The 70,660-nt window shown below is 49.5% G+C and overlaps 3 protein-coding genes and 2 long non-coding RNA genes across 5 annotated transcripts; 3 read left to right on the top strand and 2 right to left on the bottom strand.

Annotated features, from left to right (window-relative positions):
* The first annotated feature begins 763 nt into the window (after positions 1-763).
* LOC135575318 (SUN domain-containing protein 3-like) lies at positions 764-5,658 on the top strand. Its single transcript, XM_065028537.1, has 7 exons — positions 764-1,239; positions 2,501-2,559; positions 3,023-3,219; positions 3,783-3,867; positions 4,254-4,369; positions 4,541-4,708; positions 5,221-5,658. Exons 1-7 carry the CDS (start codon positions 1,175-1,177, stop codon positions 5,413-5,415), a joined length of 885 nt encoding a protein of 294 aa, XP_064884609.1. The 5' UTR covers positions 764-1,174; the 3' UTR covers positions 5,416-5,658.
* Positions 5,659-22,184: 16,526 nt separating this feature from the next.
* On the top strand, positions 22,185-23,117 carry LOC135575317 (olfactory receptor 14C36-like). Its single transcript, XM_065028535.1, has one exon. It carries the CDS (start codon positions 22,185-22,187, stop codon positions 23,115-23,117), a length of 933 nt encoding a protein of 310 aa, XP_064884607.1.
* Positions 23,118-35,569: 12,452 nt separating this feature from the next.
* Positions 35,570-36,891, bottom strand: LOC135575316 (olfactory receptor 1G1-like). The gene is made up of 3 exons (XM_065028534.1): positions 36,481-36,891; positions 36,003-36,237; positions 35,570-35,619 (listed from the first exon to the last, which is right to left on the bottom strand). Exons 1-3 carry the CDS (start codon positions 36,889-36,891, stop codon positions 35,570-35,572), a joined length of 696 nt encoding a protein of 231 aa, XP_064884606.1.
* Positions 36,892-49,063: 12,172 nt separating this feature from the next.
* On the top strand, positions 49,064-54,628 carry LOC135575326 (uncharacterized). Its single transcript, XR_010465855.1, has 2 exons — positions 49,064-49,683; positions 53,389-54,628. It is a non-coding gene; the product is annotated as an uncharacterized LOC135575326 (long non-coding RNA).
* Positions 54,629-54,739: 111 nt separating this feature from the next.
* On the bottom strand, positions 54,740-68,176 carry LOC135575325 (uncharacterized). The gene is made up of 3 exons (XR_010465854.1): positions 67,557-68,176; positions 66,597-66,741; positions 54,740-63,653 (listed from the first exon to the last, which is right to left on the bottom strand). It is a non-coding gene; the product is annotated as an uncharacterized LOC135575325 (long non-coding RNA).
* Positions 68,177-70,660: the final 2,484 nt, after the last annotated feature.

The raw sequence follows: 70,660 nt of genomic DNA, 5'->3' as shown, positions 1-70,660 counted from the left end.
CCCTTTCCTCCCCCATGACCCAGAGAGACGTATCAGCTTCTACGTTTACATAACAGACCTCCCTGTCAACACGGCTGTGTCAGGAAATCAAGGATCCACAGCACTCTAAGATCTGCAGCCTTTACCTGTGCGTTTGGGGAACACTGGAAATGGCAGTCATTGCCAGCTTCGCTCATTTTCATAGTGCCAAATGTCAGCAAAAGGCACCAGCACGAAGCAGCTGGTGCCTCCTGCAGCCGGCCAAGCCAACAAAGGCGGTTGCCGGCCAGTATAGAATGTTACATTTCGAAAGCTCCAACTGCTCCTCCAGCTTTAGTCCAGGAAGGTTCGTTCCGACTTCAGCCATGAGGTTGAGAATCTTTTTACTCCATCAGCTTCTGAAACCGTTTCTACCAAAGCAGAAGTCGTTGGCAGCATTGTAACAAAAGCTGATCGTGCACAGCCCGACATCAACGGTCAGCACAAGGTCAGGAAAACCTCCTGGGGCACTGAGGATGAATTTGGTGCCTCTCACCCTCGCCTCCTCCTCTGCTGTGGCCACCACATGGAGAGGTAACACAGCCAGACAGAGTGACAGCACAGGTGGCCAATCAGAGAGAGCGTCACCACAGGGAAGGGCAGGCCCAGGCAGAGTGCCAGCTCAGGCAGCCAATCAGAGGTCACATCTCAGTTGAGGGACAGGCACTGCAGTGCAGCAGCCTGAAGAGCCAGTGACCAATCAGAGCCAGCGCCACCTCAGGGAAAGGGTGGCCCAAACCAGGGAAGAGTGACAGCCCGGGTGACCAATCAGAGAGAGCGTCACTTCAGGTGAACTGCATCTGAGCAGCCTGACCATCTGGGGGCCAATCAGAGGCCACTCTCAGGGAAGGGCAGGCCTCAAACAGGGCAGAGTGACGGCCCAGGGGACCAATGCGAGGCAGCGTCACCTCATGGGGGAGATGTCCCTTGCAGACAGGACTGCAAGACCCGCTCCTGCCAGGTTGGACTTTGCCTCCAAACGTGGCCCAGCCTCTTCCATTGTGACGTCAGCCACTGCCGTTGTGTCACAAAGCAGCATCAGCACTGAGGTTGGCACAGCAGAGTATAAGACCAGGGGTCTCCCTGTGCCTCAGTCACTCTCGATCTTGAGGGAACTGAGATCGCAGAGTTTTTGGCTCACTCCTGAGCAAGGAAGATGTTTGTTACCTGCACCTCAGCAGGTACCCAGAGACACCCAGAGATGGCTGAACGTCTGAACTGGTATGTTGGGAATATTTTCTGCTCCCTTCCCCAGGTGTGTTTTCCACCTCGTCAGCTGGGGTGGGTGGATGGTGGACAGGAGAGGAACACGAGGGCAGCCTGAGAGCTGGGTCTGGAGCTGCTGGAAGGCAGCAGCCGCCTTTCAGTCTCTTCATGAACACAAGGGCTGGGCCCAGAATGCCTTTGATCTCTGCAGAATGAGGGACAGGTCCATTTTGGATGGGACAGAGAGAGTCCCAGGGGTGGCCCAGACACAGCCTGCCGCAGTAATTGTGAGAGCTCAGCTCCGTCCTGTGTTGTGCTCTGCAGGGTGGGTTCTGTCCCTGAGCCTGCTTGGTTTTCCTCTCCACGGGGACCAGAAGGACACCAGCGTGTCCTCTGTTGGCCGTGGGTCTGAATTGTGTTCCTGACAGAGGAGGTTTCCTTGGGAAACCTGGTCAGCTCCTCACCAGGGCTCTGCTTTAGGAAAGGGGCTCGAGATCCTCAGAGGGGTGCAAGGAGTTCTCTAGGAGAACAAAAGGGATTGTTTATTCCTGATGAGTGTCGCTGTGAGCCTGTTGAGAGCCTCCTGGAACAGGCAGGAGGAATTTCCCCCTTGCAGAGCGGTGTGTGCTGTGTCTTGGCAGATCAGGCTCAGGGCAGCAGGGCCCAGACACCGGAGTTTCTTTGGCGCTTCCTTGGTTGCCTGTTGCTTGCCAGCATGCATTGACATTCAGCCCTCCCTCCCTCTTTCCAGTCTGCATTTGTCTGCCGTTCTGCCAAGAGAAGGGCCGGAGATAACCCGGCTGCTAAAGAAACGCTGCGAGAGGGGAGACACACACCCCCCTGGCAGCTGTTGGACTGTAGGGGCACAGGCTGAACCTTCTCTTGAGAGGGTGGAGAACAGGATCAGCACAAGTGCCGATCAGATGCTGGGCAGGAGAAACATGCGTTTGTTGTGTCCCTTCCATTTCCAAAGAATCCCTCTCCAGCCCCACAGACGTGAATTGTGGCCACAGCTCTTGTTGCAACTCCTGTTCTTAGTCCGGAGTCAATCTTGAGCCCTTTGTCCCTAACGAAACAATCGCTGCTGTGACAAATCCCCCACTGGTGCAGCTGGTGACAACTCCAGCAGTGACTGGAGCTGGTGCAGGACCAAGCCAGTGCACACGGCAGGAACGCCAGGCTCAAGGGTTGCAGTCCCTGCTGCTCCTCTCCAGTCTGCTGCTGATCTGCACGGGAACTGCCAGCTTCACCAGCCTTTTCTTTATCTGCTCTGCAGGAAGATGAAGGCACTGAAGGCAACAACCCTGGTGCTGCTCCTTGGTCTGTTGTCTTTCGGTGAGTCTCTGCAGAACTCCGACCTGAGGACGGTGCTTTAGGAGGTACTCGGGGCTCCATCCTGCCCTGTTCTGCTTCCCCTGCTGTGAGCAGAGGAGCTCAGCCAAGAGCAGAAAGTCCCCACAGAGCTGTGCCAGTCCCTACTCCAGAGGGACGGGTGTGGGTGAGGAAGGGCTGAGTTGCCTTCCCCAGGAGGGCTGAGCCAGTTCTCTTCAGCGCAGGGAGAGGCCGTGGCTGAGCTCTCCTGCCCCATGGGCTGAGAATCTTCTGCAGGACAAGGAGCACAGTCCAGGGCAGGGAACGTCCATCTATTGCGGAGCCCATACGCCGTGATGGCCACTGTCAAAGACAACAAGAGGAGAGACAACTATGGCACTTGGGAGAGACATAGAAAGGGGAGTGGGCAGCCCGAGGCATAGCCCAGCCTTAGACCAGGTTCTAAGCTCTGGTGTGTGTCTGACAGGTGTTTACCACGTGGGACGACTTGGTGCCTTAACCCCCTGGAGCACTGCAGACCTGAGCGAAACCCTGCCTCTGCCAGACCAGCTCTGTAAGCTCCAGGAACAGCTTTATCATCTGCGCTGGAGCGCAAAGGATGTGGCTGAGCGGGCTCTGCAGGAAGGACTGAAGCAGGCAAAGCTCCCAGGCGTTACTGGACGGGTAAGGGCACAAGGCAGAATGGGTTTTATCCTCCCTCCGGCACGTATCCTACTCCATTCCCTGTCACAGCCAACAGGCTGGTGCTGCTGGAACAAGTGCTGCCATGGCCACGCTTCCTTTTCCTGTTGCTCCACACTTCCTTATGGGGAAGAGAGAGCGTGACGGGAACGACAGCTGTCTGAGTCGAACCTTCCTCTGTGCCCAGATCTCGGGTCCTGCTCAAGGGAGGACTGGAATTAAAGAATGGTCTCAGCAGTGCAGGGTTAAACCAGGCCTATCTCATGCCCAGAAAGCTTATCTGTCCGTGCTTCCTGGCCTGAGGTCTCTCCACAGGAAAAGCCCCTTCCCGCAGCTCCAGCATTCGGAGCACTGGAGTGAGCAGCCCCCTCTTTCTGATCCCGTCAATCACAGCAGAGCAAACCTGGGAGGCTTCCAGGCAATGTGGGCGTACCTTCCATCTGAGATGGGCCTTGTCCCCGTTCACCTTGGCTGGCCTTGCAGGGGAGCTGCTTGCCCCGGTCCTTCTCCTTCCAACAGGCGCTCTCCTTTGTGTTCCTTCCCAGGCTGTTCAGGAGATCATCAGTCAAGCCCTGGAGAAGCTGGAGGAAATGCAGGTCCCGATGCTGGATTACGCCCTGAAATCAGCAGGTGCCGTGACATTGTACAGACAAACCAATTCCAAACCGCTTCCTGTCCAGATTGACAAGATGGGCATTGGAACGTGCCCAGGGGCAGGAGAGAAGGGGTGAGAAGTCAAGGGTCAATTTGTGCCCTAAAAGTGCCCCCACTGACAGAGCCTGTAACGGGCCAGACCCCATGGGAAGAACAGAAAGGCTGGTTCACAGTCTTGTCTTTTGCCATGGCCAAATACGACAGTTTGACTCCCTGCTGTGTGTTCCAGAGGGGTCGAGCCAGGAAGAATAAGGGGAACCCACTGTAGGACATGGATGACAACTGAGAAGCCTTTTTCAAGTCAAGAGTGTAATATTCCTCCTGACACTGCCTGATGATCATGCTCATCTTTCAATTTCCAGGGGCAGCTGTCATTTATTCCAAGACTTCTCCATCCTTCCGGACTGGCAAAGCAAAATTCTTCTTGTACTCGCTGCCGGTGATGGATTACATGAGGTCCCCTGAGCTTATTCTGGAGGTAGGAGCACCAAGAAGCAGTAAAACAAAGGTTGGGAGAATGAACCACACACGCTGCTCCGAGTGTCCTTCCCCCCTGTCTTTGCTCCTCAAAGCTTCTTTTCCTGCCCCCTTCTCTCATGGACCTGCACTCCTCCTGTGTCTCCCTGCTGAGTATTTCTTGTCTTTTCAGCCAGAAAATCATCCTGGAAACTGCTGGCCCTTCCCAGGAAGTCAGGGACATGTGTTCATCAGGCTGTCCATGCCGGTCATTCCCAGAGCCATCACCATGGACCATGTCTCAGGGACAGCGTTCCATGGAGAAAGTAGCTCCGGAGCTCCAAAGGACTTTGCTGTCTATGTAAGTGATTTCTCTGGAGTTGAGGGCAGGGGGTTGCACAGAATTTCTGAGCAGAGGGTGAAGATGGGTCAAAGAGTCCTGGGGCCTGAAGCTTCCTCCTGGCTCTCAGAACAAACAGGCTGCTTGAGGTCATTTCCTTCCCATTGAATTCCTCTTTTATTCAAGGTACCACTCAAAAAGCAGCTTCTGGGACAAGGTGCTACTCCAGGAGTCACAAGGAAAAGGAGCTGGACATTACATGGTCCTAAACCTTCTTGGTTTCCAATCCCAGTGGCATTTGTGATCCTCAGGTCACCTCCCTCTCACTGGGAGTGTCTGCTCCTTTTCTGACTGCCAGCTTGGACTCGTTGAGTGGGCAAGTGTAACGTGCTGCCCACCTGCAGCTTCTCATCTTGTCCTTGTGCTCATCATTTTTGGACTACGTAGCTGAAATAACCCCGTACTTCACTGGCTGAAGTTCAGTCTTCCATGGTGCACCAGACGCTCTGTTTTCTCCACCCATCTTTCTGTAGGGCTCCAAGGAAGAACACGAGGAGCCGGGAACGTTCCTGGGACAGTTCACTTTCCTGGCAGCACTGAACCCCAGTCAGACCTTTCAGCTGAAGGTATGGGGACACAGCGGGAGAAGAACTGCAGGAGAGGAGGAGAAATGCGGTTCTATGGGCAGAGGCTTCCCTGCCAAAGGGTACAGGCAGCCCTGTCCTTGAGCATGTGCCACGCTGCCTTTCTTCTGCTTCAACTTCCTGGTGGCGGATGCCTGGACTGCCGCTCTTCTTCTCTTTCATTCTGGGTTTAAACTTCAGTGCTTAGAAGCGCCACAGTTGAAGCTGGAATCAGCCTGACTGTCTGGACCCCAAGTGCACACAAGCGGCCACATCCTGTAGGATGCACGACTGCTGGTCTGCCAGTTAAAGACCAGGAATACTGGGCTTCCTGAGGGCTCTGTTGGTGCTGGCAGTGAGTAGTGACAGGGAGGCCATTCTGTTTCCGTGGCTTTCTAGAGAAGGCAATGAGACGTTATACTGACCCCAGCACTGGGTCTTCTGACTGTGGAAGCCTGTGCCCCAAAGCAGGCGAGAGCTTTCCAGTGTATTTGCTGAGGCATCTGGTAGCTGCTTCGTCCTTTGCTGTTCTCATGGCCCAATGGGGTAGAGCAGGATAAGAACATCTGGACCACAACAGGTCAAAAGCCCCCGCAGGGCAGCAGGAAGGAAGCTGTTGATCGAGGCCATTGCTGCGGGACTTCTGTCAGTGCTCACATGCCAGAGAGAAAAAGGTGACTCATTTCTTCTTGTCATTGCAGAACGAGCTCCCTGGGGTCGTGAATTACATCAGGCTGCAAGTGCTGAGCAACTGGGGCCACGCGGACTACACCTGCCTGTATCGGTTCAGGGTGCACGGTGATCCGCCCAAAGACGGGGGAGACACAGCGGTTTCACCTGTCAATAAATTCCTTTGATGTTCACCCAGTCGAGTTCCCGTCTGCTTTGCCTGTGATGCTGCCTGGTCCTCCCTGAGCTCACTGGAGCTCCCTGTCCTTCTCTAAACCCACCAGCTTATGGGAGACTTCAGGAGTCCACAGAAAGATTGTCCTAATTAAAAGAAACAGGAAAACTCAGTCACAAATCTGCAGAAAGCCTGACATCCACACTCTTGCTGTGACACAGGAACATCAGCAAGGCCCTGCCTGGACACCAGAGATTAAATTAATGGACAGGTTTCCTATGCAGGAATCCATAACCACACGAGTCTGTCTTTCTTTTTGACCCGAGCTCCCCAAGCCCCAAGGCAGGAGCAGGCAGGGCAGTCGTGCGCTCGGGTCGCACCAGGGAGGAGAGAGCAGGACCAGCGCTTGGCACCCAGGGTTGGGAACAGCAATTTGTGCTCTGAGCTGGGGCTTAGTCCATGTGCAAGTCCAGCACGGGTCCAGATACCAAACTGAGGGTGTCAGTTCACCCCCGGTGCCACACACACGGCACCTTCTTCGATCGCCTCCTCCGATGAGCTGTTTTGCAGCCCCTTCCAGCTCAGCCCAGCTCAGACACCTGTACTCTGGCTCAGGGCTGCCTGGGGCTGATGACCCTCGGGGCAGCAGCAGGAACCGCTCTGACCCTGGTTGTGGGGCTGTTCCTGAGCTGAGCCTCGGGCCCAGGGCTGCTGAACTGGGCCCTGGTGGGGCCCAGGGCTGGTGGGGTCGACAGGTCCCCCCATCAACTTTCCCATAGAGACCCACAGGGACCATAGAGACCCACAGAGATCCATAGAGACCCATAGAGACCCACAGAGACCATAGGGACCATAGAGACCCATAGAGACCCATAGGGACCCATAGAGGCCATAGGGACCCATAGAGCCCCATAGAGACCCATAGAGACCCATAGAGACCATAGGGACCCATAGAGACCCACTCTGCCAGTGTTTCTGTTCTCCGTGGGGCAGTGTGGTGCTCACCAGGCACAGCCAGAGCTGTTACTGTGCCAGGAGAAGACTTCACACAGAGCCTTGGCTGATGGTGACAGTTCCCACCAGCCGTCCAGCTCTGGAAGGTCCAGGTGCCACAGAGGGGACACTGACTGGTCGTCACTTCTCTTGCAGGAACAGGATTGACCAGCAGGAGGGAGGCAGGACCAGAGGGTCCATGAGGTCAGAAAGCACATCACACAGTTGGTACAGTCATGGTGACAGCAGAGGGAGAACAGAAAGAGATGCAGTGACCTGGCTGGGACAATACTGCTGATGTGACACCTGCCACACAAACACAGACACAGATCCATCACCACATGGTGGAAAAGGCAGACATTAGAACACATGAAGCACCGTGGATTACATGTGGGAAGCACCGTGGATTACATGTGGGAAGGATGTTCTACCTGGTGACAAGAACATCACCTGCCAAAGGATGCAACAGGGGAGCACTGGAAAATGAAAGAATAGTTAATTTGGATTAGCAGCTGACCAAACAATATCAAAACTAAATACAAATTCTGGATGGTTCCCTATCAACAGAACAAGACATGCGTAGGAAGCAACTGAACAGGGAGAATAAATAAATTGGTATAATATATGTGAAATGTCAATGGCACAAAACGCACCCTCCTGGTAGAAACTAAAGCTGCACTATTTTTCTAAAAATGCAGTACATTTATTATAAACATTCAGCCAGGGAAAAGTTAGGGTGACCCTTCTGTGGCAGGATCAAACTCCCCTCTCTCCCCCTCCCTCCTCCCTCATGGAAGGAGTAGGCACATCACCCTCTCTCTGCTACAGCTTCTTTCATTTGGCCCCAGAGCCCCTGGACAGGGCCGTTAGGAGAAGGGAGTGCCGAGGTGCCAGGGAGCCGCTGGGCACCTGCGGCCAGTGTGGGGGACGCTTGGAGGCTTCAGGACAGGGTGGGGGAGCAGAGAAGCTTCTGAAATGCCAACAGTCACAGAATCACAGAATCGCAGAATGTTAGGGATTGTGTCTCAAACACTCGTAATCCAGTCAGAATCATGTGGCTGTGAAGGGGACTGTGGGGTCAGTTCTGTGTCTGGAGGTGACAGCCCAGCAGCAGGGACATGGCTGGGAAAGAACATCTGCCAAAGTGCCCACAGGCCCTACCCAGGAAGAGGCCTTGGAGATGGGTTGTCATGTCCATCCCACCTGAGAACATGACTGGACAGCAGCAGGAACGTGGTCGTGTCTGTCAGAGAAGCTGAAAGGCCAGCAGCACTCATGGGATTTAGGAGATCATGGTGGGGTGACTTCTCTCCAGTCAGGTAAAGGACCACAAGAAGCCTAACGGGTTGGGTTCCCTGCATGAAGGGCAGTTTCTGAGGTGGCTGAGCTTTCCTTGATAGTGGGAAAAAGCAGAAGAGGGAAAAAAATATCCTCACATGGGGAGAAGGAAGGGTAGGTACTGATCTCTTCCCTCTGGTGATCAATGACAGAACCAAAGGGAATGGCAGAAGATGTGCCAGGGGAGGTTTTGGTGGGACATTAATAAAATGCTCTTCACCCAGAGGTGCTGGACACTGAACAGGCTCCTCAGGGAGGTGTCACGGTCCCAAGCATGACAGGGTTCAAGAAGAGACTGGACAACGTCCTCAGACACACGCTGTGACCTGTGGGGTGTCCTGTGCAGGGACAGGAGTTGAACTTCATGACCCTTGTGGGTCCCTCCCAACTTGTGACGTTCTATGATTTTATGATTCTATGAAATATTAGGTCAGAAGTCCATGTTTTCATTGTGCAGATGAGTTGTAAACATACACATCATGTGCCTGTCCATTTTGTGTGTGTGGAGAGATGAACCCAAATGAGCACAAATGCCTTCAGCTATTCCTTGGGCTTCCATAAAGGTCAGTGAGACAGAGATGGTGTTCAGAGGTCTCTTCCAACCTGTGATATTGCAGGATTCCATGAATCTTTTCCTTGGAGAGCTCTTTCATGTCAGAATAGACAGAGGAAGGAGAAAAAATCAGAGGCAGAAGCAGAGATATAAAATGCCCCAGAGTAAATACAGGAGCTCCTCTGAGGAACGTTTCTCCACTCAAACCCTTGATAGGAAATCTATTGCATAAATTTGATGTACCCAGCTTAGTTTGATCTGCTCACACACTGGACCACAAGGAGGGTGATGGTGGGTACGATGTCATGTGGTCACTTGTGTCTCAGGAACTCATAGTCCAGTAGGAAGCCAATGGCTGTGGAGGGCACTGTGAGGTCACTTCTGCCTCTGCAGGGGATTGGCCAACAGCAGGAACATGGCTGGGAAAGGACTTTGAGGTCACACATACGAGACAAGCAATCACACCCAATCAGCATGGCTTTGTGAAAGGCAGGTCCTGCTTGACCAGCCTGATCTCCTTCCATGACAAGGTGACAGGCTGAGCAGATGACGGAAAGTCTGTCCTGGGGAGTGAATCTGCCACACGGGCTGTGGGTGTTGCATTCTTAGACTGCAGTAAAGCCTTTGACACCGTAGCCCACAGCATCTCCTGGAGAATCTGCAGCTCATGGCCTGGGTGGTGTATCTGCGATGGGTAAAGAACTGGCTGGAGGGGAGATCTTTTTGCTCTCTACAGCTGTCTGAAAAGAGGTTGTTGCATGGAGGGTGTTGGTTTTCTCCTGAATAGCAAGTGATAGGATGAGAGGAAATGGCCTCAGCTTCTGCCAGAGAAGGTTCAGAATTGATATTAGGAAACATTTCTTCATGGAACAGGTTGTGTAGCAGCGGAACAGGCTGCCCAGGGACGTGGTTGAGTGGTTTAGACACCTGGAGGTGTCTAAAATATGTATAGATGAGGTTCTTAGGGACATGGTTTAGTGCTAGAGCTATGGTTGGACTCAATTATCTTATTGGTCTCTTGCAACTCAAATGATTCTATGATTCTATGACTCCATGCTTGAAGGGTTATTTCCCGGACTGTGGAGTTTTCATTGGAGGTAGGAATCATAGAATCATAGAGAGTGTTGGAAGGGAGCTTCAAAGGTCATCTAGTCCAACCCCCTGCCATGAGCAGGGACATCAACCAGCTCAGGTTGTTTAGAGTCCCATCCAGCCTGGGCTGGGATGTCTCCAGGGACAGGGCATCCACCATCTTTCTGGGCAACCAGTGGTCATGTTTAATCACCCACATTGTAAAAAATGTCTTCCACATGTCTGGCCTGAACCTCCCCTCTTCTAGTTCAAAACCATCACCCCTTGTCCTGTCACAACAGGCCCTGCTATAAAGTCTGTCCCCATCTTGCTTATCGGTCTCTTTTAAGTACAGAAAGGCTGCAATAAGGTGTCCCTGCAGCCTTCTCTTCTCCAGGCTTAACATCCACAACTCTCCCAGCCTGTCCCCCCAGCAGAGCAGTTCCATCCCTCTGATCATCTTGTGACCCTGCTCTGGACCCTCTCCAACAGGTCCATGTCTTTCCTGAACTGAGGGCTCCAGAGCTGGACGCAGGACTCCAGGTGAGATCTCACCAGAGTGCAGGTGAAGGGCAGAATCAGCTCCCTTGACCTGCTGGTTATGCTCCTTTGGATGCAGCCCAAAATATGTTTGGCCTTCTGGGCTGCAAGCACACATTGCCGGCTCCAGTCCAGTCTACCACTCACCAGTATCCCCAAGTCTTTCTTGTCAGGGCAGCTCTCAATCCCTTCATCCCCCAAGCTGTACTGATACCTGGGGTTGCCCCAACCCAGGTATAGGACCTTGAGTTTGGCCTTGTTGAAACTCAGGAGATTCACATGGGTCCACATCTCGAGCTTATCCAGGTCCCTCTGGATGGCCTTCTGTCCCTCAGGTGTATCAGCAGCACCACTCAGTTTAGTGTCATCCACAAGCTTGCTGAGGGTGCACTTGAACCCACTATGTCACTGAGGAAGATATTAAACAGTACTGATGCCAGTATGCACCCCTGAGGGACACCACTTGTCACCAGTGGCCATCCAGATATGGTGCCATTGAACACCACTCTCTGGCGCCAACCATTGAGACAGTTCCTCACCCACCAAACAGTCCAGCCATCAAATCCATATCTCTCCAATTCAGAGGGAAGGATGTTGTGAGGGATAATGTCAAAGGCTTTACAAAAGTTCAGATAGATGACATCCATAGCCCTTCCTTTGTCCAATGATGTAGTCACTCCATTGTAGAAGGCCACTGGGTTAGTCAGGCAGGCCTTGCCCTTGGTGGAGCCCTGCTGGCTGTCTCAAATCACCTGCCTGTCCTCCTTGTGCCTCAGCACAGCTTCTAGGAGGATGTGTGCCATGATCTTCCAGGCACAGGTAAGAGGCTGACAGGTCAGTAGTTTTCAGGGTCCCCCTCTCTACAGTAGAGAGAAACACTGACACACAGAGCAGCCTGGAACATGGAGACTGGACATGAGGAGGAAGAAATGTCACTAAAAGGGCAGTGCTGTGGTATAAGAAAACATGCAGAAGGAGCATGAGATCAGTCCATATCCTTGTGTTTCAAGGAACAGAGCACGAGAGCGGAGACACATCAGTCAATGTATGGAAATACCAGGGTGAGAGCAAAGGGAGGAAGCGTCTACAGCCTGCAGGGAAACTGAAGCAGCTGTGGGATAGTGTAGGACAACCTGTGGTGGAGATGGCAGAGGGCCCTGGCAAGGCTGGATGTCACCAAGAGAACCCAAGTCTTTGTTCCCTTGGCTATGGCCATCACCTCTGCCACCAAGGCCTATGAGGAGATGTGTTGTCTTCAGGCACTGGGGCACCTCATGGCACCTGCACACCCCCAGTAAGGCTGGGAACTGTCACACCATTGTCCTTCACTCAGCACCACACAGCCCACATCCCCTGACCCAGGAAGAGCCCTGAGCAATGTGTGAGGGACAGGATCTGCCTTCCCAGGGGCTGGGGGTCAGGCCTTGGCCTCTCTGCTTCATCCAACTAAACCAGGGTTTTCTCAGCACCTCAGCTGCCTGCACATTTCCCTTTGTTTATCTGCCATCATGGCCTCCAGTTCTCTGCTCTAACGAGTCCCTGGGGAGGCTCTGCTGGTACTTGCCCTCAGTGGAACTCATTAATACTTCAAGGTACTTAGTATGTTTTTGCTTCTGACTTCGACTTCTGGAAAGGTTTGTGCAGTCTCCTCTCAGCACCTGAGCAATGTTCAAGGACTCAGCACCAAATGCACCGTGGGGCTCATTGCACTGAAGAAAGCTCTAAGAAACCATGTCTCTTCTTGTGATTTCCTTCTAGTCCTGTACTGCCAATTAGAGAAGTGTCCTAGTGTAGTTGTGAAGAAAGATTTCAAAAACCTTCTTATAAAACGCCTTTTTTTGGTTAAAGGCTATAGTTTAGTATTTTTCAGTGTGGAGAAGAGGTGACTGCAGCATTATCTGATGTGGATCCAGGGTCTCTCCTAAGGAGGTCTGGACTGGCTGGAGAAGCTGTCTCTTGAGGTCTCCACCGTGTGGACAACCTTGCTCCTCACCTCCCCAACCCCATCGTTTCTCTCATTGGCCCCCTGGGCCTTGCATCCTGTTTCCTCACACCAGCAGTGGAAGGGGATCAAGTCAGGGGTCACTGGAACTATCACAATCCTCTCCAGTCTATGGGACAGCAGGGGCAGACCCAGGAGCTGAGACAGCAGGACGGTGTCACAGTGAGGCCACTCTCCACCATCTTGGAAAGCCCATGGAGACTGGGGGGACTCCCTGACCACTGGCAGCTCTCACACAGTGTGTGCACTTTTCAAAATGGCCAGTGGGTGAGCAGGGAAACTAAGGGCTGTGCCCCAGAACATGTCCACTGGGACCCCGTTTCTGGGTGTCTGGAAGAGAAGGTGACGGGGTTTACCCAGGGCAGGTTGTGTCTGTCCATCCTCTTTGCTTTCTGTGAGGAAAGGACAGGGTTGTGGACGTGGGGAGAACATTGATGGTCTGTTACCTGAAAGTTATCAAGACATTCAGTGTCACCCTCTAATATTCTTGTGTCCAAGGTGGGATATTATGGTCTGTGTCAGTGTGTAAGAAGATGTGTATAAAGCAATCTGTATGGTTGGGCTTGGAAAGATGCTGTAGAAAGGAGATACTTCCCAGTCAAGAGGACAGTCAAGCGCTGGAAGCTGTTTCCCAGGAGTGCACACCCACGCTGTCCCATAAAGTGACCAAGATGTGTTTGGATAAAGTCCTGAGGTATCTGGTCTGACCCTGCTTTGAGCAGGAGGTTGGTCAAGACACCTCCCGAGGTCCCATCCAGCCTGAATGACGCTGTTTTCATCCTGTCATGTTTTCAATTTAGAGAAATCTCTCAGGTTCTCTCTGAGCACAGGAATAATTAGCATGAGGTGCAGGGCTGCTTTACAAGTACCTCTAAACAGCTATGACAGCAACTTTGGCATCCCTTTTGTTTTGCCCCAACCCAGGGTCTTCTTTTTTGGTATGCTAATACCCTTCCAGAAAGAACTGCTCATCTTGTTAACCCTTTCAGAGCAGGTTGTTCAACAAGTGTGAGTATCCGTGTACAGAGTCTGCACATCAGTCAGGCATCAAAGACACCATTACAGAAATGGAGATGAGGCTCTTGACCAGCTCTTTGAAGCCAGGAATCAGCGTGACATGTCTGCTGAGATGCTATTGAACACCTAAACTTGAAGAGCAGAGCATGTGAGTCCTCATTGGGTATCCTGGCTTGTCTCCTGACCCATGTGGTGCTTCAGGCTGTGAAGAGAATCAAAACCAACCATTTGACTGGGGTAGTTCCATTTTACACGTGTCACACAGGGCAGATGAAGGGAGCTCAGAACTCCAGGCTCTGCTGCACAGTTGGGTCTTCAGACATTGGAAAGGCAGGTGACAGTGAGTGTCAGTGGACACCACATAAAGATTCCGGCTTCCTTTGTGCCTTTGTACTGACCTGCGATCTGTTCCTTGGCCTTCTCTGTCTCAAAAAGAAACTGTTCTCCTGTGCCAACAACACCTCACAACAGGAAAAAATTAAAAAAAAAAAAAAAAAGGAGAAAAGTTCTGAAAGAAGGATGATCTTGGGGTAATTCTGTCCAGTAGGTGTACTCTTGAAATGATTAAAAAAAAAAAAAAAGAAGGGCAAAAAGCATTGTTCTAAGAATTCATTACAGGACACAGGTACTGAGCTGTAGTGGGTGTTTTGAAAAGCAAGAATGACTTTCAGGAATGAAATTAAACAGCTTTAGTGTATCATATCGTCAGTAAGAATAAAGTGTTCCATGTTACTGTTATTAGTGACAGCACCACTGTTCACAAACATCCTTCAGAGCATCTCCATTGTTCCTGGGCTCCAAAGCTCAGCCTGCTCAGATTTTGAAGGGATTGCTTCAAACCCCTGTGACCCAAATCTCTACAACTGTCTCTCCTCAACAGTCTTTTACCCCAGGAAGGGGAAAACTGCCAATGCAGGCACCAAACCAGTGCCCAACCTGCCTGGAGAGCCAGGACAGTTGTGCCACACAACAGCAGCCTCTGAGGAAAGCTCGAGGTGATGGGAACTGAAATGGTTTCCACCCAAATCATAGAATCAGAGAATCATTTAGGCTGGAAAAGACCCTTAAGAACATGGGGTCCAACCGTAAATCAAACACTGCCAAGTCCAACACTAAACCATATCCCAAAGCGCCACAACTCCACATCTTTTAAACACCTCCAGCAATGGAAGCTCCAATCCTGAGCTGGCAGGACACCATTGGCTGCAGTTGGACATAAGATACTGGTCGTGACTGTGAGTTCAGCCCTCCTGGCAGAATGTCTCACACCCTCACTGAGGAGGGCAGGGGGTTGGGAGATGGGAGCACGTTTCAGTTTCCAGATCCCAGGACAGAGCCCAAACCATCCTGCCCTTGAACTCTGGCATCCAGTTCCTTGAGATGCAAAGCTGGTGGCCTTCTGTGGATAATCATTTTAAAAGGCATCAATAATCTTTCAAGTGTTTGTGTAATATGTCTAGGAATGTCATTTTTTTAAAGAAAAAAAAGTTTAACATTTTTATAACTAAATATCTGTAAAATAGCACTCTGCATTCATGAAAGCCCCACTGGCAGGGCCAATCAAATAGGTATTTGCAGTATAAGGCAAGATACCCTGTCCACAAGTAAATATATAAGTGGTTCAGATGAAAGGTGGACTGGCAAAAGTCTCCCTTTGTGTCCCCAGGTGCACGGACACTGCTCATGTGCCTCTGCAGAGAGTGGCAGATGCTGGATCCCCTTCTCAGGACAGACTCCTTCCAGAAGAGACACAGGCACAGGGGTAACTCATCACGTCTTTACGGCATTTCACTTCACATCAGTTTTGACATATTGGGTGCTGTCCTGGGACTACCCTTTCTGCACAGATGATCATACAAAGACAACCATTTAGTAAGACATGGTCATGAAGGGGCTGTTATGGACAAGAAAGCTCACCATGAACTCTGGAGAGAGCGAGGGAGTTTATCATAGTATCACAGTATCACAGTATGTTTGGGATTGGAAGGGACATCAAAAGATCATCTAGTCCAATCCCACTGCTGGAGCAGGAACGCCTAGGTGAGGTCGCACAGGAACATGGCCAGGTGGGTTATGAATGTCGCCAGAGAAGGAGACTAATAATAAGCACCAGGAAGAACCAAGAAGCTCGAGGCCTCTTCTGAAGAGCAGGAGGCCTGAGCAGCCGTGATTTGCCATGTGTAGGTGTGGGAGAGGGTCAGGGCATGTCTGGGAGAAGCAATGAGATGGCTGATGGCTTTAGTGAACCCTTCCAGCCAAGTCTGAGGCCAGAAATGGAAAGCAGTTGATGTCTGCAAGTGGAGGAGGAATAGGAGGAAGGTTTTCCTGGGAGCATGGAAGGAAGAAAGGCCTCTCTTGGGCTAATCATATATGGCAGTGACATTTCCATCTTGTGGGCATGGCTGAGCCTGGGAGATGGGGAATGGCTGCTGCTGGGGTGGCTGTGCTCAGTCATGGCCCATGAGCTGACCCTGCTCTGCTCCTCTCTTACACTGCCCACACTTGGATGGTCATCGGGAATCATCCGTGATCCTGGTGGATGCGTGAACCTCCTGGAGTGATGGGCTATGGATCCAAATAGAGGATTCCAGCAGGTTTGGGACTGGGACATTGAGGCGATTGGTGACCATTGCCAGGTGTATGAAAGAAGCTGGATGAGTTGTGAGGAACTCAGCGGCATTTCCAACTCCACAGAAAACCAGAGTCTTGCAGTTAAAGTAACAGCAGTTGACATAAACACCACCCAAAACACAAAACACACACACTGACCACAAGAAAAGCCTTGAAAAACATTTGAGAAAAATCTACCAGGTCCCAGGGGTCAGGACTCAGTCATTCTGGTGACGAACAAGCATCAAGGGCTCACATGGCATCAGAGCCACCTCCACATGGCCCTCACCACCTGTAACCAGTGTCTCCAAGTCTTTCCTTCACCAGCCTCCAGGGACAGGGACCTGGACTGGTTGTTTCCTGCACAGCTGTGTCAGTGATGGTCCTTCATGGGGTCCCAAACAACCTCAGAAACTTGGGGTTTGTTTCTGCCTTTCACTTCTTCAGAGGTTTGTTCATTGTTCACACTCCTCTGGACCAAGAGGTGGTTGTACCTGGGAATTTCAAGTGCCAGAGTACAGTGATACTTGTGTTCAGGGAGCTGGTCAAATGACCCATCTCCTGTGCTGTAATGATGTCTGAGTTTGCTCAGGTCACCCCTGACTTGAGCCCCATCCACTGCTGGGTGTTCTCCAGACTCCTGCCTTCAGGAACAAAGTCCCAGGAGACCTTGCTGGTGAAGATGGAGGCAAAGAAGTACCATGAAGTACCACTATCCTGTCTGATGCTGCTCTTACGAATATCAGTAGCAGTTCCACATTCACCCTGTCTATTCTTTTACTGTAAGGAAGCTGTGTCAGCTCATCTTGCTGCCCTCAGGCTCCCCTTAAAGTATCAAACCCAAGGCAGCTTTGGCATCATCCCCACATCCATGGACAAGGTTTCTAAATCCCTTCTTTGCAGCTTCCCCTGATTCCACCTCCTGTGTGGTGCCATTGTGCCCTGCAGCTCCGTCAGTTCAGGCAAACACCCTAATGAGATGAATGCTTAATTTCATGGGTTCTCAGAGAGATCATTCTTGTGCTTGGAGCAGGCTGTCCGGTAAGGCCTGTCATATTTCCTGAGCTCCTTCACCCTCCATGCCTACTTCCATGTCACCACCTCACCTGCCGTCCACCAGTATGTGAAAGAGTTCTCCTCTGGAGCCCACCAGCCTGTGCTGTGCTGCTGGCCTTCCTCACTCCCCTCTGGTGCCTGGGACCCCACTGTGTCCTGGTCATAACAGCCAAGGTGGACACTGATGTTCACATCCCTCACCAGCTCTTCCTTGTTTTCCAGTTCCAGATCCAGGTGAGCATCACCCTTGTTGGCCCATCAGGCAGCCGTGTTAAGCAGTTGGCCCAAGATCCTTTGGACTGTTGGCACCTGCAGCTTTGCCTGGCCAGTGAATGTCAGGGCAATTACAGTTCCCCATAGGAACCTGCTTATTGACTGAAGACTTCCTTGAGTTGCCGACAGAAGACCTTTTCCATTTCTTCTCCATGATCGAGTAGATTGTAACACCCAAAACATTATTACCCTCTCGTATGTTTACACGGCAAAGTCTTGGAACTGGTCGTAAGGGTTGGTGTGCTACAGTTGCCACCTCTCTGAGAAGACAACAGGAGTTTGATCGACGTCAGACAGAGCAGATTTCAGCTGCTCCAAGATGGACTCCTTGCCAAATCTGAGCCACTCAGTGATGCTGGCAGCACCTCTGTGATATTGTATTTGAGAAAGGGTAAAAGACACTGCACAACAGCAGGTGGGAGAGAGGAGGGAGGAGATGTGAGAGAAGAGCACTGCAGACACCAAGGTCATACCCCATAGGGCACAAATAGGTCCCTCAGCAGGCCAAAGCTTGCTCTCCTGAAATCCTGCTCTTTGCCTTGTTCTCATCTTCCAGGAGCCTCAGCTCCACTTTCCCATCCCTGACTGTTCCATCCTGACCAACTCTTTCTGGTTTGTAAGTGTGAAGTCCCACAGGGCACCTCAGCCCACTGACTCCTCAGTCACCGATGTCAGGAAGATGTTGTCAATGAGCTCCAAACCCTCCTGGATGGCTGGTACCTTGCAGATATTGGGATATCTTAGGTCTGTCACGAGGACACAGCCTGGAAACATGAGGCTTCTTTCATTTCTCTGAAGGAGGCCTGTGGCAGATTGCAAGCCCCCTCCCTCCTTCAGTATGGCACATCTCCCCCTTTCTCTGCTACTTGAGGCTAACAGCTTCTTTTGTTTGGCCCAGAGCACCCTGGCTCCTGGGACATTAGCAGAAGGGAGTGCCAAGGCACACTGAGCCGCGCCCAGTGTGGGGGATGTTTGAAGGCTTCAGGGGCACCCACACTCAATGTGGGGGGTGCAGAGAAGCTTCTAGAGTGCCTACAGTCAGATCTGATCGGATAAAAACGGGACTCTCGTCGAGACTCTGTCCACTTTGCCGCGGGTCTCTCGGAGCACGAGCCAGATGCTGCCGCCGAGAGCCCCCCTCCCCGGGATGGGGACTCCGCTTGCCTCGCTGCCACGGGTGTAAGTAAAACTTCTCGCAGGATTGCGAGTATATTTATACTTTTCACGCACATTTGCACAAGTAAATTTATTCCTCGCACAATCGCGAGTGGCCGCCGAGAGCCCCTCGCACAATCGCGAGTGTATTTTCTTTCCGTGCACATTAGCACATGTAAAATAACTCTCGCAGGACTGCGAGCGTATTATAAATTTACTCTCGCGGAATCACGAGTGCACATTTTCCGTACTCACTACGAGTACGTGTATCTCTATAAAAATAACCCCACACCGTGTTTAGGCAACTGTGTACTCCTCCGGGACTCAGGGACGGCTCCGGCATTGTTTTGAGTGAAGCCACGTGCATGCACTCTGTGGACCGCCCCTCTCAACAATTTCCTCCACTGATATCCGAACCTGTATTTAAGTCACTTTTGGAGTGCTAAAACCCTGTTCCTCGCCGGTCTAACAAAAGTTGGTTTTGGACCTTGTTGTCCCTTAAATTGACCTGTGGGTTGCCTCCGTGACAAGGCCTCATCTGATTCCTCTTCATGACCAGTGAGACAGTGAGTCAGTGACCAGTTCTGTATCGGGGCAGGAGAACAACCCCATTGATCAGGACAGAGCAGGACCTGACACACCGAGCAGTGACCCTGAGGAGAAGGGCCTGGGCACTACAAGGTCCCCACACCAGCCCGTGGTGCATGCTCACCATGAACAAGGCAGCTGCACACGGGGCTGCATGGGGAGGAGCGTGTGGACCCAGACACCTGCAGTTCTCATCCCATTCAGTTCAGCACTGGTGTGACCCCACACACGCGTGTGTGCCAGCGTGCGGCTTCCCAGTTTGGAGCAGCAGGGAGGAACTGCAGAGTGCAGGGCTGTGCCAAGGCAGGTTCAGCACCTTGTGCACATGGTGTGGGGTGCTGAGGGACCTGGGCTGCTTTGGCCCAGCAGCGCTGGGGAGGCTGCAGCAGAGCAGGAGTAGCCTGAGAGTGCTTGAGGGGTGGTTTCAGAGGTGGTGGAGGTTTTTTCATAGAGGGAAAGAGCATGAGAAAGAAATAATGGCCAAAGTGCAGCTGTGGAGGTCCAGGCTGGACATGAGCAGAAAGGAATGTGAGTGGAAGGGCAGTGCTGTGGGGGAGCAGGTCAGCAGAGGGAGTCTGCATCAGCCCAAGGATTTGTGCTTCAAGGACCAGCTGGGGAGGATGGAGAGATCTCAGCAAAGGAAGGAAGATGCTGAGACAAGAACAAGGTGGGGCATCAGGGGGGATGTCTCCAGCCTGCAGGGAAAGAGGTGCAGGGGATGCCACAGCACAGGACAGGCTGTCGTGGAGATGATGAAGGGATGTAAAGAGGCTGAAAGGCCCACCAGACATGAGCTCCCTCTCCCCTTGGCTATGGCTGTTGTCTGCACCTCTGATGCCTGTGAGGAGACCCCTTGTCCTTCCAGCACAGGGGCCTCATGGCCTCCTTGTCCCCAACCAGGCACCTGGGAGGTGTGGGACCATAGTCATGCCCTTGGGCTTGCACAGCCTCACATCACACTGTCCCAGGAAGAGCCCTGGGCAACGTGGGAGAGACAGGATCTGCCTTCCCAGGGCTGGGGGTCAGGGCTTTGCCCTTTGATTAATGAGACACATTCAGGTTTACTCAGCATCAGAGAGACCTTCACTGTGCTTTTCCTGACCTGTCATCACTGTCTCCAGTTTTCTGCTCTAACTGGCCCTAGGGACAGTTGCTCAGTAGTGTCCTTCAGTGGGACCCATTAACATTACAAGAAAGTTTGGAGTTTGAAGTTTGGAGTTTGGAGTTTGAATCTGACTTTGACTTCTTGGGAGGTTTCATCAAATTCCCCTAAGGGTCTGATGTCCATGGACTCAGCACCAAACCCACCAGAGGGGTCATTAAAGCACCTTGTGCTGCTCCTGTGCTGTTGGGCTGGGCTGGGCTCCTGGGACACAGGGAACAAATGGAAGCGGCAGCGCTGCAGGGAGACAGCTCTGCCCAGGAGCAGCTCCTCTGTAAAGTGCAGCAGGGCTGAGGGCTCTGCCTGGGGATCTCAGGAGACGAGCAAGGCAGAGAGAGATTAAAGGTGGTCAGGACTGGGAGGATGACTGAGAGCTCACTGGAGGAGAAACCTTTGTAGCCCTTGCCATGGTAAGTCTCTGGGTGCAGGGCAATGCAGCTGTAGCTCCTGGAGGCACCTCCTCAAACTGGCACAGGCACAGCTTGTGGGATCTGTAAGGACGGGGCTCTTGTCAGGCCATGTTGAACAGCTTTGAAGCCGGGTGAGCACCCAGGGGTGCCCAGGGCTGTCCTGCAGAGCAGGGTCCCTGCACCCCAGGGCTGTGCCGGGGCAGGGACTCTGCCGCCTGCCAGGGTCAGCGCTCAGCCTGCCCTGGAGATCCCAGCAACAAGGAGGGGAGAAGCTGTGTGGGGAAGGAGTGATCCCAGGCAGGACAGGGTCATTCTGCCTTTGAGAGGGTGCTGTGTGGATCAGAGTTGCTGACAACTCACCCCCAGGGACATTCCAAGAGGGACAACAAGGCAGGGATTATCTGACAGGGAAGCAATTATTGCCTTTTGTCCTCTACTCTTGGCTGGCTGGCTAGGAAAGGTAAGATGGAAATATGTCTTGCAGTTACGGAGGAAGTGCTGAAACTCCAAATATTTATTTTTCTCTGAGAGCGCAATTCAACGCTCTCTGGCTCACAGAGCAGCAACATCTCCTTTCCAGCCCCTTTAGGTCTGGTGTGATGTTCTCAGCAGAATCCGCACACACATAGAGATGTTCCTGGGCAGTGCTGAGCTCCCAGGAGGTTTGTGCAGGGAAGAGCTGAGCATACAGGGGGTGGGACAGACTGACACTGAGAGCAGTGACAGGGAGGAGACATGGGGACAGAGAAACAGCTCCTGGCAGGAGATGTCTCCGTGGGAGCAAATTCCCTAAGCCCATCATGCCCTGTGGGGCTCTTGGATGTGCGACTTGTGAAGGCTGGGAAATGAGCCCATTCTGTCCCAGTCAGAACGGCTTTAGGACACCCCAGTGCTTCCCTGGCATGATATTGTGAATTATGATTGCGATATAAGTAGATTACGGTTATGTATAAACACAAGAACTCCCCCCCTTTCCCAGGTCCTGGTGCTGTAGGGCAGGGTTAACTCATTGGGAGCCCACAGGAAGAGGCCCTGATCCTGAAAGCACAATCAGAAAGCACAAACCAACTCTCCAGCCAGGGAGATGTCCACGGGTGCTGCCAAAAAAGAGAGAACAATTTGCATTTCTGTATGCAGTAGCATAGGTGGGAGTAGAAGAGGGATGTTGGTTGAGGCGGGGAAGAGATTTTCTGGGAGAACTCTGTCCTGATTTGTCAATGTGATCTCCTGTTTCCACAGTGCCCCATGACCAGAGACAGCAGATGTCCAACAGCAGCTCCATCACCCAGTTCCTCCTCCTGGCGTTCACAGACACACAGGAGCTGCAGCTCTTGCACTTCTGGCTCTTCCTGGGCATCTACCTGGCTGCCCTCCTGGGCAACGGCCTCATCATCACCACCATAGCCTGGGACCAGCACCTCCACACCCCCATGTACTTCTTCCTGCTCAACCTCGCCCTCCTCGACCTGGGCTCCATCTCCACCACTGTCCCCAAAACCATGGCCAATTTCTTCTGGGACACCAGGAACATCTCCTACACAGGATGTGTTGCACAGCTCTTTCTCTTTACCTTCTTGGTAGTAGCAGAGTATTGTCTCCTCACCATCATGTCCTACGACCGCTACGTTGCCATCTGCAAACCCCTGCACTACGGGACCCTCCTGGGCAGCAGAGCTTGTGTCCACATGGCAGCAGCTGCCTGGGCCACTGGGTTTCTCCATGCTCTGTTACACACGGCCAATACATTTTCACTGCCCCTGTGCAAGGGCAATGCCCTGGGCCAGTTCTTCTGTGAAATCCCCCAGATCCTCAAGCTCTCCTGCTCACACTCCTACCTCAGGGAAGCTGGGTTTCTTCTAGTCGGCTTTTCTTTCGCTTTTGGTTGTTTTGTGTTCATTGTGGTGTCCTACGTGCAGATCTTCAGGGCCGTGCTGAGGATCCCCTCTGAGCAGGGACGGCACAAAGCCTTTTCCACCTGCCTCCCTCACCTGGTCGTGGTCTCCCTGTTTGTCAGCACTGCCATGTCTGCCTACTTGAAACCCCCCTCCATCTCCTCCCCATTCCAGGACCTGGTTTTGTCCTTTCTGTACTCGGTGGTGCCTCCAGCAGTGAACCCCCTCATCTACAGCATGAGGAACCAGGAGCTCAAGGATGCCCTGAGGAAACAGATGACTGGATTTCTTCTGAAGCTATAAACTGTCTCTAATTTCTTCTACATAAGAGTTGTAGTCCAACTCATTGCAGGTTCATCCTGTGTGCAATGTTTTTTGTTTCTCTTTGTATTTGTTTATTAGGAAAATATTTTAATTCCCTTTGTAATTCACTGCCTGCTTTTCTTTTCTCACTGAGTGGCTGTGTCAGTGACGAATTCGTGCTCTCTGTGTTTAAATAAAATAAAGGGACCTTCCACCATTTTTTTTCTACTGACATCGTAACTCCAAGGCCTTTCTGGAGCTGCAGGGACAGTTCCTGTGATGGGTGGAGGGGAAACGTGTCCAGCATGGAAGCCCTGCCAGGGAGCAACAGCGCTTGAACTTCTAGAGCTGTTCTGGTTCCACTCCCACATTCCCCTTCTCATCCCTGGTGTTGGTGCAAGGCCTGAGTGCTCTGGCAGCTTGGTCACCGTCCTGCTGTGTGTCAGTCCTGTGAGTGCAGGCAGGGACAGGCAATGGGCACTGCTGTGACAGAGCTGGACTCAGGACAGCCTTTCCAGATAGAAAGGTGATCTCTTATGTGAAGTAAATGACGGTTTATGTCTTCAAGAATATGAGTACAAAAGTGTCCCACAGATTCAGACACCAGGGTACAGCTGAACAGTGTGTGTGTGCAGGGCTGGCACACAGCAGTGTCCTCTCACAGCCAGGCCTCCTGCCAGAGACCTGCAGGACCAGCAGAGCAGGGGCTGGGCTGTGCCCGTGTGCACTGGACACCCCATGGAAGGAACCTCAGGTCAATCATCATGGACTGGCCCCTCACAACCACCATTTCCAGCCCTGGCCTATCTCCCCAGCTCACGGAAGTTTTTCTTCTCTCCATGAAGGGACCCTGAATGAGTAGGTCAGAAATCCATGTTTGCACTGTTCAGATGAGATGTGAGCACGCACATCATGTATGTGAGGTGACCACTGGGATCTTCTTCCTTGAACTGAGGTCCCTGTGTCCATTCCTCATGATGTGGGACATCTCAGGTGAGTACAGAGCATGTGACACGCCACAGGCCTGAGGTGCATCCCGACCCGTTGCAGTGGCAACAGGAGGACAGAGGGACACTGTGACTCCTGCCTCTGTGTGTAAAAGGGACAGACTCTGTCTGTGAACATCCCTGGGTGCATAAGGAGTCCATGAGGTCTGGTCACATGTGGATACTTGATGAAACCCAGACATTTCTGTGTGTGACTCCAGGAACAAACTCCACAGGCCCACTGAGATTCATCTCAGCTGCCTTGGACAGGCTCATTGCAAGTGCTCCAGTCTCCTACCTCACCCTTGCAACTGATTCTGGATTGTGCTCTCAAAAGTGTCATAGAAACCAGAATGCTTCTGGGGTCCTTAGAAAATGCAGACCTCAAACTCATCTTCAGGAAGAGCACAAACAAGAACTGGGATAACTACAGGCTGGTCACCCTCCCTCCCATCCTGGGAAAGTGTTGGGACATGTCCTCCTGCAGCCATGTTCAGGAATGTGAAGGACAAAAAAGGGATTGGTGAACACGAATGGATAGGGGAAAGAAAGGCACGTTGTGTACAGGGCGTTTGCAAGGCTCAGACATGGTCTCCTTCTGACCAGAGTGGTGCTGATGGGGCTCAAGAAGTGGATGCTGGGTGGGAAGCTGGCTGAATCATCAAGCCCAAATATCATCAGTGGTACAAAGTCCTCCATGCAGCCAGTTGCTGGTGTCATCTCTCAGTGACCAGCACTTGGACCAACACTGTTGAACGTCTTTATTCTCCCCTTCTATGATGTAACAGAGAGCACTTTCAGTGCCTTAGAGGAAGATGCAAACCTGGTTGGAGGCCTTGAGCAACCTCACCTGGGTCACCCTGCCCTGAGCAGGAGACTGAGACAAATGAGTGAGACAAGGGCTCTCTGCAAACCTCAGTTATTCTGTGATTTGACAGAATTTTTGCCTTGGAGAGGTTTTTGGAGAGAGAATAGGTAGAAGAATAGGAAAAAAAAAATAAAAGAAAGGCAGAAGAGGAGATCCTGAAGGTGTTAACGGAAGTACAGGAGTTCCAGTGAGGAGCGCTTTTCACTCACATTGTTAGTAGGAAATATATTAGACAAATTTGAACAAGGTGAGGAAGCGAGATGGGTGTCTACAGCCTGTGGGAAAGAGGGTCAGGTGTAGGATGATGTAGAACACACTTCAGTCTTGGTCAGGTCTGGGGTGCTGAGGAGGGGGATGGATGAGTGTGGTGTTAGAGGGTCAGTTGTGTCTCAGACACTCATAATCCAGTCAGAATCATGTGGCTGTGAAGGGGACTGTGGGGTCAGTTCTGTCTCTGGAGGTGACAGCCCAGCAGCAGGGACATGGCTGGGAAAGAACCTCTCCCAAAGTGCCCACAGGCCCTACCCAGGAAGAAGCCTTGGAGATGGGATGTCATGTCCATCCCACCTGAGAACATGATGGGACAGCAGCAGGAACATGGTTGTGTCTGTCAGAGAAGCTGAAAGGCCAGCAAAAGTCATGGGATTTAGGAGATCAAGGTGAGGTGACTTCACTCCAGTAAGGTAAAAGACCACAAGAAGCCTAACGGGTTGGGTTCCCTGCATGAAGGGCAGTTTCTGAGGTGGCTGAGCTTTCCTTGATAGTGGGAAAAAGCAGAAGAGGGAAAAAAATATCACAAAGTGCAATTTGGAAGGTGCAGACTGGATAGCAGGAGGGAGAAATGTCACTGAAAGGGCAGTGCTGTGTTGCAAGAGCTCACCCAGAGGGAGCTGGATCAGCCCGTGGTTTGTGTTCCAAAGAGCAACCAGTGAGGGTGCAGACACATCAGTGAAGGTGCAGAAATGCTGGGCTGAGAGCAGGTGGGGAAGCGAGATGGGTGTCCGCAGCCTGCAGGGAAAGAGGGGCAGGGGTAGGACCGTGTAGAACAGGTTGGGACGGAGATGGCAAAGGGCGCTGTAAGGCTGGAAGGGACCCACAGAACCCAGGTCTCTGTCCCCTTGGCCATGGCAGTTGTCTCTGCCACTGAGGCCCAGGACAAGACATGTTGTCCTCATGGCACTGGGGCCTCGTTGCCTCCTTGCAGCCCCATGGGGAAGCTGGAAGTTGTTGTACCAGTGTTGTCCTTCCCTCAGCCTTGCACACCCACATCCCACGGTCCCAGGAAGAGCCCTGAGCCGTGTGTGAGGGACAGGATCCCTCTTCCCATTGCCTGGAAGTCATGGCTTCTCCTTTCTGTTTCAGAAAGCAAACCAAGGGCTTTCTCAGCATCAGAGCTGAAGAAAAGACTCAAAGGAGACCTCATGGTGGCAACAGCTTCCTCACAAGGGGAGAAGGAAGGGCAGATACTGATCTCTTCCCTCTGGTGATCAGTGACAGAACCCAAGGGAATGGCAGAAGATGTGCCAGGGGAGGTTTCGGTCAGACATTAATAAAATGTTCTTCACCCAGAGGGGTGCTGGACACTGAACAGGATCCCCAGGGAGGTTTCACGGCCCCAAGCCTGACAGGATTCAAGAAGAAACTGGACAACGTCCTCAGACACACGCTGTGACCTGTGGGGTGAACTGTGCAGGGACAGGAGTTGGACTTGATGATCCTTGTGGGTCCCTCCCAACTTGTGACATTCTATGATTTTACAATTCTATGAAATATTAGGTCACAAGTCCATGTTTTCATTGTGCAGATGAGTTGTAAACATACACGTCATGTGCCTGTCCACTGTGTGTATGTGGTGAGATGAACCCAAGTGAGCACAAATGCTTTCAGCTATTCCTTGGGCTGCCATAAATGTCAGTGGGGCAGAGGTGGTGTTCAGGGGTCTCTTCCAACCTGCGTTTTTGTAGGATTCCATGAATCTTTTCCTTGGAGAGCTCTTTCACATCAGAATAAACAGGAAGAAGACAAAAAATCAGAGGCAGAAGCAGAGATATAAAATGCCCCAGAGTAAATACAGGATCTCCTCTGAGGAACATTTCTTCACTCAAACCCTTGATAGGAAATCTATTGCATAAATTTGATGCAACCAGCTTAGTTTGATCTGCTCACACACTGGACCACAAGGAGGGTGATGGTGGGTACGATGTCATGTGGTCACTTGTGTCTCAGGAGCTCATAGTCCAGTAGGAAGCCAATGGCTGTGGAGGGGACTGTGAGGTCATTTCTGCCTCTGCAGGGGATTGGCCAACAGCAGGAACACACCTGGGAAAGGACTGTGAGGTCACACGCACGAGACGAGCAATCAGGCCCAATCAGCATGGCTTTGTGAAAGGCAGGTCCTGCTTGACCAGCCTGATCTCCTTCCGTGACAAGGTGACCAGCTGAGCAGATAAGGGAAAGTCTGTCGTGGGGAGTGAATCCACCACACAGGCTGTGGGTGTTGTGTCCTTAGACTGCAGTAAAGCCTTTGACACCGTAGCCCACAGCATCTCCTGGAGAAGCTGCAGCTCATGGCCTGGGTGGTGTGTCTGCGATGGGTAACAAACTGGCTGGAATGCATTTTAGAGCCATTTGTCCCCTTCCTGTTCACATGGGCATCGCATGATTGCATCACTGCTCTCTTCCCCAGTGTAGACAGGCACAAGGCCTTCTCCACCTGGACGTCTCACCATTGCCACTGTTTTCTCCAGCACCCTCATCCTTGACTGTGGAATGCCCAGAACAGCCCTCCCAAGACTGTTTGGCAATGCCTTTTTTCTACACCTTCCCCACATCCCTGCTCAATTCCCTCATCCACAGCCTAAGGACCAGAAAGGTTGGGTACAAGTGGGACATAGAGAAAAAAGGTCAGAAAAGCTTTTAGATGCACAGATAGCCCATCAACATGTTGGCCTGCTGTTCTCTTCTGAACAGGCCCAGAGGACCTGGACAGCATTTGCTGCGTCCCAGAAACTCACCTGGAAGGTTGAGATATGGAGAAAAGGTTTGGTCTGGGAAGGGACAGACAGGAGCTGGTGGAACTGGCTGGTATGACTGTGAGACATCTCTCAAACACCTCAGAAAAGTCTTGGCTCTCAGGGAGGTTGCGTGGTCCTCTGAGAAAAAAATATCAAAAATGACTTATCATGGAATCATAGAATAATTGTGGTTGGAAGAGACCCTTAAGATCATCGAGTCCAACCATAACCTAAATCTGGCATTAACCATGTCCCTAAGAGCTTCATCTGTATGTCTTTTAAACACTTTCAGCGATGGTGACTCCACAGACTCACTGGGCAGTCTGTTCCATTGCTTCTAAACCCTTTCCCTGAAGATTTTTTTCCTAATATCCAATCTAAACCTCCCCGTGTGCACTTGAGGCCATTTCCTCTTGTCCTATCACTTGCTACTTGGGAGAAGAGACCAACACCCACCATGATAAAACCTCTTTTCAGGTAGTTGTAGACAGTGACAAGGTCTCCCCTCAGCCTCCTTTTCTCAAGGCTGAACAGCCCCAGCTCCCTCAGCCGCTCCTCATAAGGCTGGTGCTCCAGACCCTTCAACAGCCTTGTCACCCTCCTCTCGTCTCTTTCCAGCACCTCAATGTCTTCCTTGCCATGAGGGGCCTAAAACTGACCCCGGGATTCAAGGTGCAGCCTCACCAGTGCCGAGTACAAAGGGATGATCACTTCTCTAGTCCTGCTAAAACTTGGATTGAATTGAGGCTTGAACACCTTGGTGTGACCCAGTTGGTAACAGGTTGGACTGCAGACTCCTGAGGTCCCTTCAACCTCAGTTCTCTTATGATCCCATTGTGATGTTTGGCTCTGTTTCAGACTGGAGCAGAGCAGACGATGATGGGTTAGGATCCACCTGTGCTGTAGGTGACCATCTGAACCAACATCTCAGCCAGCGAACCAGCCAACACCTCAGTGTGACACTCTGGGTAAAGTGTGAGGAGTCCTGGGCAGGGAAGGTTCAGAGGGCATGGGGCGCTATGCAAGACACAAATTGATCTTGGCTTCATGCCTGCAGGCCCATCAGATGTCAGGTAATGTCAATGAAAATTAAAATAAGAAGAACTGAATACAAAGATACAAAGCAAAGGAAGGTGTCAACACACCTTTCTTTATTTTTCTTTGGCGGGGGGGATCTTTTTTTTGAAAAGGAAATTGTTTTCCAGAACTGGGAATAGATTTAGGACACAAATGTCTTCAGCTCCAGGGACACAAACACCTGGTGCCAGTGTAGATGCCCTGGGAACCCCTGCCCAGGCTCCACCTGCACTGCAAGGTACTCTGGTCTCCCCAGGTCCTCTGTGATAGATGCCAATCCCAGGCCAGCACCTCAGGTACACTGGGGGTCCTAAAATGGCCCTGGCTGTTTATGGTGAGACAGCTGATGACTGATGTCTGCCTGGAAAGGCGCACTTTTTTGTTGTTGTTTTGTTCGTGGTTTGTTTTCTTGCTGTTGTTGTTGTTGCTGTTTTGGTTTTGGTTGTTATTGTTTAGTTGGTTTGGGGTTTTTTTTGTTTTGTTTTTTGGGGCTTTTTGTTTCTTTTTTTGGTTGGTTTGTTTGTTTGATTGGAGATTTTTATTTTTTTTTTTTAACATATTAAAATTTAAAAGAAAAAAGCCAAAAAGTAAATTATGGGGAAGTGTACAAAGGATAGGAGAAGAACTATTTGTCTTCCCCTGTACTTCTGTTACCAACACTCTGTTATTTCATCTCCCTTGTCATTCAGGATTTCCCACCTCTCCTGATTAAATGTCCCTGTCAAAGGACAACTTTCCAGCAGACTGTCTGGACGTTTGCCCTTCCCAGTGCTCTCAGGTTTCTCCTCCACTTGCTCTTTGGTCATTCAGTGGCCTCTCAGCTGTCTGGTTTCTGATTTGAGCTTCAGGGAGTTACAAACTTGGCTCATTCTTCAGAGCTCTAATTAACATGGCAGTAAACACATTAATTGTGTTTATATCTGTCCTTTCCTATCTCTTTGTCTAAAACAATTCTTGTGTGGATGTCTCTTGTGGATGCTGGACCTCATTAGATCCAGCTTACACACACAGCTGAGGAAAGTGTTTTGCTGTTTATTAAACTGCAGTGTTTGCACAGGAGAGCAGGTGGAGCTGGTGCACAGGAGCTGCAGCATCTCCTGCAGAGCTCAGTGGAGAAGTCTGATGGGAGGAAAAGTGATGCAATCTCTGGTGGCCAATGAGGGAACCGGCAGACTGGGGGTGGGGGTGAGGAGCGAGGTTGTCCATACAGTGTCCAGCCTCAAGGGACTGTTCTCCTGCCTGTCCAGATGTCTTCAGGAGACCCTCTAGATCAGTGTCCATTGTAGAATGCTGCTGTCACTTCTTCCATACACTGAAAAATGACAGAAAAGACCCTGGAAAGAAAAAGCCCTCCTTTATGAAATCATCTTTGAAATCTTCATCACTAAGTGCCCCATTGAAACCTCTCCAGTTAGTTCTACAAGTCTGGAAGATGTGAATGAAATTAAAGAAAGAAACATCACCCGTTAGGGCTCTCTGTGTTTTAATGAGCCCCGTGGCATATTTGGTGCTGAGTCCATGAACCTCAGATACCAAGCACAGACTGAAGAATCTCCTCAAGAAGTCCAAGTCAGAAGCAAACTCCAAAGTACCTTGAAGCTTTAATGAGGGCTGTTACTGACAAAGCCTCCCCAGGGACTTGTTAGAGCAGATAATTGGAGGCAGTGATTGCATTAGGCAAAGGCAAAGTGCAGCAGCTCTGATGCTGAGAAAACCCTTGGTTTGTTTGATGAAGGACAATGGCCAAGCCTTGACCCTCTGCCCCTAGGAAGGGAGACCCTGTCCCTCACGTGTGGCTCAGGGCTCTTCCTGGGGATCTGGGGAGCGCGATGCCCAGTGCAGGACAATGGTGTGACACTCCCTGGGGGTGCAAGGAGGCAATGGGGTGCCATGGCCATGACAACCATGTGTCTCCTCTTAGGCCTCGGTAGCAGGGCCATCAGCCATAGCCAAGGGGACAAAGACCCTGTGTCTTTCAGGGACATCCAGTCTTGCCAGCGCCGCTGGCCGTGTGCACCATGGTCCATCCTACACTGTCCCAGACCTGTGGCTGTTTCTCCACAGGCTGCAGACACCCCATGCGCTTCCCCACCTTGTTCTCCCCTCAGTGTGTCCCCACCTGTGCTGCTGTCTCCCCATCCTCACCAGCTGTTCCTTGAAACACAAAGTCATGGCTGATCCAGAGTCCTTCTGAATGACCACAGTACTGTGCTCAGAATGACATTTCTTTAGCCTGAGCTCCACTCTGGGCCTCCAGAACTGCAGTTTCTGATGGTTTTCCTTTCTCACGCTGTTTCCCACTACAAAAAAAAAAAAAAAAAAAAAAGTGCCATCATCTTGGAAAGTGATTTTCAAGAGTTCTTGAGCCACTACTATTCTTACCTGTCAATGTTTTACCCCAGCCAGCAACTAAGACCACAATAGCTGCTCACGTAGTCCCCCAACCGATTAAGTGCAATACAGAAGATAACTGAAGGGAAGGGAGAAACCTGTGGGTTCAGAAAAGGCATTTTAATAAGATAATAAATATAGTATAGTATAATATACTACTACTATGTATATAATAAATTGAAATGAAAATAAAAAATTAAAAGGAAATATAAAAAAATAAATTAAATTAAATTAAGAAAACACACTCTGTGCATTCCCTCATGTAACACCAGTCACACGGAACAGCCAGTCCTGGAGAAGGGAGCACCTTGGTCCCAAAAGGCCAATCACAGCATGATGGAGCAGAAAGGCCCAAGGGCCAACTACAAAATGGCAGAACAGCAAAAGGCTGAACTCACTCAAAAGTCCCAACAGAACGGAACTTCCAAACAAAACTAACCAAAGTAGCTGGAAAACCTGAACTAATGGAAGTGACCAGTTAGAAATGCCAGCTCCAGCTTTATACTGAGCATGACACTAATTGTAGGTGTGGGAATATAACGCAAGATTGGCAAGGAGGAGATTTGTAAATACACTTAAGTGACTGTACCCAGAGTGTAGGAAAACACAATTCACACTAATTTTAGTTTAGCCTTGTGTGCTTCGCAAGTTGAACCTCTGGCGTTATATAACATAGACTTGTGAAATCTTAAAGGCACCTTCTCAAACATCCTTGAAATTCCTGCTCTATTGCAGGTAAATATCAAAGCAGTGTGGTAAACCGCGCCTGCATGAATCCCTGATGTACAGGTGAAACCAGCAGACCCTGGGATCCAGCCAGGACTGAGCTCTGCAGAGCCTGCGCTCTTGCTTGTGTCACCTCTGTCCAGGTGCTCAGGTGCTTTTTTGGGGATCCCCCAGTTAGCGAGTTAAAGAAAATAAATTACGCTTTGCATTTCATCTGCGGTTTGTGGTTGTTCCTGTGACCTGCCTGTGTCAGCTCACGCATTTGGCACGGTCAGCATCACCAGAAACAACCACGCCATGGTTTGCAAGAGAGTCGGGGACTGGGGCGGCCGTGCTGGTGACTCCCTGTGTTCAGGGATGGCCCAGTACTGAGCGCTGGGCCCCCGTGGCCATTTCCCTGGATCAATTGGCTCCATCAGAGGCATGGCCTGAGACTGATAACGGGGCAGTGGTTACCCCCCAGGCAACCAAAATGGCTCTGCATGTGTTGCCATGGGAAGCAGCACGGGATTCTTCTAGGAAGTCAGCCAGGAGATGGGTTTGGTAATTATTTACCCATCTTAGAGCTCCTGACCATGAAGTTGTTGCATTACAGTATATCAGTGGTTGTGTGCAGAAGTTTCACCACCCTATGATGAATCTGTCAAATCAGTGTCATCCCTCAGAACCTGGTGTGCAATGCAAAATGTATTAATGTGATGTGGCAGATGGGGATGGCTCATGCATTGCTGTTAGGATCCAATCTGGACAGTGCAGCAGGAACAAGTGTCAAAAAGCAAGTTTTTTTATATTTCATTTTAATTTTTTATTTTCATTTCAATTTATTATATACATAGTAGTAGTATATTATACTATACTGCCTCACCAAAACCCTTGACTACAGCAGCAGTGACAACTGCTACAGGTAATGTAGGTGCTCTAGCAAATTCCTTGGAGGAAATCTGGGCTGTAATTTTGGGACCCTCTGCTTGGGTGGTAAATAGAGGAAAGGCAGCAAAACAAAATGGAATTACAGCATGGGTTATGAGAACACAAATGTAGAACGATCTTGTACAAGCTGGTATCCCACAGTCAGAAAGAGATGGATCAGAACATCAGAAATGTTTTGCCAAAGGCAAAAGTTAATGCTTATGCAAAAAAGTCGACCACCCCTCACCCCATCACCAGCACTGTGCCCACCCCCACCTGCCAGCTCCATACAAGAACAGTTTATGTTTACCTGGCAACAAAAGCAATGTGCTTTCCAAGTTTCCTGTGTATCCTCAGGGATACAGAGAATCGTAGAATGTCCTGAGTTGGAAGGACCCACAAGGAGCATGGAGTCCAACTCCTGTCCCTGCACAGCACACCCCACAGGTCACATCATGTGTCTGAGGATGTTGTCCAGCCTCTTCTTGAACACTGTCAGGTTGGGGCCATGACACCTCCCCAGGGAGCCTGTTCAGTGTCCAGCACCTCTGGGTGAAGAACCTTTTCCTCATGTCCAACTGACCCTCCCCTGGCACATCTTCTGCCATTCCCTTGGGTTCTGTCATGACATCCCCAGCTTTTTAAGCACCCTTGGATTAATCCCATCAGGCCCCATCGAACTGTAGGGATCCAGCTGGAGTAGCAAGTCCCATAGAAGTCCCAGATTGATTGGGAGTTTGTTGTTCTTGCAGCCACGGTTTTCCAGCCCAGGGTTATGGGCCCCCAAGTCCATCATCAGTGTTGAAAACCGAGGTGAAGAAAGCATTAAACATCTTGCCATTGTCTATGTCCCGGTTAATAAGGTGACCATGCTCATCAAGTAATGGGCCAATATTATTTCTAGTTTGCCTTTGCCATTAACATATTTTGAAAAGCCTTTTTTATTGTTCTTCACTGTACTGGCCAGCTTCAATTCTAATTGAGTTTTGCAACGTGACAAGCAGCATCTCTGTAGTCTTCCCACATTGCCTGACCTTGTCTCCACTAAACATGTAATTTCTTTTTTCACCATATTTCAAGAAGGAGATCCCTGCTCAACCAAGCTGCCTTTTTGCCTCGAGTGCTAGATTTTTGGCATTTAGGAATGGCCTGGTCCTGTGCTTTTAGAAGGTGGTACTTAAAAAATGACCAACACTGATGCACCCTGACACCTTCAAAAGCTTCTCCTGAGGGAATCTAACTACTAAGTAGTTTTCTGAGCAGCCTGAATTCTGCCCTTGTCATACCTAGTGTTAAAGTCTTGCTGGCAGTTTTCCTCCCATTAGCAAAGATTTTAAACCTGACTGCTTTATGGTCGCTGTGTCCAAGGGAGCCACCAGTTGTCACTTCTCCCAGGAGACCCTCTCTGTTAGTGCGAATCAAATGTAGGAAAGCACCTTTCCTGGTCGGTTCCCTTAGTACCCGCACCAAGAAGTTATTGTCCAGATACTTCAGGAATCTTCTGAATCTGTTGGTGCCAGCTGTGAGATATTCCCAGTTGACATCTGGCAAGCTGAAGTCTCCCATAAGGACAAGGGCAGATGACTTGGAGGCTTCACTTAGTTTCTTGAAGAATAACTCATCAGTGTCATCATTGTGGCTGGATGGCCTATAGTAGACTTCCACTACGACATCTGCTTTTTTTGTCTGACCCCTAGTCCTTATGCAGCCAGAGGCTCTCAGCTTTGCCATCGCCAGCTGCCAGCTCCATACATTCCAACCCCTCCACTACAAACAGTGCCACCCCCTGGCCCCAGGCTATACACTGCTTTTTTTCTCTCCCAGCACTTTCCAGCTCAGCAGCCTCTCCCCACAGCCCCGGCTTTCTCTCCAGCCCAGCCCAGCAGAGCAGCCCAGGCTGGGCTGCCCCACGGCTGTGCCCAGTACAGGGGCTGCAGAGATCTGGGCACTCACCCCACAGCCCCGGCCCCTCTGAAGGGCACAGCAGCTGCTGGGGGGAGAGAAGAGGGTCATTCTCCCCATCGGCCCCAGGGCTAGAGGTCAGCCACGGCATGAGGAGATGGCAGCCAGTGTCTCCCTGCGTCTGCTGGTCTTGTTTCAGAGACATCCTTATTGCCCAATTGTGGCAGCCCCACTGTGCCAGGCACTCGCCTGAGCACAAGACTTGTGACCTGGAGGCTCCCCAGGACTCTCCTGCTGCACCAGTGACAGAACACTTGTGATCTCACTTAGGCGTTCCTGCTCCAGCAGGGGGATTGGACTAGATGATCTTTTGAGGTCCCTTCCAATCCCAAACATACTGTAATACTGTGATACTGTAACACCCCGCTCTAACTCATACATGCAGAAATAGGTCTGCTCTTCTCCAGGGATGCCATCCTGGGGATGGCCCTGAGGTGGCGGTGCTGCTCTGCCATGCAGTTGTGCCCAAAAGTCACAGAGAGACAGTCCCAGTTATACCCCTGCCCATCATGCACCGTTTCAATTGGCACTGGGCCCATTCCCGAACACAGCCCCCATGTCGTCCTGCCCTGAGCCCAGGCAGAAACCCAGCACAGCAGAAGGCTCATAGGGGCTATTTCTTAAGTCTGTTCCTTACCTTCACTTTTGAAGAAGAGCCCAACCTGTAGACACAATAACTGAATTAATCCATTTTATTGCAAATATGTGACACAGGAGACCATCTGTAACATCATCCAAGAAAAAAAAACAGAGGACCTGGTTCAGACAAGGGTGGGTTCATGCTTCTGGGAAACTGCAGTGGATGGAGACAATCCTGGACAAAAAGTAGTATCACATGTAAAATTTCAACAGCACAGGAAGTTCAAAAATGAATTGGAAATCATTTCTGAAAAGACACAAACAGCTTATACGTGCTGAGAAAAAAAATATTGAATAAACTTCCTCAGTGTACCGTTGAGCTTCTGGTTCCTCATGCTGTAGATGAAGGGATTCACTGCTGGAGGCACCACTGAATACAGAACAGACACCACCAGGTCCAGGGATGGGGAAGAGATGGAGGAAGGCTTCAGGTAGGCAAACATGGTAGTGATGATGAAAAGAGAGACCACGGCCAGGTGAGGGAGGCAGGTGGAAAAGACTTTGTGCCGTCCCTGCTCAGATGGGATCCTCAGCACGACCCTGAAGATCTGCACATAGGACACCACAATGAACACAAAACACATAAAAGCTACACAGGCACAGAACCCAAGAAGCCAAAGTTCCCTGAGGTAGGAGTGTGAGCAGGAGAGCTTGAGGATCTGGGGTATTTCACAGAAGAACTGGTCCAGGGCATTGCCCTTGCACAGGGGCAGTGAAAATGTATTGGCCATGTGCAGCAGAGCATGGAGAAACCCAGTGGCCCAGGCAGCTGCTGCCATGTGGACACAAGCTCTGCTGCCCAGGAGGGTCCCGTAGTGCAGGGGTTTGCAGATGGCAACGTAGCGGTCATAGGACATGACTGTGAGCATAGAATACTCTGCTACTATCAAAAAGGAAAACGAAAAGAGCTGTGCAGCACATCCTGAGTATGAGATGGCCCTGGTGTCCCAGAAGGAATTGGCCATGGATTTGGGGACAGTGGTGGAGATGGAGCCCTGGTCGAGGACGGCGAGGTTGAGCAGGAAGAAGTACGTGGGGGTGTGGAGGTGCTGATCCCAGGCTATGGTGGTGATGATGAGGCTGTTGCCCAGGAGGGCAGCCAGGTAGATGCCCAGGAAGAGCCAGAAGTGCAGGAGCTGCAGCTCCCGAGTGTCTGCGAATGCCAGGAGGAGGAACTGGGTGATGGAGCTGCTGTTGGGCATCTGCTACCTCTCGGCATGGGGCATCGTCACAGGAGCAAAAGACAGTGACAAGTTATGGGAGACATCTCTGAGTAAAATCAAAGCCATTTCTCTTACACTCTCCCCTGCTCCACACCCTTGTTCTTTTTCAGACCTTCCTCCAGCTCTGTGTCTGAGCCCTGGGTGGTGTTGAAGCGAAATAAGGACTCAGCAAAACAAGTCGATTCAATGTGAATCACGCTAAAGCCATTTATTACTGAAACAAGTCTCCTTATATATGCAACTATATTATAATCACGCGTCCACGCTTCAAGCATGGGTTCGCTAAATGAGTATCATGGGCTGTCCATGCACTGGAGTCTCACTGATGATACGTCCGATGATTTATGCCACGCCAGGACCTTGCTGATTGTGGAACGCCCCTCTTTCTCACAGCAGATTCTGATCTCAGTTTCTCAAAGAGGCCTTGAGATTCCTTTGAGCCTGACTAATTCAGCAACAAATCTTTATCTATCAAAACGCCTCCACACTTCCCCCTTTCTGTTCTTGAATTAGTCAGGCCCCTTTAACCGCACGGTGCATAATTTTTGAAATATACTGCAACACAGAACACGTGATTAACAACATAATTACAATTACATATAATGCAATTAAACCTTACTTAATAAGATCAAACAACTACCTGCCTATTCTTAAAACCTTAATTCTATTATGACAACCTTATTAACACACTATTTTAATAGATTCAAAATAACCAGACAAGTTAATACAATATTTTCTCTTAAATTCCTAAAAGATTTATAACTGCGCAGTTTATAGAGTAACATACTTAATACCATCAGCATATATTAATAATTGAATTAATATCTTGAAAGTTATCTTAACCTATTTAAAAGATCAATAGCTTAACCTTAATATCCCTTCTAAAAATTTATCAGTTGCTAAACTTAGATTACTATGGTAGGGATATCTCATAATTTTACCTTATCTATGCATTGACTATCTAATCATAATATCACCCTTTTGGATCTCCTGCTGATTGTTCAAATTGCCATTCTCCACAGAAGGTACACCACCTGCTTGCTAATAGGCTTCTAGACCACCAGGTCTGATTGGGATCCATGGTTTACATCTGAAACAGTCCTTACAACTTATCTCCCTCCTGTCCATCTGCAACCGTTGAATCTTTGTTGAATCCACTTCAATCCTTGGCCTGTAATGACACAAACATAACCTTTTCCCCAGGTTATCAATTGATGAGGCCTTTTTCATTGACTAGTGATTTGACCATAACTAATGTAGGTTATTTCTGATTTAGCATGGTTTTGGGTCATACTTGCAAAGTATTTCATCACATACAATGCTTTTGACAATTGGTTTTGTGGAGTTTTCCCTACTTCCTCCCTTTTTTTTATAAAAACAAACAAACAAACAAACCAAAAAAGTTCAGAACCAGATACATACGTTGGATCTTGACTACGTACTCAAAATCACAAATCAAATTTAGACGTTCCTCCTTAAAAAGCTCTAAGTAATGTAAAGCTGTGCCAAGTTCTGCTAATTGGGTTGAACCTTCAATAATTTTTACAGAATGATGCCAATTGTTATCTTCACACCAAACCACTACAGCTTTATGAGACTTCCCAGAACCAGCAACAAAAACTTTGCAAGTATGTAAGATCAGACCAAATACAAGCATGGCCTATGACCTGGTGTTAAAGACTTGCAGGTTCTGCAGCAATTTACATTTATGTATGCCAAAAGCTGTGCTGTTAAGAAAACCAGCTAGTGCAATTTACAAAGACATAGATTACCAAGAAAAAAAAATCAGAATTCAATTTCACAAATGGTACATATATGACAAAAGGATCATGGCCTATTAAGACTTAAATTCATTCCCTGCATTTTCTTGATTATAGTGACAATTGGTATATCAGTCTGTTAGCATTCTCATCATACTGTCCCACAATAGCCACAGGTTGTTTCATAGACAAATCTGCAAGTCCAATCGAATGCAGTCAGCCTGTAAGGTTGTAATAAATTAATTCCTCAAAGTTTCTAACTCCATTTTGTCTGTCATATTTATTGGATATTGTTTTCCCTTACCGGATTGAAGTCCTGTTTCAGATTTCTCAGTGTAGTATTTGCTTTATCGAAACATTGGCTGTTAGTACTAGTGGAAATACAGCACTGAAATTTCCTTGGAGATTTCTCACTTGCAGCAAGCAGATCTGCACCATCCCAGCAGCTTCTTGTAGGCCATGCAACTAAACAGATTTCTCAGAAAATGTTATTTGAGCTTACAGTTTACTTATCAAATCTTAACCTAAAAGAGGTACAGGACTTTCTGGCAACTATAAGAATTCATGTATTAAAACTTTGTTCCAAATTTGGCATTCTATTGGTCTCAAAAAACAGCCTTTCTTTTGTTCTCTCCCATGACCTCAAAAACTAGCATGGTGAATTTACTAAGAAGTCTCTTACAACTAATTACCACAGAATAAGTCTATCAACAAATTTTTGGTTTAATTGTCCAGTTTCATTAGAACTACAAGTCTGCTCAGGATGCCTTTAAACTTCACCCTCAGACTGCTCCATTCAGTATTACACCGCTGCAGTGGGGGGGGAGAGAGAACCCCCCTTTCACTGCTTTAAAAGCGGGCAGCCAGGTTTTTCCATTTGTTTTTTTCTTTCTCTTCTTGCTGCAGTTTTAGATAAAACCAAGGTCACGCAGCTGGCATAATGGCTGGTACGAAGTGGGAGGCTCTGGGAAACTTCTCAGTTACAATGAGCTGCACACAGGCCTGGGATATTTTGCTCTTTTGTTTCTTTTGTTTTCCCATTTCATTCCAACCATAATACACTCTATATGCAATTTCAAGTAGCTCAGCAATAGTTACATTCCTTAGCTCCATTTACCTTTTACAATTTACAGATGTCAAAAACCAGTATAATAAACATAAATCCATTATTCTATTTTCCTAGATCCAAATCAGTTAATATTCTAGCAACTGTTAAATATGACCTCTTCCAAATTCACATCTATCATAGCATTTAGGTGTTTTGTTGTTGTTTTTTTTTTTTTGGTTGTTGTTTTTGTTGTTTGTTTGTTTTTTTTGTTTTTTTTTTGTTTTTTTGTTTTTTTTTAAAGCAGAGTTTAACAGTTTAAATGCTTTTCTGGTCTCAAAATTACTAGATAACAATATAAGCAATTACTCTAATGTGTAAGGATGCATCCTAAGGGGGAGCAAGGTGGAATTTTAGCAGTGGAACCGGTTCCCATTTTGTAACTATCTCCCCAAACAAGATTCTTTTGGTACCAAATATAAATACGCAAACTAAAATACTGAGCTCAGATATGAAAACCAAACACCAAGCTCAAATATGCAGATGGATCACAGTTACACTAAGTCAATATCTCCATTTTTGCATTGCACCTTTGAGCCGCTTACTGCTCAGCCAGGTGGAGATACCTCTGGGTCTCCCTGACAAAATAGGTCAGTGAGCACTGGAGCCCCATTGGCACCCGCCCCCCACCCCCCGCCACAGCGAGCTGGACTGGGCAGGGCTTGCTTTTTTTTTTTTTGATTTTTAGTGTCTCTTCTAACGAAGCTGGGAAATTAAACCTTTTTTTTTAATAGACTTATTCTGTGGTAACTGGTTGTAAGAGACTTCTTAGTAAATTCACCATGATAGTTTTTGAGGTCATGGAAGAGAATGAAAGAAAGGCCACTTTTTGAGATCAATAGAATGCCAAATTTGGAACAAAGTTTTACCATAAGAATTCTTGTAGTTGCCAGAAAGCCCTCTACCTCTCTTGGGTCAAGATTTATTAATTAAATTGTAAGCTCCAATAACGTTTTCTGAGAATTCTGTTTAGTTGCATGTCCCACAAGAAGCTGCTTGAATGGTGCAGATCTGCTTGTGCAAGTAAGAAACCTCCAAGGAAATTCTGAATGCTGTATTTCCACCAGTATTAACAGACAATGCCTCGATGAAGCAAACGCTACACTGATAGAACTGAAACAGGACTTCAATCCGGTAAGGGAAAACAATATCCAATAAATATGACAACAAAAATGGAGTTAGAGACTTTGAGGAATCAATTCATGACAACCTTACAGGCTGATTGCATTCGATTGGACTTGCCGATTTGTCTGTTTATAGCTACAACATAGAAACAACCTGTGGCTATTGTGGGACAGTATGATGAGAATGCTAATACCAATTGTTACTCTGATCAAGAAATGCAGGGAATGAAGTTAAGTCTCAATAGGCCATGATCCTTTTGTCGTATATGTACCATTTGTGAAATTTAATTTTGATTTTTTTATTTGCAATCTCTGTCTTTGTAAATTGCACTAAGCTGATTTTCTTACCAGCACAGCTTTTGGCATGCATAAACATAAAATGGAAATTGCTGCAGAACCTGCAAGTCTTCAACATCAGGTCACAGACCATACGTGTATCTGGTCTGATCCTACACACTTGCACAGTTTTGTTGGTGGTTCTGGGCAGTCTCATAAAGCTGTAGTGGTTTGGCGTGAAGATAATGATTGGCATTATTCTGTAAAAATTATTGAAGATTCAACCCAATGATCAGAACTTGGCGCAGCTTTACATTATTAGAGCTTTTTAAGGAGGAACCTCTAAATTTGGTTTGTGATTCCGAGTACGTACTCAAGGTCCAATGCACGGATCTGATTCTGAACTGTTTCTTTGGTTTTGTTTTTTCTTCATTTTTAAACAAAAAGGGGGGAAAAGTAGGGAAAACACCACAAAACCAGTTGTCAAAAACGTTGTATGTGATGAATCACTTATATCTAAGTGGTGCAGCCCAAATTTGCCCTGTGATGAAACACTTTGCAAGTGTGACCCAAAAGCATGCTAAATCAGAAAGAACCTACATTAGCTATGGTCAAATAACTAGTCAATGGTCAATGGAAAAGGCCACATCCATTGATAACCTGGGGGAGAGGCTCTGCTTGTGTCTTTACAGATCAAGGGTCGCAATGGTTGCTGGCACGAAACGTGAAACCTGTGTGATCTTCCTGACAATGATTGCTGCAGCTGCTGCGGTTTGAATGCCTGCACAGACAAGATTAACATGTGTGTTACTTCAGCCAACATGACTGACCAGGACTCCATATGCCTGGGTATGGCGTCTCCGGAAAACCCGTTCCACACGTGCTTGGTTGGCATCTCCCTTGATGACTACAGCAGCATCACACAACTGTTTCAAAATAGCGGTTGGTGCAGAGGCATTGCAACGAACTGTAATAATACCAACACGACACTTTGAATTAATTGCCTCCTGGAAGCAGATATCGAACCACAGGAACTGGAACTGCTGGCATCTGTGCCCATGGACGCTTGTATCAACCTGGTTTGTGAAAAGTGTCAGAACAATATAAGAGAACATGAATGGATAAACTGCAAAATGTTAATGCTGCCCTTGGTGACTATAGAAATGAAACTCGATGGTGTAACGCCTCGCAGAAGAGTCCAAGGGGTGTCATTGATAATGTGGGACAGCGACCCCAAAACCTCCTGCATGGTGTGTTCTTGATCTGTGGAGACAGAGCCTGGCCAGGAATTCCTTCTAATGCTGTTGGAGGACTGTGTATTTTGGGACAACTAACTCTCTTAATGCCCAATGTATCCATGATAGTAGATCACAGAAGAGCAAGACGAGAAAAACACTTTTTGCATGTATATGAGTCAATATGTGATGATAATGTAGATTTTTGAGGATCAGGGTTAAGGGTTTTAGGGTCTCTTGTACCTGGTGTTGGCACAGCGAAAGCTTTAAATACTTTAGAAAAATTAGGATGTTGGCCAGGTAAGCAAACTAACAGAACTTCTAAGGCTTTAAGTGGACTTTTGTTAGATGTAGATTCTGTAAGACATGCTACACTGCAGAATAGAGCCGCAATAGACTTTTTGTTATTTGCTCAAGGGCACGTCTGTGAAGATTTTGGTGGTATGTGCTGTATGGACTTGTCAGATCATTCTGAGTCAATTCATAAAAGTATACAATTGTTGAAAGAGGGGGTACAAAAGTTACAAGTTGATGATGGGTGGGATTGGTTAAATAAATTGTTCAGTGGCTGGGGGCTTTCAGGATGGTGGTTATCAGTAGTGAAAACGGCACTGATTGTCTTGATGATTGCTGTGGTTGTGTTGCTAGTGTTGCCGTGCATGATTTCTCTGCTGCAAAGGGCCCTGCAGTGGACAATGAAAGCATTTTTTTTACCACAAATACAAAAAGGGGGAATTGTGGGACTACGGTGGGTCCGTGGATTCCCTGACGCATGGGAACAGAAATCAGCCTTGAAGATATTAAGGCCCACCCATGAGAAAATGGGAGTAAAGGAGTGTCCGGAGGTGTTAAGGATGTACCTGTGAGAGAGAAGGGAGTAGAAGAGTAACACTGATGAGCGCAAAAATAGCCAATGAGATGTTACTGCTGTAACTTGTAACCAATAGTGAAGAGACACATGAATTGGTAAAACTGTATAAAAATGCACTTGTGGCAATAAATGGCATCTACTACTTTCATCCTGGAAGAACTTGGTCCGTGTCGTTTGTCCGTCTCAACCGCGACAGTCACAACAACCCCAGGCAGCGCTACAGGCTCGGGGAAGACGGGCTGAAAAATTGCCTGGTGGAGAGGGGTCTGGGGGTGTTGATCGACAGCAGGTGAACATGAGCCAGCGTGTGCCCAGGTGGCCAAAAAGGCCACCAGTGTCCTGGCTTGTATCATGAATAGTGTGGCCAACAGGACTAGAGAAGAGATTGTGCCACTGTTCTCAGCGCTGGTGAGGCCGCAGCTTAAATCCTGTGTTTAGTGTTGGGCCCCTCATCATAAGAAGGACATCGAGGCACTAGAGAGAGTGCAGAGGAGGCAACGGAGCTGCTGAGGGCCTGGAGCACAAGTGTGATGAGGAGCAGGTGAGGGAAATGGTGGGTTCAGCGTGGAGAACAGGAGGCTGAGGGGAGACCTTATTGCTGTCCACAACTAACAGAAAGGAGCTTGGAGCATGGAGGGTGTTGGTCTTTTCTCCCAAGTAGCAAGTGATAGGACAAGAGGAAATGGCCCCAAGTTATGCCAGGGGAGGTTTAGATTGGATTTTAGGAAAACAATTCCTCCTGGAAAGGGATGTCAGATGCCCAGGGCAGTGGTGGAGTCGCCATCCCTGGAGGGGTTTAAAAGGCATTGAGACGAGGTTCTTAGGGACATGGTTTAGTGCTAGATTTAGGTTGTGGCTGGACTCAATGCTCCTGACGGTCTCTTCCAACTGAAATGATTCTATGATTCTACGGTATCAACTGGAAAATTCTTCTATTGCATCTTCTAAGTGCTCTTCACACACCTGCCTCTTTACCTACAGTCCTGAAACTTATCTAATTAGGTGCACAAGTCTTGAACACCAGATGTAAATGACGAAAGCGCATTCTGTCAGTCTGGTGGCTCTGTCAGTCTGGTCTGATACCCGTCAGTCCCAGGCAAACACCTCAGGTATGCGGGAGCCCCTCGAGGTTTGCACTGGGTGCTTATAGTGAGACCATGGAGCTCAGTGCGAAAATCTGAGCACTCCCCTCAAAACTTAAAAAAAACCCCAACCCAACAACAACAACGACGACAACAAGAACAAAAAACCCCACACTCTCTTTTTCATCAGATTAAATTATTCAGTATTTCCGATAAAATATCTGTGGAAATTCTATCCTGCCAAAATATGAATTTTCAGAAAGTGTTTGAACAATGGGAGATGAAACGTTGACCTTTCCCTGTGCTTGCAGTGCCAGAACTCTGTCTATCACTACGTGTATTTAATCCCCTGAACATCCAGGTGTTTCTACCTGTCCTTACTCAACCCACCATGTCTGAACTCATCTCTTCAGAAGCCTGTCTGGACATTTGCACTCTCCATTGCTCCCCAGAGGTTCTTCACCTCTCACTCTTTGCGTGACCCCTGTGGGTCCCTTCCAGCTCAGGACATTCTCTGATTCTTCCTCACTGTATGCCCTGTCCAGCTGCTGCCCCTTCTTTCCTCTCTCTCTTGCTTTATTTTTCCTTTCTCCATCTCTTTGTCCTGCTGCCCACCACAGTTGTTTTATTGCTTCAGTTCTGTCCTGCCCCCTGTTTCACAGTTTCACAGTTTCACACAGTATGTTTGGGATTGGAAGGGACCTCAAAAGATCATCTAGTCCAATCCCCCTGCTGGAGCAGGAATGCCTAGGTGAGGTCGCACAGGAACATGTCCAGGCAGGTATCTAGGATGCTGTGTCTAGGATTCGGTATCGGGGATCCTGTATCTGGGATGCTGTATCTAGCATGCTGTATCTAGTATGTTGCATCTGTGATGCTGTATCTAGGATGTTGTATTTTGGATGCTATATCTAGGATGGTGTACCTGGGATGCTGTATCTGGGATGCTGTATCTGGGATGCTGTATCTAGGATGCTGTATCTGGGATGCTGTATCTAGGATCCTGTATCTAGGATCCTGTATCTAGGATGCTGTGTCTAGGATGCTGTGTCTAGGATGCTGTATCTTGGATGCTGTGTCTAGGATACTATATCTGGGATGCTGTATCCGGGATGCTGTATCCGGGATGCTGTATTCGGGATGCTGTATCTAGGATGCTGTATTTAAGATGCTGTATATAGGATGCTGTATCCGGGACGCTGTATTCAGGATGCTGTATCTGGGATGCTGTATCTAGGATGCTGTATCTTGGATGCTGTATCAAGGATGGTGTATCTGCGATGCTGTATCTGGGATGCTGTATCTGGGGTGCTGTATCTGGGGTGCTCTATCTGGGATGCTGTATCTCAGAATCTGTATCTGGGATGCTGTATCTAAGATGGTTTATCTAGGTTATCTGTATAAATACGTGTACCCTGGACCAATGAAGTCAACTATGCTCTATCACTCACATTGAGTTGTCGCAGCTTGTCCCTCTGCCACTCGCAAGCTTTGGTTTGGAAGACATCAGATTTGGAACGTTAAGGAAGCTGTAACTACCTTGGTGTTTCCTTCTCCCTGCAGTCGGATTTCTGGTTCTGTCTGTCGAGTTGTGCTCCTCTCCCGCACCAGGTGCTGATCGTGGGGCTCAGGGTGAGGGGGGGCAGGGAGGGCGGGGGAGTCCGTGGGCTTCAGTAAGTTTTGTTTGGGGTTTTTCAATCGCCTCTGTTGACACGTCGTATAAAAACTGATTGCTGCAGGGCTAATGAATGAACAGGAGGATGAGCAACAGACTGCAGAAATTGTTTGGCTTTTGGTTTATTGAAAAATTATGATTTAACTCAAAAAGCAATAAGATCTTGCAGTGGTCTTCTAATACCTAGTGACAGCTTTTTAATGTACTGGTTTGGAACTTTGAGATGATTTTTGATATGAAGTGGCTCTTCCATTGTGGAATAGTGCAGGAGTAAACTCTTGCATTTCAGCATTCCTGGCAGATCTGCAGCTTGATAAAGACCTCAGGCTGTTCGGTTTAATCAGACTTTTGTAGATCCCACCTTCACTGTTCAAAGCATCGACTGCCAATGTGTTTTCTGATGTTGTCACTTCTTTATGAACAAAGACGGCAGAGGCAGCAGCTCTACTGGTGGTGTCTGTTTTATTGAAACATGGATATCTACAGGAACTTAAAATCGAAAGCTTAGAAAGCTGTGGTCGGTGGTATATCTTTGTAACGTTTGTAGATTCTTCTGCAGATATTCTTATGCCAACGAGCACGGAACGTTTGTGAGTGTGACCTGCTGTGCAGTTCAAAGGAAGAGAGATGTGTGAGCTGCAGCAGCAGGAAGGCTGCAGCGTGTAAGCCGGGGTGCAAACGGCACGAAACGGGCTGCAGCGGCGGAGCCCTCGGTCCCGGGCCGTCCCGGGCTGCAGCGGCGGAGCCCTCGGTCTCGGGCCGTCCCGGGCAGGCGGCGGAGCCCTCGGTCCCGGGCCGTCCCGGGCAGGCGCAGCCCGAGCGCTCCCGGCCCCGCTGCCGCTGACCCGCCGGGGCCGGGGCCGCGCTGCGGGCGGACAGCCCCGCTCTGCGGCCGCCGGCGGCTCCGGGCCGGGAGGGGGGGCGGGGCCCGGTGGCGGGCGCGGACGGGATTGGCTCCTGCGCGGGATGGGCGGGGCCACGCTGCAGAAGCGATGAGCGAGGGGCGGGCGGACAGCGGGGAGACTGGACGGGGCCGCCCCGGTCCCGGCTGAGGGGGGAGGCTGGAGGGGGAGGGACGGGCTGGGTTCGGCAGGAGGAAGGCGAGGGGCAGCCAGCCGCAAGAGGCGCCATGAGGCGCGACCCAGCCATGGGTGGCAATGTCTACAGAAAGAAAAACATGCTCACTGTGAGCAATCCAAATTCTTCTTAAAATTGCTGTATTAGTCTAGAGGAATTTGTCAGGCAGAAACTTTCATTTTACAGTAAAACCCAGTCTAATTACTGAGAGAATTATTTTAATGAAACATATCTGAAAAGTCTTAGTGAGATATGGTGAAAAGTATTTCCAGATGAGAAAGGTTACATTTAATGCAGATTCACTCATACATGTTTTTCAGTTCTAATTTAATCCAATGTTCTATTAGGTAATTATTTGAAATATACAGCATACAGCTTTATGACCTCTGCTATCTTTCAGGAGCACAGGTTTCATTATAAAGCATCTAAACAAGGATGTGGTGATGTTCCTGGAGCGAGCAAGGAAATGTGATTTTGTGGGTTTAATGCAATCATCCTGCGTTACTCCAGAGAGAGGGCACACTCACCCTTGGGAGACTCTGTGGTACCTGGGGTGACACACGGACATAGCCATTCATGGAAATGAGGGCTGATTCTTTAAGAACAGCTTGGCACATACTGTTTATGGGCTTGGGGAAATAGTTTAGAGAAGTGGATTAAATTTGTCTTCAGCTTTTCAGTGTTGAAAACCCAGCCTATTGAAGCATCAGAAAAAGAGAGCTCAGCTCTATAAACCAAATGTAAGTCTCCTGAAGGAAAGTACAGCAGTTTGCTTTAGAGATGTTATTGAGGTCCCTAGATCATGCTTCTAGAAATCTGTTAATTTTTAATCTGATGAATTTATGTATGTCTCTATTACTAAATCCCAAACTCTATTGTACAAGTACTTATAAAAACGTGTTTTATTTTTTTTTTTTTAAATTCTCAGCTAGAATTATGCTGCTCTTAATACCAGAGTTATTAAGATGCTCTCAGAAGACTACATCATTAATTAGGAGACCTAAAGGGTAACTAACAAGTCCTTTGGAAGACTACTTCCAGTTACTGTATGGATCCTATCTATCCAGATAAAGATATATGTTTGCAGCCCTACCAAGACTGGCTAATTTTTTTATATCTTTGCATATTCTCTAGCATTGGTCACTATTTTATGTTGTAACCTGTGCTGATAGAAGGTGATGTTAATATCATAATAAGGTTCTGTACCATTTGACAGGGATGTGAGAACCACAGCCTTCTTACGTAGTTTTATTTTTAAGGGATGACTGTAAAACTATAGATGGCTTTTTACCTTACATCTTGGCAGTGCATCCTCAAGTCCTTCTGTGGCTCTCAAGCGATGACCAGAAGCCCGTCCCTTCCCCAGCTGCCAACCCCAGATGTTTGTTGCACTCATGTCGCGACTCATGGGCCGGGCCGAGAAAGGGGCGAGGGGGAAACACGCGGGCGGCTGTGAGGGAAGGGAGCCCCGGGCCGAGCGCTGCGCGGGGCTCGGGCGGGGCCGTGGGGCGGAGGGGGGAGCCCGTGGTGCCACAGGGCAGAGGGAGGAAAGCGAGCGGGAGGGGGCAGCGCCGGGTCGGGAGCGGCGCAGGCGGGGCCGGGGCCGCCGTGGGGGCGCCAGGGGGCGCGAGGGGCGGGGGCGGCGCTGCCGCGGGGAGGGGCCGGGAACGGGGGGAGCGGCGGGAGCGGCGGAGGAGCCTGAGGGCGGGACGGCGCGGAAGGAGCTTGGGCGGGAAAGGCTGAGGGAGCTCAGGGAGGGGTGACATCGGGGAGGCTTTGGCGGGAAAGGCTGAGGGAGCTCAGGGAGGGGGGGACATCGGGGAGGCTTTGGCGGGAAAGGCTGAGGGACCTCAGGGAGGGGTGACATCGGGGAGGCTTTGGCGGGAAAGGCTGAGGGACCTCAGGGAGGAGGTGACATCGGGGAGGCTTTGGCGGGAAAGGCTGAGGGACCTCAGGGAGGAGATGGCGTCGGGGAGGCTGCAGTGGGCAATGCTGAGGTAGCTCAGGACGGGATGGCAGTCAGGTGTGGTTTCAAAGGGAAATGCTGAGGTACCTTGAGGAATGGACCCTGGGCTGGGAACTATGAACACATCAGATTGGTTCAGAGAGTGTTCATGACAGAAATTTGTGCAGTGAAGGATTCCAGCAAAGAGAGGGAGAAGAGCCAAACTTAGATCAGGCCTCCTAGGACGCCTGCAGGTTTGGGGACAGGGATGACGAGGTTGTTAATCCGGTCCTAACTGTTTCTTTCTCTGTCCCTCTCTTGCAGCACCTGACTGAATGGAGGAGCAAGTGGACGGGAAGTTCCTGCGCCACACACAGATCACATTTATTACTCTCGCCCTCAGAGACCCGGAGATCCAAACCGTTCGCATGGTGCCTTGAAGCAGCCTGTGCTCATGCGCTTCTCCCAGGGAGAAGGCGGAATGGCAGTGACTGGCCACGTTAAGCCACAGGGTGCACACTCTGCAGCTGTCAAGCCCAGCTCTGCGTCAGCTCACACCTGCGATTTTGCGCCGCACACGCGGATTTGAGTTGTCGCTGGTTGTTGCAGCATTTGGCTTTGGTGAGGACAGCGTGTGTTTGTCAGCAGCTGGTGTAGGTGGAATCTTGAGGAGAAAGCGATATTTCCGTGCCAGAACTGGTTGGTGTTTGCATGGTATTGTGGCGGTTGTTCCCGCAGGCGATCAGTGCTGGAGTATTATTGCAGGATGAGGGGATTTTGGAGCTTGTCTGTGAGATGCACCAGAGGCAGCAGGTGAAAGCGAAAGGCTGAGATTTGGAGAGTTTGTGGGTGGGTTTTGGGTGGTTGTCAGTTGAAGAGTTGGCTGATTGCAGGTGAGGTGTAGGGCAGAGGGTGAAGCTGACTTTGCCTGGGCGGCGCAACTGGCTGGGTGTGCAGAGCTGAGGAGAGCGGGCTGCTGCGGGTGACCCTAAAGCTGGAGAACCGGCCGGCAGCTCCAGAGGCTCCTGCTGCCGAGCAGGGCCGTGCAGGCCAGTGCCCTGGGGCACAGCGATGTGACCCTCTGCAAGTACCAAAGAGCAGGTGAGGACCGTGGGCATTTGTAGTGAGCTGTGACATCTCTAACCCGTGACATTGGGGTCCAGCAAGTACCAAAGAGCAGGTGAGGACCGTGGGCATTTGTAGTGAGCTGTGACATCTCTAACCCGTGACATTGGGGTCCAGCCTGAGCAGGGCACAGGCAGCAAGCTGACAAACTTGGGATTAAACCATCAAGGAAAGCCATCAATATAGTGGGGGTAACGCTTGTAGCAGAGAGGTGTCCTTTAGCTCGAACCCACCTTTTGCTGCCTGGGGAAAAGCGGACAATGGCTGTGGAAGTTGCCCTGAGTCCTTATAAGGCAAATATATTGGGATTCGATATTTTGGCAGGTAGACGGTGGTGCTTACCTAATGGGGAGATTTGGAGCTTTGGGAGTCACAGAGCAGAGGTAGCCCGCATTAGAATATTGCCGTTTACCTCTGCACCCTTGCAGCTCGAAGGAACCACTGACATTAGGATTTTGCAACTTGCTCCTGCTCTACCCACATCTACAATAACCTGTACTCCCCAATACCCCCTGCCAAATGCAGCAAAACGGGGGATTATGGAGGTTATTAATGATCTTGAAGAAAGACAAATAATTAGTCGCACCTATTCTCCCTATAATTCTCCAGTTTGGCCCGTTTGCAAGCCTGATGGGCGATGGCGCCTAACTATTGATTATAGAAAACTGAATAATAACACAACACCACTAACAGCTGCTGTCCAAAACATAGCCTCGGTGGTGACTGCAATACAAGCAGCAGCCCACCCATGGATGGCTGCTTTAGATGTTAAAGATATGTTCTTCATGATTCCCCTAAGGGAAGAAGACAAGGCACAATTTGCTTTTACCTGGGAAGGGAAGCAATACACTTTCAATCGGCTGCCTCAGGGGTACAAACACTCCCCTACTATTGCCCACAATGCCCTTGCTGCACTCATTGATAATACTGTACAGGTACCCCCAGGCATTTGCATATATCAATATATAGATGACATCTTAGTGGGTGGAGACAATAAGGAACAGGTGGGGCAAGTAGCAGAAACCCTTTGGAATTTATTAACACAGAACGGATTAGATATTCCACCGTCCAAGTGCCAGGGTCCCAGCCAGGAAGTTAAATTCCTAGGGGCTTGGTGGATAGGGGGAGCCATAGCAGTGCCTGATGATGTTCTGGCTACCATAGACAAGGGGCACACCCCAAACAGCAAAGCAGACCTGCAGTGCCTGTTGGGTACGTTAGGGTACTGGAGAAAACATATCCCAGGATTCTCCGTGATTGCCCGTCCCCTGTATGACCTACTCCAAAAAAACAAGAAATGGAACTGGACTTCACAACATACAGAGGCCCTTAATGTTCTAAAGGATGAACTTAAAGCCTATCAGAAATTGGGCCCACTTCATCCACAAGACCCATTAAGAGTGGAATGGGGGTTTGCAGAACATGCCTCCTATTGTGCTATATTCCAAAGGGGGCCAATAGGGCCAGCTAGACCTTTGTTGTTCTCTTCCACCGCATTTAAGGGAGCTGAACAACGATATTCAGAATGGGAGAAGGGACTTCTCTCACTTACCCGAGCGGTTAAGGAGGCAGACAAACTGTGTACGTCACAGGAAGTTATTGTACAAGGCCCTTTCCCTCTGTTGAATTCAATCCTTAAAGGGCTACCACCCCCGAGGGGGTGGCACAAAAAGCAACGGTACGAAAATGGTACGCTTATTTAGAGGGAGTTAGCCAATTGTTACCACTTAAGGAGGGTTCTGTAAAGGTTTCAAAGCTTCAACAACCTGTGAATGCTGATCCGGTCCTGTTGAGCCTGCCTTATAAACCCTCTCCAATTAAAGAGGCACCTAAGCTAACTCAGGACTCAGACACACAAGGAGTCTGGTTCACTGATGCATCAGCCCATTGGATAGGGACAAACTGGCAGTACAAGGCAGCAGCATTGGAGATTGCTACTGGAAAAAGAATAACAGAGGAGGGGGAAGGTAGTGCTCAAGTAGGAGAACTGCATGCTCTCTTATTAGCAGCAGAAGGAGGAGCCTCCACGATTTACACTGATTCCTATGAAACCTATAAGGGTGCAACTGAATGGATTTGCCAATGGGAATCTAATCAGTGGGAAGTAAATCGCACCAGAGTGTGGAGAGCTGAAGACTGGCAAAGACTATTAGAAATAGGCAGGTCATGACCTTTGAGCGTGGGCTGGGTAAAAGGACATGCAAAGGATGGAACCCCCGCTGCCAAATGGAATCAACAAGTTGATTTTCTAGCCCAGATCAGGCTAGCTGAAAGCACACCAGAGGAGTGGGCACGGTTAGCTGAATGGTTACACCTTAAGCGAGGCCATTCTGGAAAGGCAGATCTTTATTACGAATGCCGATCCCGGGGTTGGCCAGTGTCCATGAGAACATGTGAAGCAATTCTTACAGCCTGTCCACAATGCCGGATCAGACTTAAAGTTGATCACCCAAATCAGGCCCCGGCCCTACATATCAGGCAGGGCAAGACTCTCTGGAGCACGTGGCAAGTTGACTATATCGGGCCATTGAAACCCTCTAATGGAAAGAAATACATCCTGGTGGGGGTAGAGGTAGTATCAGGATTATCAATGGCCACTGCTGTCAAAGCGGCCACTGGAGATCAAACCGTGCAAGCACTGTGTGGGTGGTTTGGTGTCCTACCCACTCCTGAGAATATCCAGAGTGATAATGGCACACACTTTTCAGCTGCCGTGGTTCAGGACTGGGCCAAGGGAGAAGGTATTAAGTGGGTGTTTCGTACACCATATTATCCCCAAGCCAATGGGATCGTGGAACGAACCAATGGTTTGATTAAGAAATACGCAGATGTATCACGACACAACTGGGACAAGCGATTAACACAAGCTGTCTTCCTTGTCAATAACCGCTGGGAAATTATGGAAGCCCCAAAATCAGGGCTTTCTGTCCTGAAAAGCCATTGACAGACAGCAACTTGACAATCAACATAGAGGAAGAACAGCCCCCAAAAACACAAGTGGGCCAGCCTGTCATGGTGAAGTTACCGTCTATTGGTATTGTGCCCATGACTCTAGCAAAACCCAGAGGGTTATATGCCTGGGAAGCCCTTGATGAGAATGGGAAAACCCACCGTATTAGTGCTCGGTGGATAGTTCCAGCCTACTAACAATGAAAGCCCGGTTCCAAAGGGACTGAGATCTGTTTTTGTGTTTTCTTGCAGGGCGAAGGAAGATGACAGAGTGGAAGAGAACTACAGATGCGTATGACGGGGTGGAAGAAGATCCACCTAACACCAGCAAGGGATGGAAGAGCATCCAGATGCCTTGGAAACAACACCAACAATGACAGGGTGGCAAAGGATCCAGCTAACACCAGCAAGCCATTCAGAAGGAAGGCAGCCACAGGAATGGAAACACTAACGAACTATGACTGATGCTGGGACTCAATAATTACCTTGGGCAATTGTTGATTGTTGTAATTACTTCAATTCTATTGTTGATTGTTATTAATAACTGTGTTGCAGGGGTAAGTCAACACATGTTATATGGTGATCCACAGTGGACATTAAGGCTCACCGGCAGAAGCGTCCCCTTTTTACTTTGGAGGCAAGAGGTAACTGCTATAACACTCCAGAGTTATGTCAGACCATGACTGTAGTCACAGGGTGGGATTGTGGCAGAATGCAAACCCCCCTCCCTCCTTCAGTATGGCACATCTCCCCCTTTCTCTGCTACTTGAGCTACAGCTTCTTTTGTTTGGCCCAGAGCATCCTGGCTCCTGGGACATTGGGAGAGGGGAGTGCCGAGCCGCTGGGCGCCAGCGGCCAGAGTAAGGCTTCAGGGGCACCCACAGCCAGTGTGGGGGGTGCAGAGAAGCTTCTAGAGTGCCTACAGTCAGATCTGATCAGATAAAAACGGGACTCTCGTTGAGACTCCGCCCCATTTTTGTGTGGGGGTCTCTTGGAGTACGAGCTTAGCCACTGCCGCCAGGAGAGCCCCCCCCCACCCCGGATGGAGACTCCGCTTGCCTTACCGCCACAGATGTAAGTAAAACTTCTCGCAGGATTGTGAGTATACTTATACTTTCCGTGCACATATGCACGTATAACTTTCCGTGCTCCATTTGAGCGCGTATAAATTTACCCTCACCGAATCGCGGGTGTATTTTCCTCCCGTGCACATATGCACGAGTAACTTTCCGTGCACATTTGCACGCGTACTTTATCTCTTTAAAATAATCCCGCACCGTGTTAGGCAAGTGTGTTCTTCTCCGGGACTCGGGGCCAGCTCTGGCATTTTTTTTGAGTGAAGCCACGTGTATGCACGCTGTGGACCACCTGTTGGTTGTATCAGTTGCTGCCCCTCAAATAATTTTCCTCAGCTGATATCCGAACCTTTATTTAAGTCACTTTGGAGTGCTAAAACCCTGTTCCTCGCCGGTCTAATAAAAGTTGTTTTGGACTCTGTTGTCCCTTAAATTAACCCGCGAGGACTCTCCGTGACACTGTCCAATGGGGTTTGTGACACACATGCTGTCCAGAGGGGTTTGTGACACACAGACTCTCCAATGGTGTTTGTGACACACACGCTGTCCAATAGGTTTTATGACACACACTGTCCAGGGGGTTTGTGACGCACACTGTACAACGGGCTTTGTGATGCAAAAATGTCCAATGGGGTTTCTAACACACACTGTCCAGTGGGGTTTGTGACACACAAACTATCGAATGGGTTTTGTGACACAGAGGCTGCCAATGGGGTTTGTGATGCACACAATGTCCAATGGGGTTTGTGACACACACGCTGTCCAGTGGTTTTTGTGACACGCACACACAGTCCAGGGGTGTTTGCAACACACGCAGTGTCCAATTGCTTTTGTGACACACACACTGTCCAACTGGGTTTCTGATACACACTCTGTCCAGGGGTGTTTGTGACACACCCAGTGTCCAATGGGGTTTGTGACACACACACTGCCTATGGGTGTTTGTGACACACACACTGTCCAATGGGATTTGTGACACAAACGCTCTAAAAAGGGATTTGTGACACACACACTGTCCAGGGGGTTTGTGACACACACAATGTTCAATGGGGATTTGTGAAACATACGCTGTCCAATGGGCTTTGTGAAAAACATGCTGTACAATGGGGTTTGAGACACACACGATGTCCAGAGGTGTTTTTGACACACACACTGCCCCATGGGGTTAATGACACACACGTAGTCCAGGGGGGTTTGTGACACACACACTGTCCAATGGGGTTTGAGAAACACGCAGTGTCCAGTGGGGTTTGTGACACACACGCTGTCCAATGGGTTCTGTGACACACAGGTTGTCCAATGGGGCTTGGACACACACGCTGTACAATGGGATTTGAGACACACACACTGTCCAATGGGGTTTGTGACACACACGCTGTCCAATAGGTTTTGTGACACGCACACTGTCCAGTGGGGTTTGTGACACACACGCTGTCCAATAGGTTTTGTGACACACACACTGTCCAGGGGGTTTGTGACACAAAAATGTCCAATGCGGTTTCTAACACACACACTGTCCAATAGGGTTGGAGACACACACAATGTCCAATGGGGTTTGTGACACACATGCTGTCCAATGGGATTTGTGACACACAATTCTCCAGGGGGGGGTTGACACACACACTGTCCAAAGGGGATTGTGACACACACACTGTATAATGGGGTTTGTGAAACACACATTGTCAAATGGGGTTTGGACACACACACTGTCCAATGGGGTTTGTAACACACACACTGTCCAGGGGGTTTGTGAAAAACATAATGTCCAATGGGGTTTGTGACACACACGCTGTCCAATGGGGTTTGTGACACACACACTGTCCAGGGGGTTTGTGACACAAACAATGTCCAAAGGGGTTTGTGACACACACGCTGTCCAACAGGGTTTGTGACACAAAAATGTCCAATGGGGTTTGAGACACACACACTATCGAATGGGTTTGTGACACAGAGGCTGTCCAATGGGGTTTCTGACGCACACAATGTCCAATGGGGTTTGTGACACACACGGTGTACAATGGGGTTTGTGACACACAGACTGTCCAATGGGGTTTGTGACACACACACTGTCCAACGGGGTATGAGACACACGCAGTGTCCAGGGGGGTTTCTGACACACACGCTTACCAACGGGTTTTATGACACACACGCTGTCCAGGGGGTTTGTGAAAGACAATCTGTCCAATGGGGTTAGCGAGACACACGCTGTCCAATGGGGTTTGTAACACACACACTGTCCAATGGGGGTTGTGACACACACGCTGACCAGGAGGGTTTTGACACACACACTGTCCAGTGGGGTTTGGGAATCACACACTGTCCAATGGGGTTTGTCACACACACACGCTATCAAATGGGGTTTGTGAACACACATGCAGTCCAGGGGGGTTTGTGACACACACACTGTCCAATGGGGTGTGTGACACATGGTGTGTCCACAGGGGTTTGTGACATACACACTGTCCAATGGTGTTTGTGACACACACGCTGTCCAATGGGGTTTGTGACACACAGGCTGTCCTATGGGGTCTGTGAAAAACACACTGTCCAGGGGGTTTGTGACACGCCCAGTGTCCAATGAGGTTTGTGACATACACACTGTACAATGGTGTTTCTGACGCGCACGCTGTCCAATGGGGTTTGTGACACACACGCTGTCCAATGGGGTTTGAGACACATATGCTGTCCGATGGGGTCTGTGAGACACACGCTACTAAATGTGTTTTGTTACACACACGTTGAGAAATGGGGTTTGTGACACACTGACTGTCTAGAGGGGTTTATGACACACAAGCTCTCCAATGGCGTTTGTGACACACACACTGTCCAATGGGGTTTGTGACAAACACACGCTGTCCAATGGGGTTTGTGACACACACGCTGTCCAATGGGGTTTGTGACACACACACACTGTCCGGGGAGTTTGTTGCACACACACTGTCCAATGGGGTTTGTGACACTCATACTGTCCAAAGGGCTTTGTGACACAGAAACTGTCCAGAGGGGTTTGTGACACACAGACACTGTACACGGGGTTTTGTGACACACACACTCTTCAATGGGGTTTGTGAAATACCCACTGTCCAGGGGGTTTGTGACACACACGCTGTCCAAAGGGATTTGTGACACACACGCTGTGCGACGGGGTTTGTGACACACACACTATCCAGGGGGATTTGTTGCACACGTGCTGTCCAATGGGGTTTGTGAAACACACACTGTCCAAAGGGGTTTGTAACACAGAGACTATCCAGAGGAGTGTGTGACACACACGCTGTCCAATGGCGTTTTTGACACACACACTGTCCAGAAGGGTTTGAAAAACACACACTGTCCAATGGGATGTATGACAGAAGTGCTGTCCAATGGGGTTTGTGACACAGAGACTATCCAGAGGGGTTCGTGACACACACACTGTCTAATGGCGTTTTTGACACGCACACTGTCCAATGGTGTTTGAGACACAGACACTGTCCAATGGGGTTCTTGACACAGAATCGCTTTCCAATGGGGTTTGTGACACACACATTGTCCAATGGTGTTTGAGACAGACACACTGTCCAATGGGGTTTATGACACACACACGCTGTTAAATGTGGTTTGTTATTCACACGCTGAGAAATGGTGGTTGTGACACACACACTGACCAACGGGGTTTGAGACACACACGCTGTCCAATGGGTTTGAGACATTCACGCTGTCCAATGGGGTTTGTGACACACACACGCTGTCCAATGGCTTTTGTGACACACACACTGTCCAATGCGGTTGGTGATACACACACTGTCCGGTGGGTTTGTGACACACACGCTGTCCAATGGCGTTTGAGACACGCAAACTGTTTAGAGGGGTTTGTGACACACACACTGTCCAATGGGGTTTGAGACACAAACGCTGAGAAATGAGGTTTGTGACACGCACACACTGTCCAATGGTGTTTGTGACACACACACTGTCCAATGGGTTTTGTGACACAAACACTGAGCAATGGGGTTTGTGAATCACCCACTGTCTATGGGGATGTGTGACACACACACTGTCCAGATGGTTTTGTGACACACACAGTATCCAATGGGGTTTGTGACACACACGCTGCCCGATGGGGTTTGTGACAAACAAACTGTCCAATGGTATTTGTGACACACACAGTGTACAATGGGGTTTGTGACACACACGCTGTCCAATTTGGTTTGAGACACACACGCTGTCCAATGGGGTTTTGACACGCACACTGCCCAAAGGCGTTTGATACACACACTGTCTGAAGGTTTTTGAGACACACACGCTCTTTAATGGGGTTTGTACACAGATGCTGTTCAGGGGGGTTTGTGACACAGACACTATCCAATGGGTTTGTGACACACACGCAGTGTCCAATGGGTTTTGTGACACAGACACGCTGTTCAATGGGGTTTGTCACACACACGATCTCCAATGGGATTTGTGGCACACACGCTGTCCAATTTGGTTTGAGACACACACACTGTCCAATGGGGTTTGTGACACACACGTAGTCCAATTTGGTTTGAGACACACACACTGTCCAATGGGGTTTGTGACACACATGCTGTCCAGGGGAGTTTGTGACACACACACTCTCCAATGGGGTTTGTGACAAACACACACTCTAGGGGGGTTTCTGACACACACGCTGTCCAATGGGTTTGTGACACACACGCTGTCCAGAGGGGTTTGAGACACACACACTGTCTGATGGGGACTGTTACACACACACTGTCCATTGCAGCTTTTGACACACACACTGTCCAATGGGGTTTGTGACACACAAGCTGTCCAATGGGGTTTGTGACACACATGCTGTCCAGGGGATTTTGTGACACACACACTGTCCAATGGGTTTGTGACACACACAAGCTGCCCAATGGGTTTTGAGACACAGACGCTGTGGAATAGGGTTTGTGACAAACACACGCTGTCCAAAGGGTTTGAGAGACACATGCTCTCCCATGGGGTTTACGACACACACTGTCCAGGGGGTTTTGTGACACATACGCTGTCCAATGGGTTTGTGACACACACAGTGTCCAATAGGGTTTGTGGCACGCACGCCCTCCAATTGGGTTTGTGACACACTCGCTGTCCATGGGGGTTTGTGGTAAAGGGGCCCAAGATAGCTGGATTGCATTCAGAGATTGCTTCTTCCACACTCAAGATTAGAGCATCCCCACATGTAGGAAGTCAAGGAAGGGAGCCAGGAGGCCTGTGTGGTTGAATAGGGGTCTGTTGGGTATGCTCAAGCAGAAGAGGAGAGTTTACAGGTCATGGAATCAGGGGCTGGCCACTTGGGAGGAATATAAGGCTGCTGTTAGAGGATGTAGGAAGGCAGCTGGGATAGCCAAGGCCTCCTTAGAATTACAGCTGGCAAGAGGGGTCAAGGACAGCAAAAAGAACTTTTTCAAATACATAGCAGATAAAACTAATACCAGAGGCAACATAGGCCCACTGAGGAATGGGGTGGGTGCCCTGGTGGCAGAAGATACAGAGAAGGCAGAATTACTGAATGCCTTCTTTGTCTCTGTCTACTCTGCTGGGGGCTGTCTTGGGTAGCCCTGTACCCCTGAGACCCCAGATGAAGCCAGGTCAATGGAGGAGTTTGCTTTAGTCGATGAGGACTGGGTTAGGAAGCAATTAAATAGTCTGGACATCCATAAATCAATGGGTCCAGATGGGATGCACCCGCGGGTGCTGAGGAAGCTAGCTGAAGTCATTGCTGGACCGCTCTCCATCATCTTTGCCAAGTATTGGGAAACGGGGGAGGTGCCCGAGGATTGGAGGAAAGCAAATGTCACTCCAGTCTTCAAAAAGGGCAAGGAGGAGGACCCGGGTAATTATAGACCGGTCAGCCTCACCTCTGTCCCTGGGAAAGTAATGGAACAGCTTATCCTTGGTGCCATCTCAAGACATATCAAGGATAAGAGGGTTATTAGGGGCAGTCAGCATGGCTTTGCCAAGGGTAAGTCATGCTTGACCAACCTCATAGCCTTTTATGAGAATGTAACAAGGTGGATGGATGATGGCACAGCGGTGGATGTGGTCTACCTTGACTTCAGTAAAGCCTTTGACACAGTCTCCCACAGCATCCTCACAGCTAAGCTGAGGAGGTGTGGTCTAGACAATAGAGTAGTGAGGTGGGTTGCAAACTGGCTTAAGGAGAGAAGCCAGAGAGTGGTAGTCAATGGTGCGGAGTCTAGTTGGAGGCCAGTATCTAGTGCAGTGCCTCAGGGGTCAGTACTGGGGCCAATATTATTCAATATATTCATTAACGATTTGGATGGGGGAATTGAGTGACTGTCAGCAAGTTTGCTGGTGACACCAAGCTGGGAGGAGTGGTGTCACTGAAAGCTGTGCTGCCATCCAGAGACCTGGACAGGCTGGAGAGTTGGGCAGGGAATAACCTAATGAAATTTAACAAGGGAAAGTGTAGAGTCCTGTATCTGGGCAGGAACAACCCCAGGTTCCAGTATAGGTTGGGAAATTACATATTAGAGAGCAACGTAGGGGAAAGGGACCTGGGGGTCCTGGTGGACAACAGGATGACCATGAGCCAGCACTGTGCCCCTGTGGCCAGGAAGGCCAATGGCATCCTGGGGTGTATTACAAGGGGGGTGGTTAGTAGATCGAGAGAGGTTCTCCTTCCCCTCTACTCTGCCCTGGTGAGACCACATCTGGAATATTGTGACCAGTTCTGGGCCCCTCAGTTCCAGAAGGACAGGGAACTGCTGAAGAGGGTCCAAGCGTAGGGCAACAAAGATGATTAAGGGAGTGGAGCACCTCCCTTAAGAAGAAAGGCTGAGGGAGCTGGGTCTCTTTAGTTTGGAGAAGAGGAGACTAAGGGGGGAACCTCATTAATGTTTATAAATATATAAAGGGTGAGTGCCATGAGGATGGAGCCAGGCTCTTCTCGGTGGCAAACAACGATATGACAAGGGGTGATGGGATCAAGCTGGAACACAAGAAGTTCCACTTAAATTTGAGAGAAAACTTCTTCTCAGTGAGGGTGACAGAGCACTGGAACAGGCTGCCCAGGGGCGTTGTGGAGTCTCCTTCTCTGGAGACATTCAAAACCCGCCTGGTTCCTGTGCGCAAGTTCCTGTGCGATCTCACCTAGGGATTCCTGCTCCAGCAGGGGGATTGGACTAGATGATCTTTTGAGGTCACTTCCAATCCCAAACATACTGTGATATTTCGATATCGTGATTTACACCACATTCTTCTGTAGACAAGGAGGAAAGCCATCAGACCTTTTAGATTAGGCCTAAAAAAACCCCACCTCCCTGAGACACTTAGACTAAGCCTAAAATGCAAAGATCCCTCCATGAGGATGTTTATATACTGTACTTTCAGAATATGAATATGTCTAAATGTTTGAAAGCTCCATCAGCAGCAGTTCCCTGGAACCTGCTGGCAGTTTTAAGAGTAAAAAAAAAAAAAAAAAAAAAAAAACACTTAAATAATATTAATGCTGCCGATCTACTTAGACCGGGTTGCAGGAATGGAAGAATTGAAAGCAGCACAATGAGAGAAAACAGGAGAGGAAAGAAGAGACATGCAGCCAGATGAGGGGTTAGTGAGAGAGGATGGGACAGAGAACAGGATGAGAAGGAAATAAGGCAAGGACAGGAAAGGACAGGCAAGGACAGGCAAGGCAAGGTTAGGCTGCAGGACATTTTTTTGCTTTATAGTTTCTAGCACATTCGTCTTCAGACGAGGAGGAAAGCCATAAGACCTTATGGATCAGGCCCAAGCAAAAACCCCAGCTACTTGAGACACTTAGACTAAGCCTAAAATACGACGATCTCTCCATAAGGATGGTTTTTATACTGTACTTCCACAATCTGGTGGCAGTAAAAAAAATAAGGTCTCTTGTTCTTTAGCACTGAGCACGGAGGTTGGAACGGGATCTGGGAAGAAATCCATCTACAGTCAGTCTGGTTTCATTCGAGGCCATCAGGACAAGTTGAGTTCACATTCACCAGGAATCACAGCAGGTCCCACCTGTCCCTGCAGTCCCCAACAGCGCTCCTGTGCAGGGTGCTGAGGAGCAGTAAGCACAGAGCAAGAAACCTCCCTTCCAAAGAAGCCCCCAGCTGGCTCTTTAACCAAGCTGCATAAGCAGCAGCTGAGAACAACCTCTGCCACAACTGCACCTGGCTCTGCCGTCTGCACAAGGACACCAGCTCCTAAATGATCCCCAGCCCTACAGACACAGATCTTCCCCAGGGCAGGGATGAGGAAACACCAGAGTGCACGGACACCTGGTCATTCAGTTGAAGCTGCTGGGGAGAAGGACAGAGGACAAGAAAGAGACCAATGAGACAAGAGTGAAGACAGAGGAGCCCAGAGAGAAAGAAACACACAGGGAAAAGGATGGAGAGATGGAGAGATCAAGGCAAAAAGGGACAAGGAGCCATGATGGGACAGGGAGGAAAAAAAAGCAGGGCTGAGGGGCAGGACAGAGGGATGGGGAGTGGGGAGGAGGAGAAGCAGGAAGGGGGTAGAGAAAGACAGGGAGGGGGATGTACAGATGGAGAGACAAAAAGAAAGGCAGAGAACAGAACAAAGGGACTGAGAAGCAAAGCAAAGTTCAGATCAAAATGAAGAGACTGGAAAGGGAAAACATGCAGCAATGAGCTGGAGGAAGAGGAAGAGAGGGCTGAGGAGCAGGCAAGAGGAAGAGAAGATAAAGAAAAGACAGAGCCAGCTGGACAGGGGAGATATAGTGAGAAGGGATGGGGCTGGGAACAGGCAAGGAAGACAGAAAGACAAACGGGACAGAAAGACATCAAGAAGGAAAAGGGGCAGTAGTCTGGACAGAGATGGAGAAAGAAGCAGCAGGGAAAGGGAAGACAGGCAGAAAGACAGAGAGGGAGCAGGAGAGAGAAAGAACAATAAGGGTTGGGGGTACGATAGAGATTGGGAAAAAATCCTGGGGTGGGCAGCAAGATGGAAAGGGAGTAAAAAAGAAGAGGGGCAGGAATAGGCGCAGGGAGCAGGACAGAGGGATACCGTGAGAAATGATGGGGTACGGAGCAGGACAGAACAACAGACAAGAATGACGACAAAAAGAAACCAGGGATGGTGAGAACACAGAGTGGTGGAGATGGAGAGGGAGATACGAGAAACCCTGCACAGAGATTCAGAAGGGTGGAGGAATAGGTGAGGAAGCAGCAGAGGGACAGAGGGAGAAGAGATGAAGAGGAAGAAGGGCACAGTAGGAAAGAGGAGGGAGCAGGGAGGGACTGGGACACAAAACAGGGTGAAATGTCCCCAAGGGCCCAGGACTCACCACACTTCCTGCTCTCTGCACTGCCAGGCAAGCTGTGGAGTTCAGGCACTTCTGTCTGTGAGAAATGCAGTTGTGATTCGTGCTGAGACGTTTGATGTTTACAGATACAACCAAATGAGGCTTGGGCTCTGAACCTGGAAAAAGGAAAAGGTGGTTAAGTTCTATGTAAAAAGTTCTGAAACTTGTTTATGAGGTTATATTGATAGAGGGAGCTAACATTTTCAGGGTTAACCAACCACATAAGGGCCTACTAACGAACTAACACTTGAAGCCACATAATGAGTATCTAGTTTAGAGCCACATGTAACCAGTTGTGTTAAGAAAAACCAGAACCTCATCAAATGCCGAGATCAGAAGTTTTACAGCACCAGCTGTAACCTTGAGGAGACAAGACAGCCAATATTTACAGCAAAAAGGGCGCCAGTCTGGTTTCAGTTGACTTGGCAACTTGGGAGACCCATAGAGACCACAGAGACCATAGTGACCCAGAGACACCCACAGAGACCATAGAGACCCATAGAGACCCTGCGCAGGCGCAAGAGGGGAGGGTCAAGGAGGAGACTATGGAAATGGTTCTCTGAGACTCATTTTAATAAGAAGCGGGAAAGGTTATGAATATGTACAGGCGTTCCTGGGGTCATTATGAATATGTAACACCTTACTGTATTTAAGCACACCTCTTATTGTTTAAAGGTGTGCGTGTTGGGCAGAGTGAATCCCCCGTGCACCCAGCGCTGTTTTGCTTATGCTCTAATGAACACGTTTAAGGAATACAATTAAGGAATTGGATTAAACATTGTTTATCCATAGAAAAAGCCTAAGTTATTTATTTCATTGCTTTACAACAAGTGATTGAATCTGCTATAGAAAAGTTCAACCACCTCCTGTATAGCAAAGGATAAAAGAAAGTATGTATTTTTGTTGCACCTAATCCATAACGCAAGTACCAATTAAAAATACATTAACAGTGGGTTCCTTCAAATATTCCCTGGGGAGGAAGTTCCTGGCACGATTATATTAGCGTTCTTACTATTTTACAGGAGAAACACAGGGCACGGCTGATTTTGCCCACGTGCAGCGCAATGATCACACGAGTGCGGTGAACCTGGTGAAAGGCCCTAGAAAAGGAAAATCAGGCTCCGTGTGCAGAGCCAAAACAGAAATCCTTTTCAAACTGTTTAATTTTAAAAAGCTACAAGGGGTATAAAGTAGAAAAAAGAGCAGTGAATGTGTATAACGACACAATTAGAGGGTTTTTCAGTTCCATGATGTGCTCTTTTACTAAAACATGTCTGCTGGAGTGGATATCCTGGACACAAACAGGCGGGTTCCTGGTGTTGTGCCCATGGTGATTCATCCACTGTGGCCGTGGGTGTCAGGCCTTGATACGACAGACACAAAACCTTGGGAGGGAGGTGATCACAGTAAAACACTTAAAGATAATGAGCCAGCAGACTTGATTTAATCTTTATTTAAAAATACACATGGCTGCTGTCTTTTTTCCAGTTTAGCTAGGACGGGCTCCAATATCTCTATTAATTCTAATTACAACATGTGACAAAAATTAAGGGGGGAAAGCTTTGTTTTTACAACGGTAAATACAGTCTAAATTGTCCACCCTGGACTGACTGAGGGACAATTTTGATCTCATGTTATCTGTGTGTTCTACACCAATATCTGTTCTTCAACAAACCTTTTACTGGTTTCCATTTCTTTCCCTGATTATCCTTTTTCAAAACAAATGGATCTGAAGGGGATAAAGACAATGCATATGTAACATTATGTATTGTGTAATATGCCTTTTGTAATAGGCAATATAGGATTTAAAATCTTACTATATACTACATGTAGCACATTACTATACTACACATCTCAAAGTATACCCACCTAGACCTGTGCAACATATTAATATTATTTACAGTGGCCGCCATTAATTACAATATTCAATCAGATTCTCCCTGGTTGACTCCCTGTTGAACAGCAAATGATCCTTTTCCAATGTCAGAAAATACAGCCCGGGGGGGATTTCTCCCAAATCCCTCCTGTCGATGGTCCACTACGTACTTCACAATCACATTAACAGACAATTGGTGAACCATAAGTACTGGACTATAAAATCACCCAAGACACAAGCAACAACAACAACAAACCACTAAAGACACAAACAATTATACAATCGCTAAGGCACAAACAGCAAAATCACTAAAGGTACCTTTACCAAATTACTGTTCCCTCATTTTTCTCTTTTATTTCTTGTTTTCTCATTTTTCTCTTTAATTTTTTCTTTCTTTTTTTCTAAGTTCCCCAGTTTACCAAAATGCGCAGACGCGAATGCGCAGACCCAACACGGTGGTGTCGCCCACGTCTCGCGCAGGCAGCGTGCCAACCCAACCAGACAATGAAAGTGCCTTATCTCATTGATGGGGTTTTACCCGCGTCCCGAGATGGTCCGAGGATCTGTGGTCCCTTCCGGGAATTCCCCGGTGCCGGCACAAGGTCCCAGAGATCCTGGGGTCCACGGGAGGTCAGGCAGATTATCCCATCCTCGTCGCCAGAAAATGATACCGAAAAGTCGGCAAAGAGACTCTTTAACACTGGCCGTACTTCATTGGCAGTAATCCCTCCTTGATTAACACCCTCTCTTGGATGGCACGGGTGCCAACTGTTGGCAATCAGGGCAGGACATAAGAACGCTCCTGGCCTGATCCACTGTAATTTGAAATTGTTGTTTTAACGACTTTGCACTCTGGTGAAAGAATTCATGTGATAATTTAGCTTGCTGCAAGGCTTCAGGCACGGTAAGCAGCACAGCTTGTGCATCGGCCCTCCTACGTGAGCGACCACAGGCATCAGTAAATAGTCTTGTCACTTACTGGTCGTTGCTGACAGCAGCATTTATTGCGAATTCTCCTTCATTGCAGGAAGAAATATATCTTCAGGTCTATCCCATACATAGCATATAAACATTCTGTGCCTTTAATTATTGGTTTTGCATACATTTCTTTTATTATCCAAACTGTTTTCATTGGTGTGTGAGCTAGAAAAACCCATACGGCCACAATCACCTTTCTCCTGACCTGAGCTCTCCTGACCTGCGGTTCCACCACCGGTGTCTTCTTTCTTGATCCCTCTTGACTGGCAGGTGCGCTCCAATCCTCTTTATCCATCACTCTTCCTCACAGGTTCACCTCCTTCCTTGCTTTTCCTTTGCACGCTGCTCACCTGAAGAGAAACACACGGAGGACTGAGCTACACCAGCCCAAGGGCACTACAGTCAGACAGGGGCTGAGTCCGGGGCTGACACCTCCCCACACCCCACAGTACACCCACTTGCCTTATCACCAGCCCCTCGCACAGCCCTTCCCTCAGCTCTTCCCTCCACTGCAGCACAGCTTCCGCACGTGCCCTGCTCAGGCTGGACCCCAATGTCACGGGTTAGAGATGTCATCACTCGGTACAAATGCCCACGGTCCTCACCTGCTCTTTGGTACTTGCTGGACCCCAATGTCACGGGTTAGAGATGTCACAGCTCACTACAAATGCCCACGGTCCTCACCTGCTCTTTGGTACTTGCGGAGGGTCACGTCGCTGTGCCCCAGGGCACTGGCCTGCACGGCCCTGCCCGGCAGCGGGAGCCTCTGGAGCTGCCGGCCGGTTCTCCAGCTTTAGGGTCACCCGCAGCAGCCCGCTCTCCTCAGCTCTGCACACCCAGCCAGTTGCGCCGCCCAGGCAAAGTCAGCTTCACCCTCTGCCCTACACCTCACCTGCAAACAGCCAACTCTTCAACTGACAACCACCCAAAACCCACCCACAAACTCTCCAAATCTCAGCCTTTCGCTTTCACCTGCTGCCTCTGGTGCATCTCACTGACAAGCCTCCAAAATCCCCTCATCCTGCAATAATACTCCAGCACTGATCGCCTGCGGGAACAACCGCCACAATACCATGCAAACACCAACCAGTTCTGGCACGGAAATATCGCTTTCTCCTCAAGATTCCACCTACACCAACTGCTGACAAACACACACTGTCCTCACCAAAGCCAAATGCTGCAACAACCAGTGACAACTCAAATCCGCGTGTGCGGCGCAAAATCGCAGGTGTGAGCTGATGCAGAGCTGGGCTTGACAGCTGCAGAGTGTGCACCCTGTGGCTTAACGTGGCCAGTCACTGCCATTCCGCCTTCTCCCTGGGAGAAGCGCATGAGCACAGGCTGCTTCAAGGCACCATGCGAACGGTTTGGATCTCCGGGTCTCTGAGGGCGAGAGTAATAAATGTGATCTGTGTGTGGCGCAGGAACTTCCCGTCCACTGGCTCCTCCATTCAGTCAGGTGCTGCAAGAGAGGGACAGAGAAAGAAACAGTTAGGACCGGATTAACAACCTCGTCATCCCTGTCCCCAAACCTGCAGGCGTCCTAGGAGGCCTGATCTAAGTTTGGCTCTTCTCCCTCTCTTTGCTGGAATCCTTCACTGCACAAATTTCTGTCCTGAACACTCTCTGAACCAATCCGATGTGTTCATAGTTCCCAGCCCAGGGTCCATTCCTCAAGGTACCTCAGCATTTCCCTTTGAAACCACACCTGACTGCCATCCCGTCCTGAGCTACCTCAGCATTGCCCACTGCAGCCTCCCCGACGCCATCTCCTCCCTGAGGTCCCTCAGCCTTTCCCGCCAAAGCCTCCCCGATGTCACCCCCTCCCTGAGCTCCCTCAGCCTTTCCCGCCCAAGCTCCTTCCGCGCCGTCCCGCCCTCAGGCTCCTCCGCCGCTCCCGCCGCTCCCCCCGTTCCCGGCCCCTCCCCGCGGCAGCGCCGCCCCCGCCCCTCGCGCCCCCTGGCGCCCCCACGGCGGCCCCGGCCCCGCCTGCGCCGCTCCCGACCCGGCGCTGCCCCCTCCCGCTCGCTTTCCTCCCTCTGCCCTGTGGCACCACGGGCTCCCCCCTCCGCCCCACGGCCCCGCCCGAGCCCCGCGCAGCGCTCAGCCCGGGGCTCCCTTCCCTCACAGCCGCCCGCGTGTTTCCCCCTCGCCCCTTGCCCGGCCCGGCCCGGCCCGGGGCCGCGCTCTTGCGGCTGGCTGCCCCTCGCCTTCCTCCTGCCGAACCCAGCCCGTCCCTCACCCTGCAGCCTCCCCCCTCAGCCGGGACCGGGGCGGCCCCGTCCAGTCTCCCCGCTGTCCGCCCGCCCCTCGCTCACCGCCGGCCCCGCCGCTCCTCGCGCGCTGCTCCCGCCGCCGCACCGGCCACACACGCTCCTCGGCCCGCGCGCTTCTGCAGCGTGGCCCCGCCCATCCCGCACAGGAGCCAATCCCGTCCGCGCCCGCCACCGGGCCCCGCCCCCCCTCCCGGCCCGGAGCCGCCGGCGGCCGCAGAGCGGCGCTGTCCGCCCGCAGCGCGGCCCCGGCCCCGGCGGGTCAGCGGCAGCGGGGCCGGGAGCGCTCGGGCTGCGCCTGCCCGGGACGGCCCGGGACCGAGGGCTCCGCCGCCTGCCCGGGACGGCCCGGGACCGAGGGCTCCGCCGCTGCAGCCCGTTTCGTGCCGTTTGCACCCCCGGCCTACACGGCTGCAGCCTTCCTTCTGCTGTAGCTCACACATCTTTTTTCCTTCTAACTGCACAGCAGGTCACACTCACAAACGTTCTGTGCTCGTTGGCATAAGAATAACTGCAGAAGAATCTACAAACATTACAAAGATATACCACCGACCACAGCTTTCTGAGCTTTCAATTTTAAGTTCCTGTAGATATCCATGTTTCGATAAAACAGACAACACCAGCAGAGCTGCTGCCTCTGCCGTCTTTGTTCAGAAAGCAGTGACAACACCAGAAAACACATTGGCTCTATTCTGCAGTGCAGCATGTCTTACAGAATCTACATCTAACCAAAGTCCACTTAAAGCCTTAGAAATTCTGTTAGTTGTTTACCTAGCCAACATCCTAATTTTTCTAAAGTATTTAAAGATTTCGCTGTGCCAACACCAGGTACAAGAGACCCTAAAACCCTTAACCCTGATCCACAAAAATCTACATTATCATCACATATTGACTCATATATGTGCAATAAGTGTTTTTCTTGTCTTGCTCTTCTGTGATCTACTATCATAGATACATTGGGCATTAAGAGAGTTAATCGTCCCAAAATACACAGTCCTCCAACAGCATTAGAAGGAATTCCTGGCCAGGCTCTGTCTCCACAGATCAAGAACACACCATGCAGGAGGTTTTGGGGTCGCTCTCCCACATTATCAATGACACCCCTTGGACTCTTCTGCGAGGTGTTACACCATCGAGTTTCATTTCTGTAGTCACCAAGGGCAGCATTAACATTTTGCAGTTTATCCATTCATGTTCTCTTATATTGTTCTGACACTTTTCACAAACCAGGTTGATACAAGTGTCCATGGGCACAGATGCCAGCAGTTCCAGTTCCTGTGGTTCGATATCTGCTTCCAGGAGGCAATTAATCCAAAGTGTCGTTTTGGTATTATTACAGTTCGTTGCAACGCCTTTGCACCAACCGCTATTTTGAAACAGTCGTGTGATGCTGCTGTAGTCATCAAGGGGGATGTCAACCCAGCACGTGTGGAACGGGTTTTCCGGAGACACCATAGCCAGGCATATGGAATCCTGGTCAGTCATGTTGGCTGAAGTAACACACATGTTAGTCTTGTCTGTGCAGGCATTCAAACCGCAGCAGCTGCAGCAATCATTGTCAGGAAGATCACACAGGTTTCACGTCTCGTGCCAGCAACCATTGCGACCCTTGATCTGTAAAGACACAAGCAGAGCCTCTCCCCCAGGTTATCAATGGATGTGGCCTTTTCCATTGACCATTGACTAGTTATTTGACCATAGCTAATGTAGGTTCTTTCTGATTTAGCATGCTTTTGGGTCACACTTGCAAAGTGTTTCATCACAGGGCAAATTTGGGCTGCACCACTTAGATATAAGTGATTCATCACATACAATGCTTTTGACAACTGGTTTTGTGGTGTTTTCCCTACTTTTCCCCCCTTTTTGTTTAAAAATGAAGAAAAAACAAAACCAAAGAAACAGTTCAGAATCAGATCCGTGCATTGGACCTTGACTACGTACTCGGAATCACAAACCAAATTTAGAGGTCCCTCCTTAAAAAGCTCTAATAATGTAA

This window comes from Columba livia, chromosome 13, assembly GCF_036013475.1.
Source record: "Columba livia isolate bColLiv1 breed racing homer chromosome 13, bColLiv1.pat.W.v2, whole genome shotgun sequence".
NCBI lineage: Eukaryota > Metazoa > Chordata > Aves > Columbiformes > Columbidae > Columba > Columba livia.
This window is presented reverse-complemented; position numbering and strand designations above follow the sequence as displayed.

Excerpts from the sequence above, each read along its gene's own strand:
- LOC135575317 (XM_065028535.1), top strand. The coding sequence starts at position 22,185 with ATGTCCAACAGCAGCTCCATCACCCAGTTCCTCCTCCTGGCGTTCACA.
- LOC135575318 (XM_065028537.1), top strand. The coding sequence starts at position 1,175 with ATGTTTGTTACCTGCACCTCAGCAGGTACCCAGAGACACCCAGAGATG. Across the intron at positions 3,868-4,253 it reads TTACGCCCTGAAATCAGCAG|GGGCAGCTGTCATTTATTCC; the intron begins GTGCCGTGACAT and ends TTCAATTTCCAG. Across the intron at positions 4,709-5,220 it reads CAAAGGACTTTGCTGTCTAT|GGCTCCAAGGAAGAACACGA; the intron begins GTAAGTGATTTC and ends ATCTTTCTGTAG.
- LOC135575316 (XM_065028534.1), bottom strand. The coding sequence starts at position 36,891 with ATGCCCAACAGCAGCTCCATCACCCAGTTCCTCCTCCTGGCATTCGCA. Across the intron at positions 36,238-36,480 it reads GGACCCTCCTGGGCAGCAGA|ATCTTCAGGGTCGTGCTGAG; the intron begins GCTTGTGTCCAC and ends TCCTATGTGCAG. Across the intron at positions 35,620-36,002 it reads GAGGAACCAGAAGCTCAACG|GGCAGGACGACATGGGGGCT; the intron begins GTACACTGAGGA and ends GCCTGGGCTCAG.